This window comes from Diadema setosum, chromosome 8, assembly GCF_964275005.1.
Source record: "Diadema setosum chromosome 8, eeDiaSeto1, whole genome shotgun sequence".
NCBI lineage: Eukaryota > Metazoa > Echinodermata > Echinoidea > Diadematoida > Diadematidae > Diadema > Diadema setosum.
Window position 1 is genome coordinate 22,588,115 of NC_092692.1, and position 72,089 is coordinate 22,660,203.

Below are 72,089 nucleotides of genomic sequence, written 5' to 3' on the forward strand. Positions count from 1 at the left end.
GTAGGCATATGGGAAAGAAATTAAGCTCTTTAAGTGTGACTTTCCATCATAATCTATGTATACAGTGACTGTTAGGTGAGCATTTGATAAGTAATACCTGTTTGCCAATTGTGTAGCAAAATGATTCCAATAGACGGCATAGAATGATCTAATAAAAAAGAAAGCAAATGAAATTTTTCCAGTTTATCAAAGGTAGAAGCCTTCATGTACTTAAAGAGAACCATGGAGAACACAAGACAATTGGCAAGTCTGTATGTAAAGCTGTGCATTATCTGTAAGGTGTTCAACCATAATACCCCATTCCACAGAGATTTGTTCTCAGCGGTCACTTGTTGGAAACAAAGGTTGTTTCTTCCGGCCACCCACCGAAGTGTGTCGGATGGCAGTCTGATGAATATGACTTGTGATGGTCAACCTTCAGGTCAGTCTCAGACAAGCTGGGTGTGATCTGATGAGGAAGATTGTCCAGTGAGAATCACACATGACAGGTCTGAGACTGATTCAATAGTCCACCAACACAGGTCAGATTCATCAGACTGTGACCTGATACACTATGGTGTGTGACCGGAAGCAACAAACTTTGTTTCCAACGAGTGACCGATAAGAAGAATGTGGAATGGGGGTATTACTGAAGAGCAATGGCTGCAAATGGAAATCATGATGAATGTAAAAGTAGAGAAGTATGGCACTGTGATATAACAATATAATAGCTTGGGAAATATGATTTTACAATGGAGCAACATGATTTGAGAGAGATACTTGGGACCAAATTATGGTGTGACAATGTGACTTTACCTTTTTTGGTACTCATAGAGTATCCATTTTCCATTATCTACTGGATTTTTTTTAAGATGCCTAACAGAATGCCAAGTACATCAGAGTATGTTCATACTGGAGACAGAGTGTGCCTATGCTGTAAGTCAAGCCTACAGTGAACAGCTTTGGTCTTGGGTATAATGGCTTAAAAGCATAACCTGGCTTGTGATGTGATAAGGTTTCATACTCGGTACAAAGTGACCAGATTTTTCCTCAGTTCTTCTTTTAAGTCCTCAAATATGTCACAAAACCTCCAGGACTGTCTTCAATGAATTTAATAATCTGCACCCTACTCTATAAATTGGTAAATAATTTCATGTTGTTCCACTCCCCTGTTAGAATGCCTCACAAGACATGGATTGAAGCTTTTTGAATAGATTGCATTGATGAAAATTATAGCATGTATTATACAACACGGTAACTTTCCTGCTATGAAACATTTAATCTGATGGAATGCAGTTTCTACGAAGATTATTACATTAGACCTTCAACCCTGCTTCCTGTTATATATTTGCATGCACATCTGTGAACAAGAATTCCGTTGACATCACAAGTACTGGCAGTATTTTATGATATCTCTGGAAGTTTATGGCCAAAAACAAAAACAAAAAAGCAAAAAAAACAATTTGTTCTCATATTATTACCATATGTGGCAAGGAAAGATAAAAATTGATGAACTGCAAAGAGGCATATGAATATGTATGAGAATGATAATTTTGAGTACATTCATGGCATTGGAAGTAAGTACCTCATTGTCTTGCCTGTGCTGCTACACCAATGATTATGTGACAACTTATGGCCATTTCCCTTAGTGTTAGATTGCACAACACAAAGTGTGCATGGGAAAACTGCTCAATGGCCATTCCTGTCCTGAAGATTCCTTTTCCTTTCTTTTTTTAATAGCTCCATTTTCTCAAGTTTCTTGGGAAACACAGACTGTAACTGTTGTTACTTTAATGTTGAATTACTGATAGGTAATTCTTTTGTAGTGATTTTTTCCTTAAAAACTATAGATTGACATATCTGCTATCCTCTCCATATATTTTTTTTCATTGGAATCCCAGAAGGAATTATGTAGAAAATGTTATAGATGTGTATATCTTGAGCCCCGTTTTACCAGAGCCTTTCAAACCAGAGTTACCGCAACATCCGGGCGTTTTTTTATAAATTTATTTATTTATTTTTTTACGCGGTCCCCACAAAATGTTGCTTGGAACTTCTGCCAAACCCCTTCCCTATCCAGCTAGAGAGTAATTACCCCCAACATTACCCTGACAACCCTTCTGTTAAATTGCTCTCGCGGTAACATTCCTTTGATACACTCGGCACACATGCACAACAGTCCAAACAGAATGAGACTCCACTGTCTGATCACGTGTAGGGAGTGTAACCACACCCCCTTCGTGCAGGACCGGGTAGGTTGTTATGGAAACCTACCTGGAGAAGGTTTTTGGTATGACATGTGTCCGTTAAAACAGTACCCCTCGCTCTTTCCTGCAGTTTTATTGCCCGAGGCGAGGAATTTTGTTTTCCGGGTGTTGTCCCAATGTTGTGGGGATGAGGCCTGTTAAAACACGGCTTAAGGGTGCAAAGGAACAACACTTAGAAGAATATGACTTTAGATTGAATAGGATGTGTTGATTTTGATTATTTGGCACTGTGGATATTGAAGTGACATGTCTCTTAAAATGCTGTGCCACACAATTTGAACTGTTATACACTTGTTACTGTTAACTCAGGTGCTTTTTGCATGTACTGGATAAAAATGTATGTATATTTGTTACAATTTACAATCTTGTTTGATATGTCATTTTTTTGCAGACTATGAAATTGTTCTTTTCTGTCAGGGAAAGCAAGTAAAGTAGTAAGAAATCAACTTTCTAGAGGATGCCTGTTAGTATACATATCCAAAGGGTATGCTAGTGAACACAGCTTGACTGTTGTGTATATTACTCTTTGTGGATATAGAAGCTATGACCATGAATGGTGTCAGAAAGCTCCCCAGTGAAGGTTTTACAAAGTCAGAGAATGTTGACTGGATAGTCTTGTTGTTTGAAGTAAGTAAATCAACCAGAATGGTAGCCTTTTGAAAGCTTAAACTGGCAATGCACAATGAGGTTTCTGTAAACTCACTCAGTCTACGTTTATGCTGCACATAAGAGGGCCCAAAATAAAATGTTTTTTTTTCCACTTCCTTGGGGTGACTGATCATACTTCGGATGATGAAGGACCATATATCCCTCACATTTAGCAGAGTAGTTTGGCTCTTTGCAAAATATTGAATTTTTGACTTTTGAAACAGAAGAGCAGTGGTCTCATGACATGATATTCACGCAATCTAGACATTATTTCTATAGGTGGAAGTAACAGATGAATGAGATAGTCATAGTGAGTTCTTTTTTCTTAGCTGCTTTTGCTCTAGCTTTACACAATGTCTTGTATTTTACTGTCTCGTCAAAAAATAACTTGCCCATTAGGACATATTCCTTGCAAAGTGTGACAAAATATTACTGGCAGATACAAGATACAAGTAAAATTATTATCAAAATAATACTGGCAGAGACTCCAACTCTCCCGTTTTCGAAGGGAGATCTCCCGCCGAAAACCCATTTTTGCAAAATCTCCCGTTCTCCCGTTTTGAGATTTAATTTCTCCCGCCCTGGCTCAATGTCTCCCATTGGAAAGGATTTCTTACTTATTGCTATCGTATGTTGCAAAAATAAGCCTTAGATAGCACCAGAGAGCATCTATAACCCTAGGAACTTCGCGCTTCGCACACATTAACTTGGAGTCTCCCGTTTGCTAGGGGTTTGGGCGGGAGAATCTCCAGATCAGAAGGTGCTTCGGGTTGGAGTCTCTGATACTGGTTGATGTTTGCTCACAAGATAATGTTTACAACAAAATCTGTTTGCTAATATGATATTCGTTTTTATTTTTTTCTGTCTCCAATGGTCACTCTAGTTTCTGTTGTGATGTTGAAGCATTGACAGTAAATTATTATGACTGCAGTATGTGTGTTTATATATTGACAGCATCATGGCTCATACTGATAGGTGTATTGTTATTATCACTATTATTATTATTATTATTATTATTATCATTATTATTATTATTATTATTTCATTTCCTTCATTATCTTTATTATTACATCTTAATCACAGGGCCTGAGGTGCTTGTCTAGGTGAGGGTTAGCACATCTTGATTGTGCATACATAAAGCCATGGGTTGAGTGTGTTCTGTGATCCAACCATATTCAAATCAACGTTGTCCTGCCTATCACACACCCATTATTGTCTACATGTGTTACTACCTACAAAGGATATACTATTAGGACAGATGAGAATCATACAGTGTATGGGGGAATGCTGCCGGACACACAAATCTTAATTGATATACATGCAAGAATCCCAAATATAAGTTCTGTGTACCATCAGGAGAGGTTTCCTTAGTGTAGAGTGGTGTTATTCCTCATGGTAACATTTCTGTGAAATATTTCAAACTCCTGTATGAACCATCCAAACAAGGTCAAAAAAAAAAAAAAAAAGGAAATTAAAAATGTAATAAATAAAATACATCTGACTAGTTCCTTGCCAAATCATGTAGACTGCACATTGAATCATTGTCTGGAATTCTGTTTAAATTTTGGAAGGAGTTTGACCATGAGTAAAAATATTGATGAAAGCACCAATTGAATGGCAACTTTGTATTGATGATAATATATATAAAGTTATGGAGTAGCCTACGCGTATGTTTGCATGAATAAGTTATGTCTGTTAAGCAAGAGAACAATTTTCAGCATGGTTAATCAACAGAGAGTTTCACACACACTGTGCTCCAACAGGAATGCTTGGTATATCATCTACATATGGTATTTGCAATTGTCTTGTTATTATTTTTTCCTAGTCCTCAGCAAAACTGGAATTTAATGCTTTGCAAATTTATTCATAATGAACAATAGATATGAGCTGTTCCATGAGCCACCCATAGATTACAGTATGAAAAATGTGATATACCTGGGCCCCGTTTTATCAAGATAAAAGTTAGCGTTGATTGTGAAATCAACTCTAACTTTGGTCAACTTAAAGTTGGCTATAACTTTAAATCAACTTTAAGTTTCCGTTTTACGAAGAGACCTAATAGTCTATTATAGTTATAGCTGATCACCATGACTTAATTATTGATTTAGTCAAGAGAACGTGGATTAAGCCTTTGTAGGAAGTTCCTCACTACTATAACACCACACATAAGGCTTCAGAAAAATATTGCAATGAAAGCAAAATGAAGAATAGATAAGCTGTAATGTTAGATCTTCTATTAACAGTGTACATGTACAATTACCAATTTGGTTCCTGCACAAATATCCTCTCAGTATAATGATTCACATGGCAACATGATCCCATGTGATGAAAAGAGAGGTATGCCATACAGGTGTGACAAGACCAAGGTTGTAGTACTCCTATTGCTTAAATTCAGTGATCATCCCATTATGCCTCTTGGTGTATATTGTTTGGTCATGACTGGTGGAAACGTGTGTTAGGAACCATGCTCCCTTGGTGTATTACTATTTCATAGTTAGCAGTACACAAGGTTTTATTATTTCCTCTGGCCATAAAGGGATGTGGTGGTATGGAACTATTAGAGTTGATTGGATGATATGCTCATGTCTCATGTCAAGATTTGCACAGGTATTGTATGGATCTGAATAAAGCATGAAAATGAAAATTTTAGCAATTGGGGAAAAAGTTTGAGCACATGCCTGCTTGGTAGTTGTGTTTCTTTCCTCTTTACATCTGTTGGCCAGGTGTACAATGAAATGTATCAGGTAAGTAATAGCTGTGCTATGTGCATGCAGATGTATGCTAGTGTTTGGAGACACATTATTTAAGGGAAGATAGGTGGTTCATATTGCGTTCATATTTGCCACTAGTAAGCAGCATCTATTTGCCAAAGTGCAGTATTTGTGTGAAATATATTGAGATTGAAAAGATGCCCATTGGTCAATTGTCATTTGAAAGGGACCACAGACTGTCAGACAAGGTCTATTTCCTCATGTTCTTTTGTTTGGCATCTGCAAGTGTACCGGTATGTATTGTAAGTACCAGGATGTGGGTGCTTATGTTCTTGACCACTATTATTTATTTTTGTTTTGTTTTTTATGTGAAAGGCTGAAATTCCTAAGAAAATTGCAGATAGAGCAGGTCTGTGCCATTTATTTTAAATGATGTTAATTTCAATTTGTCATGTCGATTGCATGAATGAAAGTGATGATCCATTGTTACAGACATTTGTGCATTTTTCACATTGTGTTTGCATGAACAATGATTGTATATGTTATGCCATACCATTTTACTTTTCATGTTATATACTTGTAAGACAACTGACCCAGGAAATTATTTAAGAAGCACACTTGAATGTAACATCCATTTTAAAAATGGTGAAATTGTTATTTTCAATTAATACATAAACTTGATTATGTACATGTCAAAATTGTTGTTGCCAGCATGTGTCTTTCTTGTAGTTTGATGTTCACTCATTCATGTACAGTCAGCAGCCCTTCATCAGAAGAGGGAATAAGATTTTTTATGCCTCCACCACAAAGCATCGCTGGAGGCAAGGGTGAAAGGTCAAGTGAAAATGCTTAAATTCCCAAATACTTGCTCTCTTAAACAATTTAGCCATCAATCCAAATGAAACCAAATTCAAGGGAAGTAAACACTCAACCCATTTGTGACAAACATGCATTTCATTTTTTTTTTTTTTTTTTGCCAGTCTGTTAAACTGTCTCATATATGTATTATCAAGAAGTACTCATCACCTATTGTGAAAACCATGCAGTATGGCAGAGGCATACCAGTCATCAAAGTTATGTTTCTTTTCTTTAATGATTAAGTGACTGTCATGATAATAAGAGACCAGAAATTAATTTATCCGTATACTCAACTAAGTTCAAAGTGTATCAATACTTGGGATCAATACTATAAAGATTATCTTTGTGGCATGGAACACCACCGAAGAGGTAGCCCAAATATGCTCCTCCTCGTCTATTTCCTCCCTAATTTGCAGAAATTAGTCTTAAACATATACCCAGCACTTGCATAAATACCCACTCAGTGTGTATGTTTTTCTTGTGTGAAATCAATCTTTTACCTATATTCCCAAATTAAGTCCATGTAAACACTCTTTTCATATATATGTTGGCTCATTGCAGCTGTTACAAAATTATCAAAGTCTTGCAATAGTGAACATGAACACTGCATGCGTGCTACATACCGTACATTAGCATACATTGCATCTTGTCTTGGTGCCAATGAATGCATCATGCACCTGCATCCACCATCAGCCAATTGAATTGGGGTAGGGTGTGGTACATAGCTACAGCTGGCCAAGCCATCATGTATATACTGCATGTATACTACACACATATATGCATACGGATACCGTGGATTGAATAGCGAGCTTCAGTGACCAGAGAAAGAATGATCCATATGAAAAATATTGAATCTGTGTGATTGATGCCTATGGATAGTACCTGTTGACTACCCATTGTCTAAATTCAAGACGCATACATCTGTTAGTGCAAATTTTAATGTTGTATTATTATTTCTACGTGTAAAGACCTGCACACTCATATTTCTAGAAAACGCTTTAATAGAACAATGCTCTTCCACGTCAAAAAGTTACTTTTCAGGGTATTGATACACTTGTGTGCAGTACCTGTGTGCATTTATTGACAACATATTTTGTTTTGACAAACTTGTGTTTGGCAGGGAATGATGTACACAATTATTGTGAATTACAGCATATTTCATCAACTCCTATATTGACAATCATCACCAGACATACAGTGTAGGCTTCATGGCTGCATTCATAGTTGTGTCAATTGCTAGTGTTGATCTGCACAATGCAGTAGACCCTGGAATATGTAATTCTGCCAGTCATTCCACCATACAGCCACTGTACTTTACTTTACATGCCATTACATGATGGCCAAAGTTGAGGCTAAGCATGCCAGATTATGTGATATGTTGTCCACCAATACAGTGTACACCCTGAGCTACAGTTGAATATTTTCTAGAGAGGTTATGGCTTTTTGTCCGTTAAATAATAATACAACTAAATTTTTTTTTACATATGTACAAAGTACACTTAGTAAATTCTTTTAATGGCAGTAAAATGATTTTTATTTTTCAAGTTTACACCAGGGCTGGGGCAACCACTTAGTAGGGTGTAACCACTTGCCCACCCCCCCCCCCCCCACTTTTTTTTTTTTTTTTTTTAACCCAGAAGGGGCACATGAAAAAACTTTGGTTAATCTTTTTTTTTTTTTTTTTGCCAGCCGATGAAACCTTGAAGTGGTAGAAGAAGTACAGGTAAGGCCTATTTTTTCCCCCCTTGTTAGCTGATCAAACCTGGAAGTGGCACCAGACACATAAACTGCCCCTCCCACTTTTGAGATAAAAGTGGCATCGGCTGTGTACACAATTGCAGACCAAAACTTTATTCCATTTCATATGTCTCCTGTTTTTAAAGCACTTATTATAAGTGTGCCTTGGGAATTTGCTGCATATTGTCCCACTAATGCCATGTTTTGGGTTTTCTTTTTTTTTCCATTATCTGAGACCTGATTAAACTATGGTGTCTGAATATATAACAGTGGAATTCAAGTCCTGATGAGCCATTTCAGAAATAGCTTATGGTAAGTTGCAAAGGCCTCCCTCCTAACATTTTACACATCAGTCCAATGAAAAAAAAAAAGGGCAAAATGTTCTTTGTAAGTATTCTTGCATTTATTATTGAACATAAATGGTGAAATACCAACAGTTGAAATAAAATTACATTGTAATATTCATAGGTACTTTCTTACATACTTTGATAATGGTGTACAATTGACTCTCTAATGAAAGTAGACAACAGAAACAAACATAACTTAGAGCCTTGGGTTCAAAGAGGCCCTCAAAAGTTTCTGCAGGCCAATACACTTGGACTGATTCACTACTGTAAAAGTGGAAACTTTCAGGTTGAAATTTTTCGTGCATTTCGCGCAATCAGAGGTTAGCTGGGAAAATAAAAGCACGCAAATATTTTTTGCTTGCCATATGTTCCAGTAGTTGATGTCTTGATTAAGAGGAATTAAAAACACACTAAACTCTTCTTACCTAGCCAAGCGCAAAAAATTTGTTGCACGAAAATATCCACTTTTACAGTGATGTAAGACCACCTGAGTAATATGCTCAACAGCTGCACTGCTTTAAAAAAAAGAAAAAGAAAAAAAAAAGTCACCTAATATTTGTTCTTTCTCTCTTCATTGAAGTATTCCCACATCATTTTCACATCTCCAATTATGTTGTGATGTGAAGGGCAGGCTATTCTGGCATTGTCAATCCTCCCCAAAGTTTTTCTACATTGTAATAACATGAATTATGAATGGTCCACATCATATTACTGAAACTTTGTAATATAGTTCAACATTGAGTAGATTACTGGTCACAAGATTAAAGGTCAAAGGTTTAGGTTAAAAGCAAAACTGTGTTTCAGCGATGACTGGCCCTGACTTTTGACCATTTACCAAGACCAGTTTCAGACATTTTCTCTACATTTTATCATTTCTAATGATCATTAGAAGTCCAGAAAGCTGTAGGGGAAAACATCACAGCTGCTACTGGAAAACCCGTCATGAATACAATGTGGTGGCATGTCAATCAACTTTAAGAAGTCTCGTATTGTGACACCTTCAAGTTTTCATGCTGTGAGAGATTATACCATTGCCATCCATTTTCCAGCTGATTGTCATCACTCCTACCATATGCTAATAAAAAAAAACTCACAGGGTACATAGTATATTTGAATTTCTCATTGACACTTTACATAAACATAACATGTAATATTGCAAAGTCTGACAAATAAAATGTGACTGCGAGAGATTGTCAGTGGTACAAAAGTCTCCGCATAACTGGGTACCGCTTACTTGGGTATTCCGCTTAATTGACATACAAAGTGAAATGACAGTTCCAATGCATGTAATATTTACCGGGTAATCAGGTAGGCATTTCAGTTAAATGGATAGAAATTTTCAAGACAAGCCTCATCCATTTTTATTGTTTCCTGCAGAAAGTCTTTGAAATGTGTGTGAATGTAAGTTCTACAGGATTGTGAGGTGCTGACATGCAATAGAGTGCTATGATAGCACTCTATTGCATGTCAGCATGGCTTACATTTTAACATGTTAATGTGAACTGAACAATCAATTTGCTGCATTACATGTAGTTGAGACACATTTATACATGCTGTGTACAAACCATTTCACCAGCACCAAACACTCTACCCTAGCTACACACACAGTGACACACTAATCACTGTGTGTCTAGCCAGGTCTCAATAAAAATTATAAGCTAGCTTCACTGAAACTCTAGCCTTTCTTCAATGTATGTGAAAACGTGAAATTACAATCACCATTAATGGGGATAATACAATTTATGGCTGCATGCAAAGTTTGCGAATGTTAAGTTGCATTTACAATGTCATGTTAATATGACTTGTCGGACATACGTTATACTTTCATGAATGGGGAGTTTGCACTCATGCGAGCAGTACCTTGTCATGGACTACCAATGATCGCTATCCTTTGCAGCTGGTCATCAAATAGGCACATGTACAGTACGTGTATAAACCGGTAAAACATAATAACTCTGTTTGGTTTGTGTGTCATTTTATTTAAAACCATTTACAAAAGAAATTGAGGTTTCTGTGAAGGCTATGTGACTTAAAACAAGCTGTGACTGTAGTGACAAACTGTGCACACCATGTAAATGGTGCAATAGGTGCATAATAAGTGTATGGTAGCTGTGATGTGAAAGAAGCAAGCTCTTCGGCTAAATCGGATACTCTGCTTAAATGGGTAAGAAATGCTCTGCATGACACTACCCGATTACGTGGAGAGTACTATGTTACTAACAGCACTGTATTCTATGCAAGTCCCAGATATGCTGTACAGGATTCCAGAGTTCCTAGTAACTTTATCATGAAGTATCTTCCTTGGTATGATAGAGCAAAGATTATTTTAAACTATTCATATAATGCACATAAAATAGCAAAGTAGTCTATAAAATTATATCTTAACTGCAATTATCATTTAAAGATAAACGAACATCAGTGAAAAAGCTGTGACAATATGCTTGTTCCTCTAAACTAGAAATGCTAAGGTAGTACCAAAACAACTGGCATGAAGATGAATGAAGAATGACTGTATGCTCACAAACTCGGCGAGTGATCCCTTGATTAAAACAAACAAACAAACAAACAAACAAACACGGAATCATTATTTTTTGAACCACAAATTCATAAGACAAATTATGCATGGAACTGTGCCTTTATTTCTCTAGTTCTAAACTGCACTTGAGTAATTGTGACAGTTGTTGACTATCTGTGACAAGTCACGCAGGATCTTCTGCACTGTGATAGATATAAAAGATGGGTTGCAAGAGATGGTATGTTCCCTTTATTTTTTTTACGTCAAACCTGGATATTTATTTCTCTAAGGACACTTTGAAAACGCATCGCTGGAAATTGGACCTATGCATATTGTAAAAACATGGACCACTTTACGTCCTGTCAACATTTTAACTCAACAGTTCTAATGGGAGTTCAAAATGTTAATGTCTTACCTACACCCCTGTCTGCCCATCAAATGCCCCTATTGAAATCAACGGACACATTTAGCTAGACTGAGCACACATTTAGCTAGAATGAGCACACATTTTCATCTCCTAAAATTTTAGTGAACAATACAATCAAACAATAAAACTGCAACATATATTCATAGAAATCACACAAAACACCACATTTAAAGAAAGTGGAGGAAGAACTGCTCTTAAAACAAGGGAAAGTGCACATCAAATTTTCACAAAGAGCAGTATCATAGTAAAGCTGAAAATGAGATAAATTTGATATAATATATCAAATTTTATGCCTTCAGTTGCTGTATGAACACTTCACTGTCATCCCTGGTCTATTCATTGACCTTCAATGGAAGAACATTTTCTGCACTAATATACAAATAGTGAATGGTCAAGAGTGCAATGGTACGAGATTTCGCACAAGGTGAAAGGTTCGTTACTCCGAACGTTCTTTAGTCCGAAGGTTCATTATTCCGAAGGTTCGTTATTCCAAAGATTCGTTATTCCAAAGGTTCGTTAATCCGAAAATGAAATAAGGTTCGTTATTCCGAAGGTACGTCAATCCGAAAATGAAACAAAGCTCGTCGATCAACGAACCTTTGAAATAACGAACCCTATTTCATTTTCGGATTAACGAACCTTCGGAATAATGCCACAAATGTTCGGATTAGCAAACCCTTTTTCATTTTCGGATTAACGAACCTCTAGGTATAGGGAATTTGTGTGTTTTGGATTAACGAATCTTCGGAATATCGAACCTTTGGAATGACGAACCTTCGGAATAACGAACAGCACCCGAAAGATAGAGGCGCTCTATTCAACAAGGCGAAGCCGAGTTGAATAGTGCGCTTCATCTTTCACCGAGTGTGAAATCTCGTTCCATTGCATGAGTAAAGACCACATACTATTTGTTTTATACAACGTCGAAGTAGATCTTTGTTATTTGGTTGGAGGATTGTTGGGTAGGTCCAAGTAGGCCTAGAAGTCTATATATGTATGAAAAATATAGCCATACTTACATCAGGGAGGTGCTAGAGAAGGAGAGGCAACTAAAGCTCTCCTTTGAAGTCATGCGCGGCAACGCCGAGAAGTTATGCGTTCAACTACAGGTGTTACCCATGTGCTTTGACAAAAGAGAGCATCAATAATCAGGACTAGCGCTCTCACATCTAGAAATATTTGTACCTACTGCAATTCGCTCTCTCTTTCAATGTGATGGCAACAATGAATTAGTGTACCTTGAATTGGAGCAGCAAATCAAAATGCAAGTGTAAAACTCACAATTTTAACAGCAAATAGTTTAAAAACACCCTGGAACATGCTTTAACGGAGTACTTTATTTGAAAGATCAAAATATCCCTTATGAAAAGATAGAAAATTAACATGCGGATATGTGCGCATTATAGAAAAAATTAGGTTTATAAGAGGGCCTAATTTTCATTTCCTTTCGATTTGCGAATTACGAAGAAACTAGAAATACATGTTAATAATATTGAATTCTTTCCTAAACTATTCTAAATCAATTCAAGTATTTCATATAAAATTTTGTGGTGAAATAAAGCTTGTAATTCAACGAAAGGTGAAATGCGTTCTTCGTCTCCGAACTTCATCTTGCAACTAGAGCGGTGCCGAGCATGACTTCAAAGCGTAATGGAATGCTAGACATCCCATTGTAATGCCTTGAACCCAAACATGTGTTTGCATGAATTACAAAGAGTTGCCACTCCATCTCTGTAACACCTCCCTGCTTACATGTGGATCCACTGTGATTCTCTTTCTGGCTTGTGCAATCAGTGTAGATACAGGTCAGTAGTTCAAAATCAGCCGAATGTCTGAATCAAAGTGTAGAAAGTTCAAACTTGAAACTCATTTACACTTGCAGTAAAGCCTCAACGCTCGTCGTAACTCAGTTGAAGAAAAAGTCAAAGTTCCAACACATTTTTCTCAATTCTTAACGTTGAGAGTTGAAATGTCAAACACGAACACATACATGCACAATAGCAGTCCATAGAACTTTAGGTCTAACAGTTAGGCCTACTTGTTGTAAAAGGTACCTGAACCATGGAAGTGGAAGTGTTGCACCGAAGAGGTTGACGTGGCACTTTGGATATTGAAATTTGATTCGCTCAAAATTAACTGTTCTTGGGAATCTGTCAGAAAGCTATCCAACCCCTCCAACACATTATCATTTGATTGTACCTCAGGCTCAGCTGGCTTTGGAGCATTTTCACTCATTTCGTTAGCTAGCGCTTTATTCATAAGCTTCTTCTTTTTGTCACTTGTACGGGAATAGTGCTTCAGAGACGATTCCGAGCGATGTCCAGTGATTGACATGATGTGTCGATTCGGAAAGCCAGCTTCATCCAGCACTGTGCATGTTGTTGCCCTCAAACTGTGGTTTGTGTACACTCGATAACACCCAGCCTTTTCAGATATCTCTCTCATCTTATTTCCTATTGTGTTAATCCCTAACGGTGCATTCCTGTACCACGGAGAACCATCCGTTGGCGCCTTGGCTTTTGGACGTTGCCACATGCACTTTTCAGCCAGGTTTAAAACTTCTTTCAAAGCAAGAAACGATCGGACTGGACATCGGCTTGAACCAGGAATTTCGTACATATGGCCGCTACATTCCTTGTCCTCACATTCACGTCTTGATTTAGTCATAGTATCACGACAGGTAATGTAACGCAAGTTCTGTTCATCAACCTTTAGATCGAAGTCTGACATCGACATACGCAGATTTTCTCTCCCACGGTTAGCAAAATATGTCATTACGTCAATAAAGACTTTATTCTGAAGACCAATTGGGTTGTTGCATTAAGTGAATCAATGATCTTCATCATGTCTTCTGCATTCACCGCTTTCTTGTGCTTTACGGCTCCTTTCCCACTCTGCTTGAATTTAACCATCATAGCTTTGTAAGTCTTGTCACTCGATCTCTTTAAACACGTCACTATTACAAATGTCTATGTCTTTGGTGGCCTGAAAGTGACGATGAAGTCCATATCGAATTGTGTGTATAGACTTCTTTGTAAACAGATCTCCACTGTTTCTCCATAACCCACCATAAAAACGAGACAGAAACTTATCGAGTTCTGCATTACCGTAGCCTTGTACTGTAGCCAAAGACGTTCCAGCACATTCCGCAAACGCTTCGAGACGATGCACAGCAAACTGTATTGTTTGTTTTTTTTGGTTCGAGTCCGCGGCATCAACCAATTCTGCAAGTTCGTCGTCATTTAGCAAAACGAAACTAGTTTGAACAGCCGCCATTTCTGACATCTTGTTTACAAACAAACGAGATTGTGTAGTCTGCGACTGCGTTGCAGTTACAGCTAGCGCTAATACACGTACACTAGCACTACGTAGGCCTACATACGCGCATGCATGTTCCGCACACGTACACTGTGCTAGCTGCATGCGATCCTCAATATGCAACACACAGTACATGCAGTACCAGTACCATACAATTTCTCGAACCGTGGAATAGAACGAAAAAATCGAACTAAGTTGCACGCAAAAATAGAACCAAAATTGCACGGCGCGTTGAATGAAGTACTTATTGAATATCACGTCACCAACAATCCTCCAATCAAATTACAAGGATCTACTTGGACGTTGTATAATAGTGAACATACCTCATGAACAAAAGGAAGAAGACGATAGAGAGTAGCCCATTATTCTTACACACAGCAGTCCACTGAGTTATGTTAAAAATGTTACCATCATCTACAGGTGCATAAAGTATCCAAAGCTTTGTGTATCAAATGTCTACAATAATAAGTTTGGCATGAAAAGGTTGATCCCCAAACCACCGCAACAACAATATAGACCGATTCAATTTCGATAACCTATTCACCTACCGCCGCCAGCGGCGCTATAACGGTCGCCATAACTGGGGGCCAACGGGGGCTGCCAGCGAGCTAGCTACCCAGCGAGTTGCAATTGCAGCTCAGCAGCCTAGCGTACCCATTGCGCATAGTTAGCCGGGCCTGGCCCCTGCGCCGCGGCCAGCGACCGCCGGCGCCGCGCTAATATTGTGATTGTTTACTCACTGTGGTAAAGTCATTCAGCGGCTTTTAATGCCTTTCTTTTGGAGAAATTGAGTGATTCAGACATATTGATCTACTTTGAAAGCTTCAAAGGAAGGATCAGGATAACACATTGTGCAGTTGTTGGGTGCAAAAATAACAGAAAAAAATGGAAATGGAAGCTGCACGGCAGTGTGTGAAATTCAGACACCGCTGACGCATGATAGATTAAGGCAAAATTAAAGACAATTAAGTGAAATACAACGGTATAAAAATGCACAGATTTCGTAACAAACTATGTCTACTATATTCTCTATCTAATTATGTTATCACTACATATTCGTAAAATATGTTGTTCATCTTAGAAGACAAGTTTAGATCAAAGAATTTGATAATTCACTGATTTTTTTTTTTTTTTAATCCTTGGTGTCCTACTTGCCAAAGTTAGAATACACTTCCTGGCTAGACTTTATTATTATGACAAACATTTTACAGCCTACACTACAGCTCAATAAATGTTTCAAGATGCGTTAAATTCTTATATTAGGCCTAATTGTTTTCACTTCTTCAATGTTCAGCACTGAATTGACCATAGGCCTATTCAATTTTGGCCTGGAACTCTGAATTTGACTTTTGATAAAGTGATACTTAAAAATACTAAACCATGGATGGTGGCAAACATCCGTTTCATAATCATACTAAGAAAGTATGATTTAAAAATCACTTTTGTAGATTATAATATCAGGCGTTAGCGTGATGTTATGAAAGGTTACTTAGACCTAAAACAGTAGAAGTTTTGGTTGTAGACGTCAGGCGACGTAGTCGTAAAAGACGTAACTTTTTAAGTTTATGCATATACGGCCTAAAAACGCCTAGATTTATATTCCGTTTGGTTTACTTAGTTAGGCTTTCCTGAAGTTATCGACAACCGAAAATGATATAGGATGTAGGGTTCTAGAAGTCAATAGGCCTAGATCTAGTCTGAACTCTTGCCTAGATTTCTAGACAAGATCTAAACATTAGGACAGATTCTACCCTGCTGGCCCGACACTCCCGAGTAAACTAATCATTAAAGGCAAAAGCCTGCCCTAAAAAGGTAAAGTTAACTGATAGCTTGCAATTTATTGCGCCATATCTAGCTCAAGATTCTTATTCATTATTTGTATTTAATTATATCAGTTAACTTGTCAACAGCCTAGGCTTATTAGCAAGACGTCTGCCTGCGCCTAGCAATAAATCTCCACAGCGGTTTCAATGTGAATATACAGGGCTTACACGCGAGTACCCAAGTCATCGCCAAAGAAATAGAGTCTACAAACATTCACGGATCGTACCGATATTTACCTTGAAATTCAAGTTTTGGCTACAGCCGTATGTCATCTACCCATTCACTCATAGTCGGTATAAGTTGTTTGACTTTATCTATTTTCAATTAGCTAGCGAAAAAAAAAATGTAGACTCTAGTTGTCACAAAGCCAGATGCGTCGATTGCTGCCAGCGCCAGAGATATAGCTATACCTAGCTGGCCGGCCGGCTGGCGCCGGGTGGTAAAAGAACTGGCTGCCGCTGGCACCCTTGCCACGCACGCAGGGCGCTTGCCGACCCGGCCTGTTTGGCCACCAGTTATGGCGTCGCCTTAAGAGGGCACACTTCCATGAACAGTCGCTTGAATCGGTCTATACATTAAGCTAAAAATCACTTTCTTTCTATCTTTTAGAGTTGCAATTATAAAGTTTCAAAATTGATCTGCATTGCATGCTAATAACTTTATTCAAGCTGGCTATATGTTAGCATGGAAAAGCAGTTTTAGATTTTATAAAACTGTCTTCATTTGTTATCTCTTGGGCAAAGGGTGTATACAATTACAAAGTACATGTATCAACTGTGTGAAGTCTACATAGCTGTATATTTTTTTTCCTTTAACTTGTTAAAGAGAGAATGCAAGAAATTAAGTCATCCTCTTCATAAATGTACAAGCATAATCCTATAAATGCAACTAACTGCCTACACAGTATACACATACGTATGAAAGAATCATCATTGGGAGGCAACTCAGGCAACCTCTTAACAACTTAATGTATACACGACATTCCAAGAATATGACATAGAAGTTTTCTTTTAGACTTTTGAATCACTACAATGCACCAATAGACATATTTTTAAAACAAAGGGTTGCTCAATTTAACTCTACAATGAAGTTTTCATGAATGTTTGATAACTCAATCAACAACTGTCATAACTATCTGCATTGCTCTGTAATTGCCATGTTATGTTTTTATGCTCCTTGTCATATCAACTGGCAAATGAGTACCATTCCCCTGCTCTTCACAGCACTTCCTCAAAACTTTGGTTGTCTCCCATAAAATATATCAGAATTCTTTATACTACGTACATGTCATTATTCCACACACTGTTAAACATATGACATTTCTGTCTTAATCATAAGACTAACTTTTATTTCAGATTATTTTTCAATCTTTTATTAATTATTTTTATTTTATTTTTTTTTACTTTCAAACATTGACATATATACACACATTTGCAGCATATTTGTTAATCTTTATCTGAACTAATTATTTTCTGGTGTCTGTGCAATTTACGGTTTATGTGGCATTTCTTGTACTTACTGGCAGACCAGAAGAAAAAAAGTTCCATTACACTACACCGTCATCATAAACACCACAACAATTTGAAGGTATGGTTACCTCTTGATTTTCCAGAGTCTAAGCTTTTAATGTTGCATGTGTACACTGACTCAATTCATTTCCAAAAAAACCTACCATAGACTGAATGGCAAGTCATTAATATGTCAAGAATACATGCTATATCTCTAGAACCGTATCCCTGATTATCACAAATAGGCTTGTGATAAAATGGGAGTGAGATGTGTAAGAAAAAAGTCATGAAAGATTTGTTTGCATCTAAAAATAATCACACACACACACACAAAAATGTTGAGGGGCTATTTCAGATCACTAAAAAATTTCCTTTTCCATCTCTACCATAGCTTATACTACGATTCCATGCACCAAAAGCAAGGAAACTCTATGAAAGCAACATGATGGCCCAATGTGTCCAAAATGCACATTTTGAAAAAAAAAAAATGCATATTGCTGAGTAATTCTAGTCAAACTTTATTTTACTCCCTAAGAATTGTTGCTAGATGATAAGTAGCAATTCATGAGCATTCAATGAACTGTTGCAGTTGTTACACCCTATTTGCTCATTAACAAGTCCTTTACAGATTGTTTTGTTATGTGCACCTCGCTCTTCACCTACCACAAACAGAAAACATTGCTTGTAACGCTTGGTATCAGTTAACAGCAAGCATTGTATGAAAACTGCAGAAAAAAATCTCTGGTGGTGGTGTGTTATAAACTTTAATATTAACATGTCACTTCACACATGACATTATGGTCCAGATATCAAATTATATCAGAATGAGAGCTATGCAGTTGCATAATTTGAATGAGGTGATGCACAGTAGATGTTTAGTGTTTTGTCTTTAAATAAACAAAATACTTTCACTTGATCATCCTTCATCTTCTGGTGTTTCATTCACATGAACAAAACTCATGAGAAGAAGTTATCTTACTCCTAGGTCTTCTGATTTTTCTTTCTTTTTTTTTTTTTCTCACAAAATCTGTGTGTGAGTGCTACAAAAACATAAAGATAAATCCGGCAAAATTGTAGCATCTTTTTGGTGTTTAATGCAATTTCATGTAGCTCTGTAAAAGAACATCTGAAAGCTCAAAGACTTCATCACCACTGAATTAACTGCTGAAATACTCTGACATCCTAAAATACTTCTCCTCTAATGAGACCTAATGCTTGATAATTTCTATATGAGTCCATTATACAAGCACAAATTTCACCTTGAAAATTTGATATTGTAACTTAAGAATGAAGTATCACTTGCAATACATTTTTCTATCACATAATTAAAGAGTCAACTTAGCTAGCTCCTGAAGGCTAGTAAACTCTGATCTCTGTATCATATACATGAATACAGGTAAGTGTAAAATACATGACCTACGGGTATAACTTTTAAATCCATGCAAAGGCATATTATCAAGAGAAGTTCAAACACAGGATTATTTGCAGTAGTTGAACCTGGCCTAAAATATGGAGGTCTACTGTGGAATACTGTAATATAAAGCCAAGCAATTCTGTTGATTTCCAATTAGGCTTTGTGCCATTTTTGTTAGAGTTTGGTAAGCTGCCATTCTCCCACCATCAAGAAGTATTGATTCTAGGGGCATCCCTGTCCTGACTGGGTTTGTCCTTAACCTTGTGCAAATACTTTTAATCTTTTGGTGTTGGGTTGCTAATGCCATTCAGCAGAACACTCTACACATTAGGGTATTTCAGACTTATCTCAACAACCTCACAAAATAATTCTTTCTCCTCAATGGAATATCCCTGAAATAAGTTGGCAAGCAAAGTCTATTTTCCCCCAGAAATCTAAGAAATTTACTTAATAAAAAACAAACAAACAAGACAACACACTCAAAACTAGGTACATGTTGACCTAGCCAAAAATATGTTTTGTCAATTGTGCAGGCCAACATGTAATATAACACTAACAATTATTCTTTGATGTGGCATGGGTATAGATGCAAAACTATGTAGATGATCACAAGACAAAAATGACTCACTGTGAAATACGATTGGAATAACCATCACATCCCTTATTAAGAGGGGCAATAAGTATTTTCATAAAATGTGATTGGCATGGCAACACTTGGTCCAATGGACACTGAAATCCTACTTGCGTGACAATGTCTACCATTATCACTGACATTACCTGAAAATTACAAGTACTTTGCTGTACACAAAGTTTTATCCAAAAGAATGTGAGTGCCATGGCAATAGCTCATCTGGCTTTCGTCTGAAGGTTATCACATATACTATGGTTTACTGCAAGTAGCTGAAATCTGTATAACTAGCTTGCTCCATGGGATTGCATCCAAGTGGAATTATGTACCAAGACAGTGCTATTTATGACAAACACAAAATAAAAGCTACACACATCTATACCACGAGGTCCTACATACAAAAAACAAAAAATAAACAAACAAACATCAAAATTCACCAATATTGTAGGACTAGTTCATAATGCAAGGTTCTTCCCAAATACTGGTTATATTTCTATGGCAATGCATCACTGGACACACTCATCACCCATATTTTTTCATAAATATCTAAAGGGATAAAGCCAAGTTCTATTATAATAACTAAAAAACTGTGAGAGCTTTGAAATACATGTATGGTTACAATAGCATTGCTTGCTCTGGAAAACACCAGAATTATATCTCACGAATGTACACTTATATATCATGTGTACTGAAATTCACTTGAATTACTTGATAACTGGGAATAAAGTCCACACTTTGCAACAGACTGATTGACCACAAACTACATTTTTACACTTTTTTCAAACTAAATTTGGAAGAGGGGTAGTCACATTTGTTTTTGCACATTTGTGAATCACAAAGAGTCAAATGAAAAGCAAATTGTTATAATTGAATTCATAGTGTTTGCCATCAGTTCTGAGTGACTCACAATATCAATATGCTCTTGAAGTAGTGAAGATAACACACCTTGTATAATCTAAGTCCAATATGTTTGATAGTATGCTTTGTTATTCATATAGCTACAGGTGTTGTCGTAATATAACCAGAAGACCTTTTCTGTAATCACCACATCAAGCATCTGGTAACGTTGATATTAAAGAACTACATGTACAGCAAAATGCCTTATTCCTCGCCACATTTTTTTTTCTTTTTTTCTTTTTAAAGCAATACGGTTACAACATCTCAATTCATATCTGTGTGAGTGTAAAGGCCTTTTCCCACTGGAAATTCTGCTTTGGTTCCATCACTGCCTGCCCCCTGTGCCACCCCAACCCCCCCAACCAATTTCCCTAAGTTAAGCTTATTCCTGCTTCTTCCGTCTCTAGCTCTTTAGAAAGTGGGCTAAGCCCACAATGCTTGAGGACAATCTCACGCCCCATTTAAAAAAAGCCTTTCAAACTAGAGTTACTGCGACAACGTCCGGGTAGTATCCTGATAATCTTTTTTGATGTTGCTCAGATGTTGTGGCAGTAACTTTTGCCAAATTCTACCCAAGCCAGCTAAGGTATTTACCGTGACATAACCTTAACAACCGTTCTATTAGAACGCAACCACAGTAACATTCCTTTGATACACTCAACACACATGTGCAACATTGCAGACAGAGAATGAACACATTGATCACATCCATGGATTGTAACCACTGACCTCTAGTTGAGATCAGTGATTGTAAACACTTTTTGTTTACTAACATGATTGCCTACCTAGATAGGCACAATGTAGAACAACAGGTTGCGTTGGCCTGTGGGCAGTGCAGTCGCATCAGTGGACACCTCTCCCTCTTGGAAACCTACCCAGAGGTTGTTTTTGGTGTGTGTCTGTGAAAATGGTAACCCTTGATCTCTCCTGCGGTTTTACTGCGCGAGGCAAGAAATTTGGTTCTCCAGACATTGTCTCGACTTTGTCGCAGTAAGGTCTACTACAACAGGGCTTCACACTCAAATTTTGTATGGTTCACATCCCAATGAGGCTGCTCAGCATTAAAGGTTGGGTAAGTATGCTAGTGAGAGCATAAATCTAAAGCCGGGGGTTAGCGTGTACCAAATAAAGTAAAATCCTCATGATCTCCCATCCAAGTGAGCAAATGCTTGATGCATTTAAGACCCCCATCCAGTGTATGTTTTGCAGTATGCTTGTCCGATGTAGTCATTAAATGCCACAAACATAGTGTACAATAATGTCTTCATAGCTCCAGCCTAACAGAACAAATGGGATTACAAATACCCAGTGAGATTGGGCTTGAGAGTAGACTATACACTTGCAATGTCTTCCTTGATCCTATAATTGGTTTTAAATCATAAATAGCATATATAACTTTATCACCCCAGTATATATTCTATCAATTATAACCTTTCTTATCCTGTTTGAAATTACATATTATATACGTACATATGTGTGTTGTCACAGCATCAATATTCTGTTATGTCCTCAATCTCAGCTTTATTGCAAAGTTACACAATTATCTATTTATACACACAAGACTGCAACATTGCTTGTCTGCTTAGAGTTTACAATTATGCATAGTGACACACATGTGTCATCACCCTGTATGTTTCTATATGTTCAACACATAAGAAATGGTCTCCATGGGATTTAAATTTACCAAGGTGATGTAACCATAAGTTGCAATGCATGGGGCAGGCTGATCCACTGGCCTAATGTTTAGTCCAGGTCTGCCACATGTAGGAGTGGGCTTGTAGATGTCTCCACATCAGACTCGTCATCATCCTCACCGTCTCCACCAAACAGACTTGATATCAGGTTACCTACCAAATCATTGACACAGCACATTCAGTAGTGTTAAAATGAGAAGATTTACACATCAAGTGAGAGAGCTTGTACCATTTAATCCTTGACAAACACCTCTCTGAAGCAATTTCAAAAAGGGTATGTTCTATTCAAGTGTTCTAACCCTACTCTATCAATCATGTTAAGGTTTATGAAAGGCTGTTTAACTTGTCAAAGCAACCTGAATGTAATTTGCATAGCAATGCTGAAGGGTTTACCCCACAATCAATCATGTCAGACCATTGTTAACAGTGAATTGATATTATTTAAGGGCTGCTTTTAGCAAAATATTCTTACACCTGCTCTGCAGTAATGTGGACTACCATCAGAAGGTACTTGAAAAGTACTCTTAAGATTTGAAGAGGTTTGGCTAAGTTTTGATGTACCATGTGTTTCTTCACACAAAAGAGATGGACTTTTTTCTGAGGCAGTAAACACCAGTCTTACTTTCAAAAGGATAACCAGCCCATAGAACTTATCAATAGAAGCAAACTTCATCCACAGTATTAATGCTGTCATGTATGAGGAACTATGCCCTTGCTGCTGTGCTTAACTAAACGTTACACATAAATGATACACTGCTGAATTGCATTTAGACCTGTAGAGGCATGAATGTCAATCCTTCCATGCTCTGGGGCCCGTTTTATCAAGATAAAGTTAGCGTCGATTGTGAAATCAACTCTAACTTTGGTCAACTTAAAGTTGGCTATAACTTTAAATCAACTTCAAGTTTCCGTTTTCAGAAGAGACATAATAGTCGAGTATAGTTATAGCTGATCATCATGACTTAATTATTGATTCAGTCAAAACAAAAAACACACGACAAGGCTGGTTTCCTGTCTCCTTAAAAACAATACATAAAGCAAAACAAACAACAAAAACACGAATGTGCATGATTGTTTGCCATGGCCACGGAAGCGTAGTCTGCTAGTGCGCCGCAGTATGATTAGCGCTATATCACAGCCGCTGAATTAGAAGTATGTTTGCAACAGAACCGCAAAATGCCAAAACACACCATTTTGCGCTGTAATGACGAAAGTATGACGATCTAGCACATCTCGAGCTCAACGAAAATCTGCGTACACGCGTACCGTGAAGATCCTGCACACTACGTAGGATCTTAGATCTAACATTGGTATTCAGTGATATTCTGCAGTGCCAGGGGGACTGTCCAAGGTGAAGGTCGTGTTTTGTATTAGTGTTTCAAATCTTGTATATTATGTGTAGGATCGGCTTTGTACAGAATAGATAGCGAGTCTACAAGTCGAAATTCTAGACCTTGTAGATGCTCTAGTCTACAAGGTAGACTAGAGCTAATCATACTGCACCGCAGTATGATTAGCGCTACAGCCGCTGAATTAGAAGTATGTTTGCAACAGAACCGCAAAATATGCAGTTGTTTGCGTTGTATTGACGAAAGTAGGTCGATAGATCTAGCACATCTTGAGCTCAACGAAAATCCGTGTGTGCTCGTACCGTGAAGATCCTGCACACTACGTAGGATCTTAGATCTAACGTTAGTATTCATTGACATGGATAATCTGGCACAGAGGATTTTCTGCAGTGCCAGTGGGACTGTCCAAGGTGAAGGTCGTGTTTTGTATGCATTGTTTCAAGTCTTGAGGATCGGCTTTGTAAAGAATACAGTAGATCGTGAGTCTACATGTCGAAATTCTAGGCCTAGTAGATGTTCTAGTCTACACTAAAGTGTACGGTAAGTACAAACGACCCGCTGTAACGTCACTTAACGTTAGGCCTATTGGTTAGAAAGATCTTACTGTCGTACTCGGTGCTATAGAATAAAACTCTTTACTTTCTGTATAGGCCTACGAAACTATCAATTAGTATCTATTGACGAACTAGCTCTACGTAGACCTACGCACGTCAGAAATTACTGATTTCCTCGCACATTCTTTGGCAAGATATGCATTGCACACAGACGTAGTTCCAGCGCTCGGTTACTTGCCCTTGCTGGCGATGGCTTGATGGGCGGGCGGTCGGGCCTCTTGATAAAACGGACTTGAAGTTGATTTGGAAGTTAATCGTTGATTATGTGTATATATATATATATATATATATATATATATATATGGACTTAGAGTTGACTTGAGGGGTTAATCATAGATTATCTTGACTTAAGATTTATCTTTTGATAAAACGGGGCCCTGGTCAGACTGTCTCTCAAAGTTCTGCTTAGAGTTAGTGTCATCTTGAACATTGTGACAAAATACTTTGAACACTGTGACAAAATACTACAAGCACTCGTCTTTGTCATTGCTGCAAACACACGATATATGAAAATGCTTGCTTTCAGAAAAAAGCAAGAAAGTTCAATATGAGATATACAATACAGAGGTTCCATTCCCTACTCACCAATAAGGCCCTGTCTCCCTGTTGGTAAAGGAGGTGGAAGGCCAAAGAAGATCTGTCCAATCTTGTCTAGGTAGGCTGCATAGCATGGGTCACGTTGAAGGGATGGCTGGTACTTCTCACACAGGACAGTAAAAGCAGCTAGCTTTTGCCTGTGTTTAAAATATAGTCCCATAAATAGTGATATTACAGTGTGAGAAGAATCATACTGTATCTGTACAGAAAAAAACTTCTCATAAATACTGTATCCATAGTACTGTACGAGCTGAAATTTTCGCGTACAGATATTTTCGCGAATTGGTACTTCGAGGACATTTTCGTGTGTTGCTAATTTCGCGGTTGCGAGGGTCTAACTGAACTTACTTATTTGCGCATTGTTATTTTCGCGTGTTTTTGTTTTCGTGATTCAAAGGTGATTCACGAAATTCGCGAAAATAAAACCACCGCGAACATTTCAGCTCGTACAGTAAATAACACACCTGTATTGTAAATTAAGTAGTCAATTTTGCATTTATGGTCATAGTGCATGATTACGCATCACAAGCATGAATTCTTGCAGGGAAATCAATATTAGTGTACATTTTCAACAGTAAGCAAATGCTCTATCAGACACTATTCTAGAAACACACACTCTAAATGCATAATAAGTCATCATTTTCTTCTATTCCACCTTGATTTTTAGCCTCACTGAAACAAAACTGCGCCTAGGGTTAATCATGCATACATAATGCACAATAGTCCAGAATAGTGCACTTACGATCTGACACTACATGAAAATATCAAAATAATCAGAGGAACAACAACAACAAATAGATAATAAATCCATTATAATAAGCTTTTATAGCACATTGAACCATGAGGTATTGCTCTTGGTTCAAAGCATACACTCACGTTTTTACTGCCAACAGCAGAAGCCATATGAAGTTGAGGAGAGGTAAAATAAAAGGAGGCCCACTCTTGATTGCTGGATGATTCTCTGTGTACACTCGTAACGTCAGAGAAGCTGTTGTTTTGTTCCTTAGGCACAGATATCTATCAAATCAATACATTGCATGTAATTATGGCGTAAATATGAAATTTTCAAATCTACTCAGTGTAATAGATCTCTGTTTTAACTTGATTCAAGGACATTCATAGTGACGAAATGAATAACAATATAATACAAATACTAGCATATAAATAAAAAGGCTGTTTGGAATTAGAAATTTCTAACTGCTGCTGCTGCTACTAATGACTGCAACAATCAAATCATTCATAATCTCACAGAGGCAACTGGAATATCTCCGCTATATCACATTGTTCTCTCATAAATCTACAGTAAATCATAATAATGTGAGACGACAGTTTCACATAATTGGCAAGAAATAGACATGACAAGTTTGAATTCTAACAAGTTTCATGATTGAACTTGCCATGTGGTTTTAAAGGCCCAATTTGATTTGTATTCAACTTAATGGTCATATTATAATTTTCAGCACAGAAGCCTAAAGGCCACCGCACACTACACGATCAGACTGGTCTTAAAGTCTTAAGCCAAGCTGGGTCTTAAGACCAGTCGTACGACCGGACACCGCACACTATACGACCGAACCTTACGAGTAGGCTTACGACTGTAAAGCGCGCGCAGTGCGCACTGTGTGCGCATGCATCTTACTGCATTGTGAATGGCTGAAAGCCCACAACCAGTCGTAGAAATTCAACATGTCAAATCTCTACGACTGGCGCTAAGACCCAGTCGTACGACTAGATAATGGCAAGACTGTGACGTCACACTTCTAGTCTTAAGGTCTTAAGACCAGTGAATCAGGGCAAAATCGTGTAGTGTGCGGCAGGCTTAAGTTAGCTGATCAAACATGTGCGACATATCTAACAGCTTGAGCAGTTTCACAGACATGGTGGAATAAGCAGAACTGTAGCATTTATTCTTCATCTTTGACACTTTATCCTTGATCTTTAATCTTATGTCTGAAAACATAAAGTTTGGTAATACATGTTGTACATGCTAAGCTTCACAAGGATACTTTGAGCCATTCAGAAAGATGAGAAACGGATGAAATTTCAGTACTTTCGCTTGACCTTTGACCATTGAACAAATGGTTCTCATCTTTCTCAAAATGATTGCTATCTGGTATTAAATATAATTATACACCAGCTTCATTTTTTTATAACACTGAACCATTTTCAATATATGAGGAAAAAATACTGACATTTTAGCATTGTCACTTGACTTTTGACAAGGCCCAAATTTAGCACAATCATGATCAAGCAAGTAAAATTTCATTCAGTTTTATTCAGCATATACAACATATGTGGACTGCTTCATTTGGGGCATTATTGATATCATTATCCCTCGGAATCAACTCCAACTTACAGCTGTATGACCCTTTAAGGAAGCTCCTTGGGCAATATCACCAACAATGCCCTGGAAAGGAGTCCACATCTGTACACTATCACACACTGTCACCACACTGTAGTAATGCAATGTACAAGGCAAATTACACACTAATGATATCTAGACTTACTGAAGTACTGCTTGTGCTACGAACATGTCAACTTCACTGGAGTAGCCCTTGTTCAGATGATACTCCACTAGCATTAAGGCACATCCTTCTCCATCCATGGATCTCAAAAAGTGGTAGCGAGCTTCAAAAAAGTTTTTCTCTGCAAAAATTACAAATGGTGACATGTTTCCAAAAATGATGAACACACATACATGAACTGACACATACATGTATCAAACAGATCACTGCACTTTAATAGCACATTTCCTCCTTAGCTGTAAGAAAGATAAAAAGAAAGAAAAACAAACCTTTATTCATCTCTTACTAGCCACATACAATGAACTAGAAACTGTTTATTTACAATTGTTGCATTGGATGTACCAGATGTTTAGTTCCATATCATTGACAAGATGGCATGAGGTTCTTCACTTGTCTTTTCAGTTTGTTTGTCTGCATGTGTCCTTGTTATTTCACACAGCGGTGGTGGCTCTGGCTACTTCACTACTGGCCCTTCTGCGATTTCTGCATTTCACTTAACTTAGGTGCTGACAATACAAATAGAGCAAGACAAACTATGCTACTTTGAAGACACCTGTGCAAGGATCTTTGTAACCCTGGGTTCAGGTACTGAAGAAACACCAAATATGGCCTTGGAAGGGATGCCAACCTTGTAGAAAGTGTTGCAATATTCTGATGGTAGAAAAGGTATATTTTGGGTGGAAAAATAGTATATTTACCTTTCTTGCAAAAGATATATGTAATAATAAGATTTGGGAACAAACATTATTTCCAATGAAACCTGCATATATTTGGTACAAAAAAAAAGAGTACAAAATACAGCAAAAGAAGTAACAGTTGGCATCTCTGTTTAGGGCATTTTGGTGGAAACTGGATGATTCCTTAACCACTACAAGGTAAGAATGGAACTTCTACAACCTCCCCCCCCCCCCCTTTTTTTTTAAATTGTACAATTTTATTATCATATAGCAAACATCAGTTGCTACCTCCAAAGTCAAAGGTCTGTTTGTACCTTGCCACAGCATATTGGCAAACTGCTTGTGGAGCTCTGGATCTCCACTTCCCTTTCCACGGGAGTCCCCCTGAGACCATCTGAGGGACAATGTGATGAACTTAGTTCGCTCTGGGGACTCACATGGGAGAGCTTTGGCCAGACTGGCAATTCGGTCTGAAAGATTGATGGTAAAAGACATTCATCGTGAAGTTCAAGGGTAGCATAGTAAGATTTACAGAACTGATCACATCACAAATAGTTGTGCACGAAATTCCTTGAAAAGGGAAAGGGCAATTTGCAGTGGATCATGAATGAACATCATGCATTACAATGCATTATGTCTATAATCAAGAGGTGAACAATCACTAGTTACATCACATTGTTTGAATACTTACCTCCCTTCCTTTGATAATCAAAATACTGTAGAAGTGGAAATTTTCGCGATGTTGAAATTTTTGCATATTTCGTGCAACCAGAAACTAGTGCAAAAATAAAAGCACACAAATATTTTTGCTTGCTGTATGTTCCAGCAGTTGAGCTCTTGATTCCGTGGAATCAAAAACATGCAAAACTCATCTTACCCAGCTGAGCGTGAAAAATTACTCGCCTGAAAACATCCACTTTTACAGTACTTTCCAATTCATTTTTATTCAAATATACCAAAAAAAACATTATCCCTGGATTCACATTTGCACCTAGCAGAAATCATGATCAGAGGAGGGTCCTTTGGTGACCTTGTCATTTCAGGCAACTGACTGCTTATCAATTCATAACCATCTTATCAAATGAAATTACCCCTGGTTTAATTTAGCATGGAGACAATGACATTTTTAACCCACAGGACAGTGACTTTTGACATACCTTTAACCATTGTATTTCTATGATGATCAAATTATTATTAGCACTGGCTACATCAAGTTGAAGCTACAATTGAAAAAAGATATTTCAGTAAACATTCAATGGCCTTAGACCTTGAAAGAGTTGCTTAAAATCAGTGCATCTACACCTCATACTGCATAATTGAGTCAGATGACAAGACAATCTTCTGCACGTTTTGTTTTTAATATCATAATGACAAGATCTTGGTGGGATCAAGTTGAAGCTACAATTGAAAAAAGATATTTCAGTAAACATTCAATGGCCTTAGACCTTGAAAGAGTTGCTTAAAATCAGTGCATCTACACCTCATACTGCATAATTGAGTCAGATGACAAGACAATCTTCTGCACGTTTTGTTTTTAATATCATAATGACAAGATCTTGGTGGGATCGATAAACAAACTATCTAAACATTTTAATGTCTTGTGTCACCTACCAAGAAATCCCAACTCCCCACCCCAACAGAAAAAAAAACCCGAACAAATATACAAAGGGGGAGGGGTGGAAGGATATAGACATTTTGAGCTACTTCTGTCGCAGTGTAAATGTTGCTTACTTACCTATGTTACATTTTGCAATAGGTTCTTGCAATGTGTCCAGAGCCTCCACCAACAGCAAACTTAAATCAGCCCCACTCATATGCTGTAAAAGACCAATTGAAATTTCATTAAACCTAACTAGAATAGGCAGCACACCAACGGCTGGGATTCAGTTTTAATAAGGTTCTTGTCATTTTAAAACATACAAAGATATTCTGTTTGTTTTTTCCCCTCTGCTTACATTTAAAGGTAGGGAATCCTATTTGCATGCCTTAAATGAAGAGTTGTATAAATACGGTGGTATGTTGAAGAGAGTATCATTTTAGAAACTCCCATAAAGTATTGAAAGTGGAAGGTAACATTTAGTACATTTTTATTGACCGTTAGATTTTAAATTGAATTTTTTTCGGGGCTCACCGTAAATTCCAGTACATTACTAGGCTATCTTTGCAGACCCATGCCCTGCATGTGTGTCCATCATGTATATTTTGTGAAGAAAGTTCATCAAAACTTTCAAACATCCGCAGATCTGCTGCATGGCCGGAACCACGCGGTATGCTACCGCTTGCTCGACCCGTATCGCCGTTGCTCATGCAGGGCTCCCCGAGCCAGCTGACGCTCCCAACACAGAGCAATGTGGGGCTAATACGTCACGCCGTCACGTGATCTTTCTAGCCGGCGTACAGAAATTGAACAGTAACGATTCAAAATTAGTGATGCTAAAAAATCGATTGTGACGAGTTGGGAGGGAATTTCTTAATGAAACTTAGTCATCTTGGTCCTTGATTTATGTAGATTATGGTGAAATTTAATCAAAATCGTCCGGACTTCTCCTTTAAGGATTATTTTCTGCTACAATGTAAAAGAAAACAGAAAACATACCTGATTGTGCTGTAATAGAAGTGATGCTCCAGTGTAAACAAGTTCTATGGCTTCTGCGTGTTTTTTCTGTGCTAAATACCTGAACAACAAGGAAGATAAAGTGCAAGTGGGCTGGAAATGTGAATGGCACATAATACTTTTTGTAAATACGGTAACTGCCAAGTGAATTACAAGGCAATAAAGTACTGTGTATACACCATATATTTTGCAAAAGGTTTTTATTTTCATGAATTTAGTGAGTTGTTACATGTGTTATTACAACAAAAACAACAACCCTAAAATCACAATTTGCAGCATTATCTTTTCGAGTTGAAAAGTTTTGACATTTTTTTGAAGTATTATAAGTGCCTCCTTATGAAAAAGCAGGCATTTATACATTGTGAATAGTGCATTACATATATCTTGTACATACCTGAAGTACAAAGTGCGATACATCTGGTGTGCCTCATAATAGTTGCCATCCTCAACGCATTTCTTCAGCTTGGCAAGAACTCTTCCTGATCCTCCCCTGTCACTCCTTCCACTGCGAGTAGCCATGGTTCCTACATAGAATTCTAAGATGTAGGAAATATAATGCATTCACATTTTGGTATTAAAGGTTGATTATGCTGATTGAAAAAAAAAAAAAAAATCCTTTCAAATTACTGTCACTGCCCATTCTAACACTATGGCAAAAAAATAAATAAATAAATAAATAACTAGACTTGGAATTTGTCAACACTGACAAATTAGGTGATACGATCTATTCAAAAATCAATGATTTGAGTCCTGATCCCTATAGGCATGACAATACAGGTTTCACCTGTGTTTAGGGACATTGGCCATGTGATGTTTGGATTCTCATTTACAAAAGGGAGTCAGATCTGCCATCTTTGGTACCAAATTCTGTATACACTATAACGAAGATACAAAATGAAGTACATTTGACCTTTGACCCCACTTTGCACACCCAAGATGGCATCTGAGCAAAAAGTGGTTATTTTGTGAAACGATTCTTGCGACACCGTCTATACATGTGCAAAACATGGCAAATGTAGGACAAGTATATACCAAGATACAGAATGAAATATTTATGACCTTTGACCCTAATGTACCTACAAAAGATGGTGGCTGATGAATTAATTGTTATTTTATTGAAATGGTGTGCATGACATGGACTAAGCATGTGCAAAATGTGGGGGTGAAAGGGCGTGTTTTTATTTGAGCTACTGCAAAGAAAGTCACAGAAAGAAAGACATATCTCCCGACATTGAAGCTAAGCATCAATTTCAACCACGTTTTTCGATGTAATCCTGACGTCCAGTGAAAAATCAGAGGGTGCCTTAATAGTAGCCCAAAGTCTCAGCTACAACGTATTCAAATCTGGGAGAAATTCACACAAGGATAAATTAGCTAGTGCTCGATAAAGACAGTCATGTCAATGTTCATTTCCAGAAAAAATGTACTCCCATAGAGATAATACCTCATTTGCACAGCCAAAATGGAGTCCGACCAAAGCGTTGATATTTTACAAAATGACCCATCTATCGAGGTCCATGTGTGTGCAAAATATGACAGTGATACCATATACACTAATGAGATTACAAAATGAAGTATATTTGACCTATGACTCCACTTTACACAGCCAAGATGGCATCTGAGCAAAATGTTGTTATTTTGTGAAATGATTCTTGCAACATGTTCCTTACGTGTGCAAAATCCGAAAGATAGGACGTGTATTTTAACCAAGATACAGGATTAAACACTTTTGACCTTTGACCCTGATTTACCTACCCAAGATGGTGTCGGAGGAAGTAGTTATTATTTTATGAAATGATGTTCGTGACATGAACTAAACATGTGCAAAATATGGGGTTGAAAGCCATTGTTGTTGTTGATCTATTGAACAGAAAGTGAAAGAAAGGAAGAAAAATAAAGAAAAAGTTAGGGTATTGTATAGAAATTTGGAGAAGCATAAAAAAATCAGAAAAATATAAAGTTGGAGAATAAAGAGAATAAGACTAACTAAAGAAAAAGAAGAAAAAAGTGTTGTTTTTTTTTAAAGCAAAAAGCAGGGGTGAGGCTCGAACCTGGGACCTTCAGATTAAAAGTGCGATGCGCTATGCACTGACCTATTTCATCCACCATAGGCTCTGTGTACTAAGCAAAATGATGCTACATCGAAGCCAAGTGCCAATTTCAACCAAGTTTTTCGACGTGATCCCGACGTCGTATGAAAAAACAGAGGGCACACTTTCAATAGCACAAAGTCTAAGCTACAATATATTAAAATCTGGGAGAAATTCACCAAAGGATAAGTGAGCTAGTGCTCGAAAAAGATAGTCATATCAATTTTCATTTCCAGAAAAACTGCACTTCCATACAGATAAGACATAAACTGGTCAAATTTGAGAAGGTTACTTTCAATCCATTTTTACGAGGTGATGCTGTCATCCAATCAAAATGTTGCAAATACATTTATGAAAGAGCATTTAATAAGCTACAACATACTGAAATCTAGGTAAAAATTGGCAAAGGATAGGTGAGATACGCTCAAGTAAACATGAAATTTGATGACATCATTTTGAAAATTTACTTTTTTTATTTTATCAAGAAATTTGATGTCTTTTAATAATTTTTCCAGCATTGCCAACCCATGAAATGACATGTAAAACTCATCAGCTTTCAGAATATGTAAATAAAATGGGGGGTCACCGTCAATCCTGACGAGTAAAATCGGATTTAAAATTGGCGGTTTTTTGGCATAATTGCACTGTATATCGCCGTTGATGCGCGCGCGGAATTTCAACTTTGACGGACCCATGTGACATCATATTGAGTCGGATTGACTTGAAACTTGGTAGAATTATTCCTTGACATTTCAGACATCAGATCCGTGTGAAAAACGGGAAATTTCTACTGCATATGAGCTGTGCATGCGTATATGCGCGCGCGTACGCGTCCGTCCATTTTTTCAATTTTTCAAAAAATGCCCCAAATGATCAAGCTCAAAAAAAATTTGAGCTCGATTGGAATAAGTCAACATTTCAATGTGCACGTACGCCTACGTTTTAAAGGTAGGGAATCCCATTTGCATGCCTTAAATGAAGAGTTGTATAAATACAGTGGTATGTTGAAGAGAGTATCATTTTAGAAACTCCCATAAAGTATTGAAAGTGGAAGGTAACATTTAGTACATTTTTATTGACCGTTAGATTTTGAATTGAATTTTTTTCGGGGCTCACCGTAAATTCCAGTATATTGCTAGGCTACCTTTGCAGACCCATGCACTGCATGTGTGTCCATCATGTATATTTTGTGAAGAAAGTTCATCAAAACTTACAAACATTTCTATATATACATTCTTGCCACACACTCTATATGTTATTACATCAGCTCTCATGCTTTTAGATTTGTGTTTATAGATAAAAAAATACAGAAGACTGCAACAAAAAGGCTTACAGTGTGGCTGACACACAGAACTACTGAGTAGTTGAGTTTTGTGCATTATTCAAATTGTAGGTAACTGTTGACTTCCAAATTTCTCAGCAGTGGCCTAAACAAGTCCCCTGAGGTTCATATTTAATGTTTTGCTGCATTTTGGGAGGTCTGTAAAAGGTATCCCCTACCTTTAAGTGTAAAGATGCATTTTGAGAATATGAGTAGAAAGAGCTTAACTTGAACTATATGAGACGTAAATTTTGAGATATGAATGAGAATGTGATTTCATATAATGACGTCATAATGACGTCACGGTCAACTGATCACACCGATTTTATTAGATCTGTCGTCTTTGGGACATGATACATATATGGTATAATTTTGAAAGTGATAGGCGTAAGAATTTTTGAGTTAATCTCTGCACAAGATTTGAGGAGAAAGAAATAAAGAAGAAGAAGAATAATTAAAGAAAGAATCAGTACAGATCATGGGCGTAAATCCCGGAGGGGGGGGGGGGGGGATGAATCCCCCCTGAAATGGAGGTGGGGATGGCCTGTACAAACATCCCCCCCTGAAATTTGAGAAAAAAAAATGGAGGAAGCAGAAATGTGATTGTATCAATTTTGGCATATATTTTGGCATGACGTTTGTACGCCCGCCTTCATACAGGTAACAGAGCTGAACAGTATTCTATCTTGTAGGATAATTTATATTTCTCAAGCGCTCGTTTGCTTCGCTCGCTCACGAAGAAAGTAAGAACATAAGGTATGGTTAGGACATTGACAAATAGTATAGGCCTACATGTAAACATGCTATGACGCGAGCAACTCGGGACCATCTGCAAATTATGTACGACAACAAACAAACAAACAAAAACAAAAACTATACCGCCATAATTGACCCCCCCCCCCTCCAATTCCTGAATCAATCCTGAAAAGATGATGACTCTGATGACTCAGGATACATCTTCCTGAATCATTCCTGAAACGATGATGACTCTGACGATTCAGGATACATCTATATGGGCATTTGGTGTTTTTTTTAATTTCACAAATATTCCATCAAAAATGCGTATACGAGATATCTAAATTTCAACTTTAAAAAGGAAAAAGCTCCCCCGTACGGGAAGGGTGGTGATAGCGCTCGCCCACGCCTTCTCCCTGCTCGCCAGTCCCCCCCCCCCCCCCCATGCATACAAGGGACTGTGGCTACACTTTGAACATAGACAGTCTTCCAAATATGCCACAAGATGTGTGCACCAAAACGTTTAAATGCAATCAGAAAATACAGAATCTCCCTCGTGGAGGAAGGGGGAATAGGGCTTATCCCCTCCCATCTTCTCTGATTGACAAATTTCCAGATATTCTAACAAAAGTGTGCACCAAATTCTTTAATTTCAGTTCTAAAACAGAAAAAACTAGAAATGTCGCTATGGCGACTGATGCCTCCGCCATAATGCATGATTCTCCCAATAGGTGTATAGTACAATGTCTTCACAATGTGTGATGACAGTTACACATAACTGGCAAAATATTGAAATGACGTCACAGGTTTGTCAGAAATATCTTAAATGATCACTTTCCTTGAACTAGGTTTGCTATAATTGTCTATGAAAGAGTTCAGGTACATGTATTTGGGGAATTGAGGACTTTTACTTAACTTCTGAGTGTCCCTTTTATAAGTTTATGCATTGAGTAATTTTAAAGTTACGAAGAAAGAGTGTAATAACAGTGCAATATAGATTTTTTTTGCATTAAAACCTTGATTTGAACCTTAACCTTAGACCTTTGACCTTCTGGCAGGAAATTTCCAAGAGAATCTCCATTAGGTAATACATGTACATATTGAATTTTAAAAATAATGCAAGCAATGCATTATATATACTAGTATATGAGGGAAATGGTAAAATATTGAGTTGACCTTGACCTTTGCCCCCCTGACTATTGACCCATGACCCCTATATTCCCTAGATAATCCCTGCCAGTCAGTACATGCGTATGTACCAAGTTCCATGAAGATACATTGAACTATTTGCGAGAAAAGTGAAATTGTAACATTTTTCACCAACCTTTGACCTTTTTGACCTTTGACCTAATGACATGAAACTCTCTCTGGAGAATCTTTATGCAGTAGTACATGTCTACACTAAGTTTCAAGGAAATACCTTTGAGCATGGTATGGATATGGGGGAAATAGCAACATTTTTACCATTTGACCTTGACCTTTTGACCTTTAACCTCTTGCCAATGTCACTATAATCTACTCAACTAATTGCCCATCATACATCATCCTTGGATAAAGTTTGGGGAAAGCTGTTCCATCCAGTTTTGAGTTATCACATGAACATATAAATTTTAGGATTTGACCTTCATCTTTGACCTCTGTCCGATTTCACTCAAAAATCAATCAAGTAATTGTCCCATCATACATTAATATCCTCGGACAAAGTTTGGTGAAATTTGCGTGATCCAGTCTCGAGTTATCGCGCAAACAGACACAATTTCATGATTTGACCTTGACCTTTGACCTTTGGTCGATTTCACCCAAAATCTACTCAAGTAATTGCCCCATCATACTTTATACTTGGACCAAGTTCGGTAAAATTCCAGTCAATATGACTCAAGTTATCGCGTAAATGAATGCGGACGGACGTACGGACGTAAGAACAACCCGAAAACATAATGCCTCCGGCACCACTTCTTGGCGGAGGCATAAAAAGCTCCCTCGAATATGGGAGACGTATCTTGCCACCCTCCCATCGCTTGGTCCCCTCTATAGACTTAGTACACTTTGGGGAATGACAATTTCTGAATTTTCCACAAAAAGTGTGCTTCAGATCGCTTTATTTCAATTCTAATAACGCAAAAGCTCCATCGAGTGGGAGGGGGAATACCCCTCCCACACCCTCCCCCTAAGCTCTACCTCACTAGACTTTGTACATAACACGGAGATGATGCACACTCAGAATAAGAGCTTAATTCCATGATTTTAGCACTTCCCTGAAAAAGCCCTCTTTTATTTCTTCATTTTTTTTGGGGGGGGGGGGTTGGAAAATATTGCACCAAAAGTTTGCACCAGATCGCTGAATGTCAGGTCTGAAAATGCAAAATCACCTTCGTGTGGGAAGAGAAATGCCCCTTTATATCTACACCCTCGTGTGCTTGCTTATTCTGTTTGAATTGCTTAACAGAGAGCGTTCATGATAATTATTCATCGTAAAAAATAATACACTGAGTTTATTTAAGTAATACAATTATATACAAGTAGGCAAATTGTTCATTTTAATCTACATCAAAATATTCTGCTACCTTAAACAAGTGGGACTGTTTCAAGTCGATGAAACACGCAAACATGCGTAAAATTGCATCATTTACAAAATGATGCAAGTTCTCACTGTGGGAGGGAGACACCCCCCTCCCACACCCTCCCCATCCCCCCCCCCCCCCCCTTTGCTCGCTCCGCTCGCTCGGGCTCGGTCACGTTCATGACATTCAGCGGAAGAATTAATACAAAAACTTTTTTAAATGATCAAAATATTCTACTTTAAACAAGTGGGATTGTTTCAAGTCGATAAAACACTCAAAAACATGCATCAAATTGCACAATCAACAACATCAAAATGCAAAAAGTTCTCACAGTGACAGGTGAAACATCCCCCTCCCACACCCTCCCCCCCCCCCCCCCCTCGCTCGGATTCAGTCGCATTCATGATATTAAGTGTAAGACTTAATACAAGAAGTTTATAAATGATACCATATTACAGTCAAATTGTTTTATAATAATCAACATCATTGCTACATTAAACAAGTGGGAATGTTTCAAGTCGACAAAACGTGCAAAAACATGCATCAAATTGCACCATGTACAACATCAAAATGCAAAAAGTTCTCACCGTGGGAAGGGGAACACCCCTTCCCACACCCTTCCCCCCCCCCCTCGCTCCGCTCGCTCGGGTTCTGTCCCGTTCATGATATTCAGTGTAAGAATTAATACAAGAAGTTTATTTATTAATGATACCATTCTAATTTTTAAATAATATAATCGACATCAAAATATATTGCTACCTTAAACAAGTGGGACTGTTTCAAGTCGAAAAACGCACAAAAAGATGCATCAAATTGCACCATGTACAACATTAAAATGCAAAAAGTTATCACCAAAGTAGGGGGACAACCCCCTCCCACCCCCCCCCCCCCACCCCTTGCTCGCTCCACTCGCTCGGGCTCGGTCGCGTTCATGATATTCCGTGTAATAATTAACAAAAGAAGTTTATTTAAATGATACAATTTTATAGGCAAAATTGTTCAACAATAATCTACATCAAAATGTACTGCTACCTTAAACATGTGGGACTGTTTCAGTCAATAAAACACGCAAAAACATGCATCAAATTGCACCATGTACAACATCAAAATGCAAAAAGTTCTCACCGTGGGAGGGGGAATCCCCCTCCCACCCCCCCGCTCACTTCACTCCCTCGCATCTAACCACTCCCCATAAGATAAAATCCTGGCCATACCGGTGATAGGCCCCACTATTTAGTAGGCCTTCACAGTGATGTCACACAAGCAGAGCAAGAGCTCAGATACCACGATTTAGTCATTCAATTAATCTATGAATATTTCTTTTTCTTGCTTGTTTTTTGATAGGAAAACAATCCAAAATTTCACCAAAAGTGTGCACCAGAAATATCTTGGCATGATCTTAGATCCATATCTGAAATGGAACCTCCATATTGATAAAATGTGCACTCGAATAAGTAATTTGGTACGGTTGTTATCCCGATTACGACATACAATCAATTTGTCCAGACTCCAATCTAAAAGTTGTTTATAATGCGATTATTCTCCTATTTTTGATTATGGAGATATCATATATGGTGCAACCAGTGCTAAACATACAATGTTATCATGAAAACTTCAAAACAGAGCATGTCGAATAATATTAGGAATAAGTCTGTATAGACATATATCGGTCAGAGAGCTGCATGCACATCTAGGCTGGAAGTCATTAGCAGCTCGGCGTTGTTGCCACTTGAACACCATGGTTTTTAAGGCATTAAATGATTTTGCACCTACGTATTTAAAAGATCAATTTCAATATTGTCATTTTAATTATTCACTTAGGTCAACAGGTAACTTAGCATTGCCAAAACCTAGGACAGAATATTGTAAAAGAACTTATTATAGGGGTGCTGTGCAATATATGTAACAATCTCCCTCCAAATTTAAAAATTGTTTGTAGTCCTGCTTCATATTCTAGTCAGTTAATATCATTTGTTCCAGATTTTTTTATTATCCCTCCATAGTATAAGCTTATTTTCTTTGTAGCTCAGCCAATATACTTTTTTTTTTTTCTTGTCAATGATAACATATTTTTACAGTTTGAATCTTTTTATCCTGATATCAACATCAATTTCATGTTAGGACCCCATGGAAGAACAGCCATGTCTTCGTAGACTGAGCTGAAAGGGCTATCCTACTGTACATATTCGCTGCTTATTTTTTTTTTTTCTCTCTTGTCTTCTTCCCTTTTTCATATTTGATGCATTCTATGTTTTAAGCATGTTGATCATATGTTGTATATATTGCTTGTCATACTTTTACTGTATTTTTTTTTTCTGCCTGAATTTACGGTGAATAAATAAATCAAATCAAATCAGATCCCTGAATTACAGGTTTGAACATGCAAAATCTTTGTGTGGGAGGGGGGATTCCCCTCTCCCACACCCTCCCCTCCGCTCGGTCGCTCTGCTCCCTCACACAGACATTCCAACTCCAATTCCCTCCCCCACCCATCATCATTAAAGAAAATCAAAAGAAAAGAGAAACAACAACAAAAAAAGTCTTCATACTTTTAAGGTCTGATTTTCCACCGAAAGTCGACTGACAAACAAAAAACAAAAAACAAACAAATAAACAAAAACAAGAACAAAAAGTCTTCATATTTTTGCTGCCACTTCCCTCCCGCTTTATATTTCGTGCCAAAGAGTGGGACATTTGATCCCTGCAAAGTGTGAGTGTGTGTGTGTGTGTGTGGGGGGGGGGGGGGGGAACCAAGCTTCTTTCCCCCCCCCCCCCCCCACAAGGCTGCGCCGGTCTGGTTATGGGCTTGTAATCATGGTAATAGTGACTATCGCCGATCATCCCCCCCCCCAACTCCTCAGTACGGATTTACGCCGTTGGTACAGATACAGAAGGTGATCCGAGAGGATACTCGGATCACCTAAAAAAATAAATAAGAATAGAGAAGCATGCAGTTTATGTATTCTAGATGCAACTCACAGCTTGAATGAAATTTTAAAGAACATCTGCAAAACCTATAGTGACATTCTTTTACCTCAACATACAGTTGTTCATTTCTTCCTTTCTCAGCCCCCCCCCCTCAAAAAAAAAAACAAATAAAAAACACAACACAAAACAAACTTTCTGCAATTATTTAGGTGGGGTATTAAAAGTAGTACTTTCCTCAACATGAATGTATTTTGACTCAACAAATCATGGTACATGTATGCCCATTTACACATTTCCCTATCATTTTGAAGCTTTTATAAGTTTTGATCCCTGCCAACTGCTTTGCCCAACAGAAAAATGTTGCACCTCCAAAAATGTCCTTCATGGCAGAGGTCTGTTAAAAAGAGTCATCACGCTAAAAATTGTGCGGGTACCATGCATGAGACTCACTGTCGGTACTTTTTAACACAACTTAAAAATACGATGTTCAACAAAAAACACTCAATGTCCTTGCAGATTTCCGATGTTTTTACAAAGCTTAACCCTTAAAATGTTTTTACAAATCCATGAGAGTAGTCATACACACACACACACACACAACAATGGAATAATCAACGTCTTTCGCACCCTGGCCTGTCCTTGCACCACCACCCGCGTCCGGTGATACAATCGCCTCCACTCTCCTACATACAGATCGATCTCAAATATTATAATAGTTCTAACTAGTTCTACTAAATAGAATTACAAATATATTCTAGCAAGGTGTAACGTTAGGCCTTAGGCCTACTACATCGGCCAAATCGTGATATCGGTCCCTTCTTATTCTGCGTGTGCGTCTTCTGGTTCTGTGCAAAGTCTATGGTCTACGGACAAGATGGAGGTTGAAATTAAGCAGTCACCAGCTATGTAATGACGAAATGAATGGCAGTGAATGGAGTAAATTTTAGTGCCTATTAGTATTAAACGCAGTAACGGCTGTTAAAAAAAAATAAAGTGTTAAAATTTACTGTTAGTGTTAGTGCATAGTGGTAGGATAGGGGCCTAGTCTAGTGCATGATTAAGTGCAAGTGGACTATTTCACGATATGCCCCTACTTCTCTAACGTATTAACGAATACCCTCCTGTGAGCCTTGGATTTTGTTAACGTTAGGCCTAGATCTAAAGAATGCATATGCGACTTTCCCAGTGATCTTGTGTGGTGGCCTGTGTGTGAGTACTAGCAGCAGTGTAACGTTAGTGGTGGTGGTGGGGAGTGACGTGAACATAGCCTCATGTTATATAGGCCTATGTATGATAAATGTGTGTAGCTGCAGCTGCTGCCAAACCTTGCGTGTGGAGACTCGCCGGCAAACTGAATCATGTGAATCTGGTGTCGAAGAAGAAGTCGACGAGAATTGTCAAAATCAACAATATACTCCCTCAACATCAGCAAATAAGCGAAAACTGATTTATAGCACTGCAATGAAGATGAAGATTACCTAGAGTAGAATCTGTGGACCCTCTAGTACTTGTCTCTTGCTTGCTGATGAGAAACCCCTGGTTCTGGTAACCCAATTCACGCTACTGAGTAATCGCTTACACGGGGACACGTAGTATACACGTGACGTGAGTATACATCATGTACCAACGTTTTGGTACATGGTGTACTGAGTACACCTTACACCACCAGTAGTGTACTAGTATAGTGTACACGTCGTGCTGTTTACACGGCGCCCCCGTACGCCCGTTGCGTTGTAGTCGGGTAGAACTATCCAGACCGGAACCCCACAAGTTTGTATGTTTACACGTTTGTTTGTTTGTTGTTGTTGTTGTTGTTTTTCTCTAATTCATGTTCCAGAATGGTGTTGAAGTAAATCCAGCTTGGTCGGCACATTGGGCAACTTGTTTTTATCAGCATAATCATATATAATTAGCATATAAAGTATAGGAATATGAGTTGCTTATTTTAACCAGGTAAGCCAGAAAACATGCTCCATAATTTTCAAGGGTTTTATGAGAATACGAAGAGGAATCCATCTAGGCACCTATCACAAGTTTCCATTTTGACATGATGTAAGTATTTAAAACATGCAAGTTAGCATAATGAACTCAATCGCATATGTACACAGTCTTGTAGATGGTACCACATGGTATACTTGTATGTACAATTCATATATAGGCCTTCCTGTAGAGGGACGTGAAAACGATTTTTGTTAAATCGGGTTGTACACATGGTAGAGAGGTAAATGATAAGCTTGGCTGCCACTTTGACAGCCTTGGGAATTATCTCGTAGTCTAATTAGCATATTCAACTAATGAGCATCCAGTGTAGTAGGGTGCCTACGCTGCTGATTTTAATCGGGGAAGCCTGAAAACATGGATAATACGACTTTTCAGGGTTCTCACGAGGAATCCGGGGGGTGGTGACGTGTGTACGTATAATGGATGGAAATCACTGATATCTCTATGGAAGAACAAGATCAGTGGTGGAAATAAGCTGCATGCTTGGCGGAGGTCTGCGCTCTCAGAGTGCTTTTCTAGTTTTCTTTTTATTTCTTTTGTTTTAACACACACAAAAAAATAAAGAGGTGGCGCGCGCTCGATGCTTCCCCTCTTGATCCGCGACTTATCCGGGGGGGGGGGGGGGGGGAACCGGCGCACGCCCCCTCCCTTTATTTTTCGTAAAAAACAAAAGAAATAAAAAGGAAAAATTATATGAAACCCGGAAGTGGCACCAGAAATACTAGTTGCGCCCCCACCCCTTTACAGAATTCCTGGATCTGCCTCTGCAAATGGTGTTAGTAGGAAATGGCAAGCGCAGCATCCACGTAGGGCCTATAACCTGCCGAATCATCATGATAAAAAATTGAATGAATTAGATAATTATAGGCCTACAGAATATAATGAAATGGAGTTCTTCTTATTATTGTTATCATTATTACTATTTTTATTACTATTATTATTATTATTATCATCATCATCATTGTTATTATCATTATTATTATCATTGTCACATATCATCATCATCATCATTAATCGCCTTTTCACCATTCTGATGTATTCCACTTTTCAAGCAAGAATGAGAAATCGCAGAGACATAAGTACATATCTCTGTTATAAATACTGAGCTGTCAAGAGCTCTCAGCGATTATGCCGATTTCACTTTGCGTTGAAGATTGAGGCGAATTTATATTGTTGAGCTTTAACATGGACATGATAATTGTTCTGGGGGTTTTCTACAACGTTTTCTCTTTGTCGTATATGGATCGAGGTATAGGACCCTAATATCAGAAAATGTTTCCGTGTTACCGTACTCTCATATGAAAAAAAAAATCGAGTGAAAATATTCACTCCTAAAAGAGTGAATACAAAAAAGAGTGAATTTAGAGTGAAATTGGAGTAAATTTTGAGTGAAAATGTTCATTTTCACTCGTTTTAGAGTGACCTCAGGGATCACTCCAAAATCTTCGAGTGATCCCTGAGGTCACTCCAAAATGAGTGAAAATGAACATTTTCACTCAAAATTCACTCCAATTTCACTCTAAATTCACTCTTTTTTGTATTCACTCTTTTAGGAGTGAATATTTTCACTCGATTTTTTTAGAGAGTACACTGGAACAATTAGTATGGTTTCTGCATGGTCTGCAAGATTTCTGGTCTTTCTACGATATCAATCATCCTGAAGTAAAAGAGAGAGAGAGAGAGAAAAAAAAAATGATATCTGCACAAAGTATAACGGCAGGTTTATCTAGGTAATTTATACACGATTAAGAACACGCAAATCACATTGCGTCTATTTTGCTATATCAAATCCTCCACAATAAAATATGAATAGGCTAGTTTTATAGATGTAAGGTGGCATCACACATGATAATCCCTGTCCTGTCAACCGATGATTCAAGATGGCACTCCTTCACTGTAAAATGTACCCAAGGGGACTTTTATAATTTGAGTATACAATCAAATAAAGAAAACTGTAGTAGTTTATCGAATTCAAAATAATATAGAATAAAAAACAAATAATGGATCTTATGGTTATAGCATTTAATCCTGAAGGGGAGATCGTTGATCGTAACCGTGGGTAAGGTTTCGATGTCGTCACCCCACAACTCTCCCATTGATAAGGCCTGTCCATAATAATTATAGCCTGTGGAGCCATTACTTTGGGTTGTTAATCAAGCACTGAATCTACAGTCATATTGCTCAGAATATAGGCCCTATAGCAGGAGTCAAAGATTTATTTTCTTTAAACAAAGGAACAACTAGATTGATAAAATCAGAGAATAAAAAAAAGAAGAGAGACTCCATCCTCAAGCATCTCTTAAAACTGATGGATATTCACCTGCCAAGACTCCCTGCAGGGAGACATGAGATTCTGATCACCCGAACGATGTTGACAAAAATGAGCGTGCTCATTACGAGCGCGAAGCACGACGCCCCACCGGGCCCTGCATGGCCATGCATGCAGGTCCCGGGGGCCCTTTCACAAGGGTTACTATAGTATAACATGATTTGCTCTCTGATCATAAAATTAACCTTATTGTTGAACATTACATCGTGACAACTTCTAGAAGTTGGTCGGGACTCTGGAGAGCTTAAAGGGAGACACACAGCTGTGTGTGTGTGTGTGTGTGTGTGTGTGTGTGTGTGTGTGTGTGTGAGAGAGAGAGATTGAGTGTGATAATCGTATTTTGCTTCAAAGCGGGAGAATTTGAGTGTTTATAGGGCCCCATCTTGCTGCGGCTCCAAATGGAGAGAAGGTCCTATCAGGGAGGTTTTCCTCTCACCTCCCTGGTCCTATCAGGGATGTGCTAGCTCATCCCACCTCCCTGGTGGGGGTTGAAGTAAAAAAAAAAAATCAACAGATGATTCAATGGATTACTTTAGTTAGATGAGTCTGGTTTATTGCTATTTTTGCTAGTGCATTAAATCATAGGCATGAGGACCCCCCCCCCCCCCCGTTATGACTGAATATTCTGCCCAATATTATTGTAGGCCTGATAGGCTGCCTATAGGAATTAACATAAATAAACCGTAACCGTAGACGGTTTAGTCTGGAAACATTCTTATCATAACTATTGTTCACATTTTGTATATTTAACAATTTCGATTTTACTGTTTCATATTTTTACAGTAGTTGTTTCTATCCCTAACTCACATTTTAGAACTATTTTAAAGCACTAATGCTGGATTTTTGTTTCATCTGGAAAAAGAACCACTACCTGAAAATTTTAATATTTGCAATGTTTGGCTTACTCTGACCGTTTGTGCTTCTGTCAGTAATTTCTAACTCATGCCACTTTTAAGGCCAGAATTGAAATGCTTTAACTCCAGATAACTGAAACAGGGTGTTTAACAATCACAGATACTCTACCAACAAAATTAGGGCTACATTAATCACATATCATGGGTCCTTCGACCAAAAATATAATGTAACAGTTGACAGAATGAGTTAGAATTCATCAAAAACAAATTTAGAATCCATAGAATATTAAATGAGTTCTTTTCAAATTTAATTAATTAAGAATTCGTTACAGACTCTGAGTTCTTGGAAATATGATTTGTATACTGAGAACAATGCATTTCACCTCTTTACAAATGAGAAATATCTTAAAAAGGGAATTGAAATTACTCAACAAGAAGACAATGATTTGCACATATTGACGAAGATTACAATACAATAAAACAAGAAACATTTTCCGAAACAAAACAGATAAACATATTCGTCGTTCCGCTGGCAGAAGGGCGTTGACGCACTTCCCCGCGCCGCTGGCAGAAGGGCGTTACCACGTGGGAATGCACATACATTGTAGGCTTAACCTCTTCTGCCAGCGGCAGGAAAGTGCGTTAACGGCCTTCTGCCAGCGGCATGATGATTTTGTTTACAACAGACGGAAGGAGAGGAATTGTACGATAGGAAAGTAACATGCAATAAACATGCACACACATTCACATACACCCTGGTAGACTAATTTATTTTAAATAATAGAAATTATTGTTTCATTGCAAGCGTCCCCACACACTTTGGTACTCGTAGACCTACATCTGGCTGCTTTTTATACCATTATAAGTGAGTGACTAGCGGGTCATATTTTAATGGCCAGAATAAAAAAGGCCTATAGTATAATGTAACTTCAGGATGTACAGGCCCATTTGATACTGTAAAAGAAAAGTTCTAAGTACAATTTCACTGTTCCATAGGGCCTGTAGGTTCTTATTATTTTGATACAATTTCCCACAAACGAATAAAACTGCTAGATCTACACCTAAGACTTAAGTAGGCTTTTATATTTAGGCATAAGATATAAAAAGATATAAGATATTAAAAAAGAATGAAAAAATAAACAAAATAAAAATGTACCGTAGGCTTTGATTTGCCTTGTTCAAATCCTGTAATTTTATCAACATGGGACGATTGGGTAAGTGGTCTCTGTTTTTTTTTTGTTTTTTTTGTGTTTTTTTTTTTAATCCGTCATCCGTGTTCTAGCTCTGTTATTGTTAGGCCTTGTCTATCCATTTGATCTGCTGGGCCACTTATACTTCAGGGCTGCCAACATTGGAAACTAGTTGAGAATGAGAATCCCATAGGCCAATGTTATATTTTAGGAGTCAAAATGAGTGAGATCAATAGAAGTGCATGCAAATGAAATAAAGTTTTAGAGTGAGAAAGGACCAAAATGAGTGAGTCTCACTCTCAGTGAGTGAGAGTTGGCAGCCCTGTTGTACTTAGACTAACAAATTGTTAATGTTAGATCTAGACTACTTATGAGACTAGAGTCTTAGTAAAATTATTAGACTAAAAGGGCTTTGAATTCTGTGTCTGAATTTGGGTTGTGATGCCATAGTCCATATAGGACCATGGCATCAGATGATAATTTAGCCGTTGTGTAACACTGTCCTGCATATTGAACCAATGGTTCAATATACGGGAAGCCCGCCACCAGTTCAATATAGGGGAATTAAAAAGGACAATTTCACTTCATTAACATAAGGATTGAGAGAATGCAGCAATATTAGTAGAACACATCAGTGAAGGGTTGAGGAAAATTGGACAATCGATGCAAAAGTTATGAATTTTTAAAATTTTTGTGTTGGAACCGCTGGATGAGGAGACTACTAAAGCTCATGATGTCATATGAGTACAACAGTATAAAGAAAATGTAAAGAAACTTCAACATATTTTCACTTTTTTTCGCATAATAAAAGAGCACTTGACTGCCTCTTTCTAAAGGCAATGGGAATAATATTACCCATAACATATATGTCAGTAACGAGTCAAGGGACTGTGTACTTTTTTTCAAAAGATGAAGTTTTGTGAAATTCTCTTTATATTTTCGCTATATTGTTGTACCCACTTGTACGCATGTGACATCATACACTGCAGTAGTCTTCTCATCCAGCGGTGACTGTACAAAAACTTCAAAAATTCATAACTTTTGAACGGATTGTCCGATTTTCCTCAAACTTTCAATGATGTGTTCTACTAATATTGCTACATTCTCTCAATCCTTATGTTAATGAAGGTGAACTTGTCCTTTACGGTAAACGTAGTTAATCTTTTTTTACAACTTGCCAAGCTCCACGCTGTTCTTGTACAAAGACAAGAAAGTTTGCGTTTCAGAGTGGAAAAACCTTTATGCGGCCGCAAACCACAGAATAAAGAGTTCTGTGCCGCAAACCGGCACTTTTACTAAGTTTATGGTTATAATGTGTACAACTACGCGAATGGATGTCACCATCTAAAATAATAACAAAACTAGGCAAAAATACATTTTCGTTTATCTCTTCGACCGTACCCGTCAGAGTCTAAAAGGCCGCGAAGGCGTATTTTGTGGAATTTTGTGGAAGTTGGGAAGGGGTCTGGAAACTAGACTATCTGGTCCAGTAGTGAATCGTATGTGTGAGTATGGTATACAATTGCGCAATTGCCCGCAATCCCGTGCACTGCAGTATACGGTATTATGTTTACCGTACACACAATACGACGAAAGTGCCATCACTGACTAAATATAAACCTAACATTTGCTGGTATTAAAAAGTGTCTAGAGTCGGGCAAAAGCAGAAGATCAAGAAGAAAAGCGTGGATCGACGGATGTTAAACGTCCAGTCTCAGCATTAAGGCAGTCCGACGAAGTCTACAAATTGTCAAGCTTGGGTAAGTGGAAGAGTAACTGCGACCAGCAGCCCCATATGCGTATGGGGCTGGTCGCAGTAAGTGGAAGAGTAACCCCGCCCCAGCCCGGGGCGCTCCTTGTAAGTTGCCCAGTTATACCGTGGGGCTGGTCGGTCGCAGCAGGGAGGTTCCCACCTCCCCGGTCGCAGTTAGTGCAATAGTGGAAGAGTAACGTTACTGCATACTAATTTAATTTATGACAAATGTAGACTACTGGCAGTAATAGTATCGTACATTGTCATGATTGTATTATCTTCCTTGAAATGATATTAACTATACACAGCTCAGCCCAGTCGCTGTATAAATAGATCTAGTCTAGTTGTGCTTCACACAGCGTCTGAGCTGTTCAGGCTAAAATGATAGGTCTATGTTACTAGTATGCTCCAAACACATGTATAAAGTAGTCTGTTTCATAATCCCAGATTAGTTATGGAAAAGAAAATTATGGCACTGCATCATGGTTGCCTCTTTAATATTTAAGCCATCAGTGGAATTCAGAATTAGACGCTCCAAACTTAAGGACTCATTAGATCATTGGTGGTCATTCTCATTTATTCATCCTTCTCGTGTGTACAGAACAGTGCAGTAGTCTCTGCATAATCGGGTAGTGTCATGCATCTAGATGAAACTGTACACGGCCCAGTCGCTGTACGTAGATACGTAGCGACACAGCATAGTAACAGCGTCTGGTCGGGCTAGCATAGATGGGAAAATTTGTCAATGCTGAGGAGTTTTAAAACAATATCTTTTTTTCGAGACATATAGAATTGGAAGCCTGTCGTAGACAACACTGTGGGGAATGCTTTGTACTCTATAGTTAACCAATAATGGATACCATCACCCTCCTTGATAACAGTCCTAGTAGTTCGCAGTTTATATTTGAATAGTAAAATCAACATTTGGTAGGAAACAGTGGTACGCTTACCATCACCTGAACCATCAAAGATTTGGATGGAATTTTCATGGAAAAAGACACGGCTACCAGCTTTCCAACATGCTAATTACACACTATAATAAACAGTGATACAATGTAACTGATCACCAGCGCGGAAACCAATGCATTCCCGCGAATGCATGTGTTAGCCAATCACATTGGTTTCCGTGCTAGAGCATCCCGGCCCTATGAACAGCGTACAGTATCATGTATGAGATCCTTCAGTCTATGTAGCCATGCAGGAGAGGGATTCCGTGGAGCCAGACGTAGTCTCTGCGGAACATATATCCCCAAATATAAATAAAGACTGATCTTTCAGTCTATGTTGTTGCTGTATGTTGTGCAAGTGCTATTCTCACCCAATCAATCTGCTAGCGATGTACCTGAGTAACCGGAGCTTCATTCAAGTTACAGATACTAAAGCCTGATTATGCACCCTTCTGTATCTTGCACAGCTAATGCCACTATCTCAGTATCTGACCACATAGCTGGGCCATTCTCCGATAAAGCGTGCAATTACCGTTGTAGAAATGACAAAAAATCAACATCAGAGATTTCATTTAGTTTTCATCATTTCAGAAACTTCAATCCCTTAGGAATACAAAACAATCAATGGGTGATTTTTGAGAGCCCATACTTTTCCTAGAAACATTTCCAAACGTAGAGTCATTTTTTTGCATTTATTATTAAAACCAAATATCAGATACGTTACCAGAGGTAGCATCACAAAACTGTTGATTGTCTGCTTATTTCTTGCTTTAAAATGGCAATGATAATGTAAAACTATAAGCTTAAACATCTACAAGCATCGTGAAAACATTTTGGAGTCAGCTTTGATATAATCTGTAATAAGAATGATCGTAATCTATAAAATGAAGGCTAAATAAAAATCAAGAACATGTACATATTTCGGCTTGAAATATGTTTCCCTAATCTAACTTTTTACCTGCATGTGAATTACAACAATAATCTCATTGATTATGTATGCAATTTTATGAACGAGTATTATACCTCTCATAAATAGCAAATGCCAGGTAACATCTCTGTCAGATTAAATACATTTCGGATCGAAAGAAGAACGGTGTATGGTAACGTATCTGACGCATCAGACGTTCCGTTAGTATACAATTTTAAACCCAACACCAATCATGCCAATATATTCATTTTAACTTGTAAGAACATCACAATATGATTATTTTCGTTAAAACACCGCACTTCTAAACGTTAAAAAAAAATGTTCTCGTCATCGATAGAAGATTAGATCATTCTTCAATAAAACTTTGAGATGTACGCAAAATACGAGTCAAGCAGGCACAATTCCACAATGCTTCTTTTCTGATAAACAGTTCCGAAATTTTGTTATTATGATACAAGGCAGACGGTAAGAATGAAATTGGAAAAGATATAAGCAAGTGATAAATATTAATTCAAATTCCTTTGTTCCTGTCTGTAATAAATTAGGTCTGAAGAACCAATAAGCGATGGTAACGTATCTGACAAAGTATTTATGTTTATTGACATAATAAACTACCAATTTACATCAAACCCCAATCACTCAAACATATTATTCAAAAACCTGATGCAAAACGTTAGAAATTGTTAGACATCAAATCCTATCGATATTTTCAGAACATAAACCTGCAACGAAGGGAGTGATCTTGACTTTAACCATAGTATTAACCCCATTTTATGTAAATAAGATGCAACATTATAATGAAAGGTAATAATGAAAGGTAGACCGTTCATGTAGTTGCGTTTGCTGTGAAGTTGAAAAAAAAAAGTGGGTACCAAAACTCAGCCTCTAAAGTCTTTCTATGTTATTGTGGAACATAACACGCACACAGGCACACACACAAACACAACAAAGCAGAAAGAAAAAGAATTTGTAACATGTCTAATGGCACTTTTTGTAAGTGCCACAATAAGTGATAGTACATTTCTGGTTTTGATGAGCATAGGTTTTAACCTTTTGCAAGATAATCGAAATCCACTTATAACTCTGAAGAATTAAGTATCTACTTCATGAAAACGGCCCCGAAGTGACTGAGATGTCCAAATAAAGTACAAGAAAGATGTCCAAATAAAAGGAGATGAGCCACCACATTTTGTTTGAAACTTATTCTTTTACTTTATATTGGACATATCGGCCACTGCAAAACCGATTTTCTTCAAATAAACTCCTAATTCCTCTTAGAACTATCCTTTTAGCAAGTCATAACAAGAGAGCCCGTTGTAAACCGGTTCAATCCGCGCGCAAAAGCGCGGCGCGGATAACCTTTTATTTTGTTGGTAACGTATCTGACACTTTTGATGGTAACGTATCTGACGTGCCGTTACCGTTCTCATACTATTATTTACTAAAATATTCATTTTCTTTAAAAAAAATTGTTGTGTGATTAATCATTGCCTTAAGTATTCAAAAGTATCTGAGCTTCGTTTTTATTTACAGCATACTTTTTTCTAAAATGAATCAAAGTTTAAGTAACGTATCTGATGTCAGCTTATCGTAACATGAGGCTTCCGCGGCTTCGGATCAGTATATTTATTTTGTAACAAGAGATTCAATGAATAGATCATGGTTCCATGTATGCATTAGGTTGACTTTGTTTAACACATGAAATTACACTGCCATGCGGCATTTCTTTGATCTTCTCTCAAGAGTCTGAAAAAAGGTTAACGTATCTGACTGCGATTTGGCGACATGATATAAATTATCTCTTAGAAAAATATCAAAACATCATATTGTTATGTAATATTATTTTTCATTCAGGCACTCGAGGGGCAATGTAATGAGATACAAAAGATTTGATCTGAATGATATGTTAACAAGTAACAACTTGTTATATGAACACTTCCTGTCCTGGCGACATGGGGTTTTTAGGGTTACATCAAACTTCGGATCGTATTTTTGATATTATCCCGGACGTCCCAATAGCTTTATTGGTATTCATTTTACAGGTCCGACCTCTCAGATGAATTTAAGCTAAAAAATTGATTTCTGAGGGACAAAATATCGATTTAAACTGTATAAACATGCTGGCGACACGAAAATCGCAGTTTTGCACGCTTTATCGGAGAATGGCCCAGCTCGTCTGTCCAAAACTCATGAAGACTATAAAAGTCACACAATAGTGTTCACAGCAACCCAAATTTCCCATATGCAAGAGTTGGTGTCTGCTGTGGAATTTTGAAGATCTGCATGTAGCCCCAACATGGCCTTGTGTAAACCAAGCTCTTGTCCAGCCCCAGGCATGCGCTACTGTACTATCAGCAAACATGCATCATGTGCAGCTAGACTCCTATGCTCCTATGCAATTTCTGCTGTTATTGCCACCATAGGTTTAATGGAAATCATAGCTTTATTTTGCCATGAATGACATATATTAGAATCCCAGTGGAGCTAGCTTATCCTCCTATTTTTTTTTAAATCCTATATTTATGACATTGTCACAGTAGCATGCATGTCGGCAGTAGCAATGTTCAGGTTTCGAGAAAAGCATAGTGGACGGTACTTTATTTGTCATTACAGGTGCAAAGCTATGCAAAATTCAATGCATGAAACTACAAGTAAGCAATTTGACAAATGTAAAGTGTAATTCACAAACTTGACAAAGTGATTTTTACCATAGATCTACCATCTCTGATCTACTGTGTCTAGGCAAGAGAATGGAGGGTCCTGAATGCAACAAAACCTTGTCAGAAGAAGTGAATGGGGAGCTGGAAGCTCTGGAGGCTATATACCCTGGGGAAGGAGAGTTCAGCATCGTCAGGGGACCAAACCTTGATGAAGATCTTAGATCTAACTATGTCTGTCAGGTGACAATCAGACCTGCTGACATAATGCTTGGATTATCCTTTGCATTGCCAGGTAGGTCATCATTAGACAGCTGTACTGAATTGGTAATATTGTAAAAGCTGTGACATGTCATGTAGTTGACCCTGGAACACTGTTCTCAGGCTTTGAAGAGATACTGTAGTTCTCATAGCAGTGAAATTGGTCAAAATGCTGAGGAAAAGACATTTGTTATTAAATCAGTGTCTTTCAGATTGCTCACTGGTGTACCTTACATGAATACAGGGAAACCTTTATATTGCAAGGTTACTGGGACTGTAGATTTTACCTTGTTAAAGCTGGTACCTTGTAAACATGACAAGATGACCAGCAAAACAGTAATGGTGGCAGCAGGCTACAATGCATATATTTTGTACCTGTATGTTGTTAATTTTTGAATACCAATGATATGGGGTAAAATATGTATCAAAATTCGAACATTTTCGAAGTGCATGCAGTGCAAAAGCCATATGCTGAGGGAGCATGTGTGTCTTGCCCGTGTCCTGTAGGCCTACATACATGTAGTACCTGTGGCCTGTAGTAAACGGTGTATGATGGCCCGTAGTAAATGCTGTGGAACTGGTAGTATGTGATAAGATATATTCTGTAAGTCAAATCAGGTTTTGGTGGAAAGGATTGTCTGTTAGTGTGCTGTCTATCTGCAATTCTTGAGTGGGAGTGCAGATCAGACTTGGAAATATCGTCTCGGTATATCCAAACAAAAAGATTATATTTTCTCTTGTTATAATTATTAAAAGCTTGCTTTGACAGCCATGAATTTGCTCTACTGTCAAATTATTTTTGAATGACTTTAGCTACAACTAAAGAATTTGCCCTTATAAGTCATTAGTTTCAAATATCTTCAGTTCTGGAACAATATGGAACAGTGTGTATCATTGCTTTGCTGTGTCATACAGAATATAAGTCATTATTGTCCCTTGTAAAAAAGGATGGCCTACATGTGTATACATGTATAAACAAATATTGTAATGTACATATAACTTACTTGATTAGTTATCACGCCAACTCACTCCAACAATTTTTTCAAGACTTTTTGTAGACATGAATGTATGTGTAGGAAGACCACTGCTTATAGTCTCACATATCCTGTACCCACACAGCATCATACCCAGAGATCTGTCCACGGATTGAATTGGTGGCAGTCCCGGACTCCCTTCCACAGACAAGTGTGGCTGAGCTCCTGGTCCACCTGTACCAGGTGGCCAAGCAGAGTATGGGTATGCCTCTTCTCTTTGGTCTAGTAGAAGCAGCTAAAGACTGGCTCCAGAATCTTCAGGAAGAAGTACAAGGTAAGGCTGCAGAACCATACTCATAAAGGACATGTTTTTATCATAAGGTTATCAGGGGAGATGTAGTATATGGTGGCTGTGTTTCAGGGGTACTGATGTTGCTGAAGACAATTTCAAGGTATGCTGTGGAAATGCATTTTATCAGCCCAATTGACTGAAAAAAAAAAAGATGAAGAAAAAGAAGAAGAAGAAGAGAAACCATGTGTAGGAGGGTGACAAAGCTGTACCTGGCCACATCAAACAGATTGTTTGGATAAGAGTCTTGAGTTGATGTGTCAAAGGTTAAGGGTCCTATATCAAAGGTAAAAACGTAGTCACAGCACAGGTCAGTATTAGGTTTTGATCAGTATCTCAATGTGTCACAATTTACAGAAGATACTTGAAAAAGTTTAGTAGTATCTTGTGTTCAATACGAGTACAGTACAGATTGATCAACACATTTTGATGCTTAGTGTGATCTAGCTGATAGGATGAGTACTTGTTATACAACACTACATCAGAAGAAAAGGAGTGATGTGTATATCAAACAACAGCAATACTGTACAGTGATATACAGAATTCTAAAGTTTCTTACATTTTCAAATATTTTAGTTGTTGCCACCACAATATACAAATTGATGGTGGTAATGATGTTATTACCACAGCTCTTCCACTGATTTATCCACAAAGAAAAAAAAATCATATTCATTGTCTTAAGATTAGCAGCAATCCTATTGCTCCAAATGTGATAATTGCTTGTTACTACAATAAGGAAAAACACACACACACATACACACACACACAAAAAAAAAAACTTTTCCCCCTTGATCTTTATTGATTTCATTCTCAAATCATACATGAATTTAAAGAAAAAAAATACTGTTCTGGATACAAAGTAGAGATTTGTGTGTGGGTAAATGTGAGACTTGGTAGGTTGTAACATCACCTTTTCTCATGAGTGTATGTGGTTGCTACATTTTATCTCTATTTCTTGACATATGACACTTGAAATTAAAAAAAAAAAAAATTGTTTCAATTTTCATGAAACTTGTTTGAGAGAAGGATACCAAGTGCTTTTTCTTTGCACATCAAAGGCATGAATTTACCTTTAACAAACAATACAATCTCTTTAAATCTTCAAAGCTTCATCACTTTGCTTGCTCTGATATGGTGACTACAGTTTTGTCTATCTTATACACCATAACTTGACACTTGCACAATTTCTCCCCATCTGTTTCTAGTAACACAGCCAGAAGCAAGCACCACAAGTAATCCAGTGTGTGAAGCAGCTTCAGAGGATAGACCAAAGAAGAATGAAAAAAAGAGTGGCAGAGCTAAGCAATCTGCAGATGATGGAGAGAAGTCTGGACGGCAGACTAAGAAGCCACCCATGAAGACAGCATCTGATGTCATCTCACGCATTCAGTGGGACAAGCAGTTGAACCCAGAGCACTTTGTGGTGGGCTACCTTGACCGCTTCATAGGTGTTGTAGAGCAGCCATTCTCCATGTTTTCTTGGGAGGACATTGCATCAGTGGATTACCATACTCTTGCAATTCCACGTCACCGTATCCAGTACTTTAAGTATAAGGATGAGGTGGTTTGGGACAAAACAAAGCGACTTGACAATGTTTTCGGGTCACTAGGGAGTTCCATTACCATTGTGGACGTTGTAGAAAGGTTTGCCAAGGAGAATTCTTCTGAGGAGGAAGGGGATGAGAAGGACACTGATGACATGTTTGACTTTGAAATTCAAAATGATTATGATGGAGATGATAGCACGATGAGAACTGACAAAAATGATGCCAACATTCATAGGAGGCATCCAAAGAAGCGTGTGAACAAGTCTCGACCCAACTACTTCATAGCCATGCACATAACAGATGAGGATATAATTAGTAAAGTGAAGGATGTTCAGAAGCACATGAGTGGCATGGATCCACTTTTGTCTTCATATCTGATGTCTCCAGCTCACCTCCATATCACACTGTGCACACTGCAGCTGGCCACAGAAGCCCAAGTCAGCACTGCCCTTTCAGTCCTAAAATCTATCCAGCATGAGCTGGCATCAATGCTTCTTCCTATCACCATGCTACGGTTTGAGGGATTAGCTGCATTTCATGAGCGCATCATTTACAGTCCACCTCAAGCAGATGCAGCCCTTGAAAAAATGACAAGATTTTTAAGGAAATCACTGCAGTCAGCAGGTCTTAGCCTAGCTGGAACACGTGAGGAGTTTGTGCCGCATCTCACCATCTTAAAAATGCCCAGAGAAGAGGCAAGTGGTCACCCAGTTTTTTCCTCCGACCTCAACAGGGAATTCCTTGATTGTTACTTTGGTATGCAGGCTGTCGATGCCATCCATCTCTGCTCCATGGTAGACAAGCCCCCACCTGACAGGTTCTACCACTCCATTGCTAGAGTTGATTTGATGGGATGAAGACTGACCCTCTTGCAACATTCAGTGTCCCATTCATGATGTATAGAAAGGACTAAAGAAATGGGTCAGGGAAAGCAAACTGTGCAAGATTGTACATGTTGCAAGAAAGTCATATCCACTTCATTTTCAGTGAACAGTCTCTCATAGTCTGTTGTATGATGGCATGCTGATGTCATGATGACCAAGTAACTGAAGTCTTGCATTAGACCATTTGTTTAAACTCTACAAATGTGATTGTGCATAAAAAAAAAAGAAAACACACACACACACACAAATCACCAGTAGTCAGATAAGATCTTGTCAAATGATGATACTCCATTCTTGGTCCAAATGGTTATGATCCTTGCAAGATTGATTGTACAGCTGTATGGTTTTCATCATACATCTATGTAGGCCTCTTTTCATGGTCTTTTTTCTTCATTACTCACCTCCCACACTGAGAAAGACTGTTCCTCGCCAGCCATTGAATAGTGCGTAGTTTAGGAACAGTCATACATGGCAGGAGGGGAAGAGAGGAAGAGAACAGAAACATGAGAGAAAATTGTGTCTTTCAGATAGAAATAATTATATGCCTTGGAATCATGTGTAACAAATACTTTGTTCATGTATGCAGACAATCTTGACCTTTTGTGGTGATGTATCTGTAATTGTGGAGTATACAATGTACTTCTGTATTACAGTACTCTCTTCCTTGAAAAACAATTCCTGATGCACGTTATATTTACCAGATAATCAGGTAAGCATTCCAAATAAACAGGTAGGAATTTTCCAGATTAACCTCATCTATTTCCATAGTTTTCTGCAGAAAGCCTTTAGAATTTGTGTAAATATAAATTTTGAAGAAACTGTGAAGTGCTGAAAGTTGACAAAAAGCTTGGCTTAACTTTTTAACATGTTAAATATGCAGTGTATGATCGATTTGCCATACATGTATCACTGGTACAAGTAGACGCATTATGGCGTTTATAAACGGCACCAGCACGACACACCCACACTACCAACACACTCGCACACACACAGTGACACACTAATCACTATACATGTGCCTATGAGGTATGGCTAGCTCTCGGGGAAAAATGAAGAATAAACTAACTCCATAAAGACTTCAGGTCTTGAATTGAAAGCAAACTTACTGTCGACATAAAACTCACAGGGACACAGCAGAATTTGTTGTACAGCATTTGCTGTAAGTGACATACCGTTCAGTGTGTCTGATGCAGAGAGGTGTGTGATTAGTATGTGGTATCTGTGTTGTTGTGAATGAATTAATAGGCTTTACTTCATCGGGTAAGAATTAAATGCTCTACCAGACACTACCCAATTAAGCGGAGACTACAATACTAATTATGTTTATCTTCATAATGCAATTTGTAATATCTTCCTATGGTACTGTGACTTATGTCTTTTATCTGTGCCTTGTTTTTCCTGCTTATTCTAGGTAACAGTCTAGGCATTGCATGTCACATTGTTTACTATGTAACAATGGTTGTTGAACAAAGAAATAATATTAGGTGTAACACTGCACAATTTTTGATAAACTATTCCTTGCACATTAAATGTGTGACATGGATGGTGATGAGTAAAAAACAGGAATAAAGTTTGTAGCACTGAAATCCTTGTGGGCACAGCTTTGTGCAATCAGTTCTGCATGTGTGACATACAATTTTAGAAACACAAAGAAACCATGGCAACTTTTTAACAAATATAGAAACCAATGACTTCTTATTGAATGTCACACTAGACTCTGAGTTGTCTAAAGAGTTTCATCTGTGTCAGTCATAAGTATTAACTACAATTTTAGGATTTTATGAAAACAAAAACTATCCTTATATATTTTTATGTCTTTCACAAGTCTTGCTGCAGTCTATTAAAGAGTCTTTCAACCTACATATATAATATCATGGCCGGCGGAACCGTGGGGGCCGTTGGGGCTCGGGCCCCCACACTTTTTGTGCACCATACAGAGGAATACATAAGGTGTCATCACTTTGGGCCCTCACACTTTTTTTTAACCCGGAAGTACGTAAGTGGCACTAAATATAGATAAATAGAGATCTTGAAGTGTGAACGCGGTAAGGTTATGTTTTTCCACTGAAGACCTTATTTTTTATTTGTTTATTTATTTATTTATTTTTTTTTTTTGCTTGTCAGCTGAAGAAACCTGGATATGGAAGGGGAGATATGAGCTGGAAGTGGGCCCCCACACTTTTGAAAACGTTCCTCCGGCCCTGAATATTGCAGTGTGTTTGACACCATTAGTGGTACTAGAATGTCTCTGTGTAAACTCAGGGAATTCTTGATTACCGGTACCAGTGAAGTAGTGTAGTCAGTTAAAAAAAGTCATTTCATGTATTCATATCATAAATTGCTGAGGTTGCTTTTTGAAGAATATATCCCACTGTAGTTATTTTTTTGTGTGTATTTTCTTTTTAATTTAGGGAACGATGATTGAATGAAATTGGATAATTATTGAAGTTTCTGTACTGTTTCTATCACGGCATCATCAAACATGGCATATCACATGGGGGATACAATACAATGGCTTTCATTGATATTTCTTTATTTTGCTCAAATCTCCATACATTTGTGGATATGATTTCACCATTGCAATAAAAAGGATTGACCTCCTTCAGTTAAATTTTCTCTGAACCCAGTGGCTGCACTCATTCATTTCCTTGTTTTTGGTGTGTACCTGTGTTTAATATTGCGACCATCGTGATGCATTACTCTTCCGGGAATTTGCACATGCTAAACATACGGTAATGCAAGAGTGTTGACCAGAGCATTCCACGAAGGGTTCACTCTAACAAGGCAAACGGCCAAGCGATGTCTCACCCGCACATTGCAATTTTGATTACAGTGTTTTTCAATGTTCATTGACCTGTTGACCTTTGACCTTGTCTGACTTCACCAATATTCACATTTGAATGACATCTGTAGATGGTGTCCCTGTGGTGTGGGAGTTATGGCCATAGCAATAGACAATGCTTATCGGGGAAAGTTCATTTTACATTTTGACCTTTGATTTTGACAGAATTCACTAATATTTGAACTAGACTGGCATCTTTTGGTAGTGTACCTGTGGTGTAAATTTGGTGGTCATAGCTTAAAGCTGTGGATAGCTGAGAGTACCAATTATCAATAATAACTCCTACAAACTTCACGAGTACTGTTTCACAGTGCTTTACATCACATCGTCTATTCCCTATTGCCCAACAACTGCACGTAAGCCTATGCATATCTCTTTGATTTAATTTCTCTTTAATTTTATACATTGTATACCGAAAACAATTTCAAATCTGAAAACAAAAACAACTTATCAAAATTAATACACCTTTACAAAAACACATAGACTGTACTTAAGAGACAAAGGAAACAGGAACCCCCAATACCAGCACCCATACCGTACACCACGGGGATAGTCTGTTCCATTGACATGAGGAACTACAGTGTACAGTTCTGGTCGGGGTGGGGATTTAGCTTTTAACGTTTTGCGAGATATTCAGAAACCACTCTATGAGATGTCAAAGAGCATGCAATTCTAAGGGGTATCAAAAGTTTATTTGATGAAAATCGCTTTTGAAATGTCTGAGATATCCAAAAACAATGTGAAACAAAGAGATCCTAATAAAGGTGGGGCATATCGCCCTTTATTATTATCACTTTTGGGGATATCTCAGCCATCTGAAAACCAATTTTCATCAAAAATAATAAACGTTGAATCCTTCTTAAATTCACATGCTCTTTCATATTTCATAAGACGTTTCTCATTATCTCACTTAGGAATGTTCAAAACATGAATCCCCACCTCAACCACTACTGAACAGTCCCTTTAAGTCGACATCGCATAAGTCGACAACTCGCTTAAGTCGACACGATAAAAAAGTCCCGATTTTTGCCTTTGTTATTCCTTGAAAATTTCTTCGTCTTAGTCGACATTAATAAGTCGACAACTCGCGTAAGTCGACCTGATTTTGAGTGCCAACTGAGCTGAAATACGTGTTAATTCCCCCGTCTAAGCCGACATAATTTTTTCGCTCAAAATCTTATTGCCATTCTCGGAAAAAGAATTGATTTTCCCGCTCCGATTTGCAGCATTTCTACTCGGTAATTCGCTAGTGTACGGCGCGGTAGCGTTCTTGGCGCCATGCGTCCATTGTCTTGTACGTCAGAATAGAGAGGGCATACACTTATTTACATTGGAGAATTACATGTAGTACCCAAAGCAGTTCACTTTCCCCTTTTTCTCCTTCTCGTTATTCTCAAAACGCACAAATTTTGTACACCTGTAGGTCCTAGTAGAGAATCATCATCAGAACATTAAGTAGGTGTTTCTGTTTATCCGAATGATTCTAACGTTAATCATTCCGACGCGGTATTAGAAACCTGGGTCCGTTTTTAGAAAATTAATTAAAATGCAATTACATGTAATTAAATGCAACTAAAAATCAAATGCAGGTGTATAGGTTACAGCTCGTTATTCCGAAGGTTCGTTATTCCGAAGGCTCTTCAGTCCGAAGATTCGTTATTCCGAAGGTTCATTTTTCCGAATTTCATTTTCGGATGAACAAATCTTCGGAATAACGAACCTTCGGAATAACGCCACAGATGTTCGGATTAATGAACCCTTATTCATTTTCGGATTAACGAACCTCTAGGTATAGGGATTTGTGTGTTTCGGATTAGCGAACCTTCGGAATAACGAACCTTCGGAATATTGAACCTTCGGAATACGAACAGCACCCGTATCAAATCACAAGCAACTTTGCACATAAACGCAAGTGCGTTGCTGAAAAGGCTTGCGTTTGATAATCATACGAAATTAGAAAATAGCTGTACGAACCTGAAACTCAATTGCATTTAAACGCAACTCTAAAAATCAAATGAAGTCCATCAAAATCACGCGCAACGCTGTATTCAAAGAGCGTTGCAGAGAAGACTTCCGGTTTTCGTAAGAAACTAGAAATTGCATTTAAAAGCATCTCTTAACATCTACGGAGGTGCGTTACTGTTGAAAAGTCTTGCTTTTTTTATTTCGTACGCAAAATTAAAAATCAAACGCAACTCTGAAAATCAAATGCAATTGCAAGTCCATCATAATCACACGGAACGCTGAAAAGACTTGCGTTTGATAATCATACGAAACTAGAAAATTGTAGGGAACTTAAAAAAAAAATCAATTGCGTTTAAACGCGATTCTAAAAATCAAATGCAAGTCCATAAACAAATCACACGCAACGCTGTATTTAAACGCAAGTGCGTTGCAGAGAAGACTTGCAGTTTTTGTGCGAAACTATAAGAAACTGCGTTTAAACGCATCTCTAAACATCTATTTACAGAAGTGCGTTATTGTTGAAAAGACTTGCATTATTTCTATTTCGTACGCAAAATCAAAAATTAAACGCAACCTCGAAAATCGAATGCAAGTCCATCAAATCACACGGAACGCTGAAAAGACTTGCGTTTGATAATCATCCGAAACTAGAAAATTGTATAAGAAACTTAAAATCAATTGCGTTTAAACGCAATTCTAAAAATCAAATGCAAGTCCATCAAATCACACGCAACGCTGTATTAAACGCAAGAGCTTTGCAGAGAACACTTGCAGTTTTTGTAAGACACTATAGGAAACTGCGTTTAAACGCATCTCTAAACATCTACATATAAGTGCGTTATTGTTGAAAAGACTTGCATTACAATGTATTTTTATTTCGTACGCAAAATCAAAAATTAAACGCAACCCCGAAAATCAAATGCAAGTCCATCAAATCACACGGAAAGCTGAAAAGACTTGCGTTTGATAATCATCCGAAACTAGAAAATTTTAAGAAACTTAAACTCAATTGCGTTTAAACGCAATTCTAAAAATCAAATGCAAGTCCATCAAATCACAAGTAACGCTGTATCTAAAACGCAAAGAGCGTTGCAGAAAAGACTTGCGGTATTTGTACGAAGCTAGAAACTGCGTTTAAGCGCATAAAATCTATACGGAAGTGTGTTATTGTTGAAAAAGATTTGCATTATTTTTTTATTTCGTAACGGAACTTTCGCCGTGACCGAACTTAATCTGCACTAGCAGGGGAAAGACATCGCAACATTTACACGTTTCAAACTATCGAAACGCATGCTGCTTCACGAAATGTCAATGAAAAAAAAAGTAGCAAATTATTGTTACAGTTCGCTGTGCCGAAGGTTTAAATCTCAGTCCAAAGTTAAATTAGTCAGACGATGGAAAGAGATCTGCTTTTACGAAGGTCAGTAATCCGAAAGATGTCGTTTTCGGATTAACAAACTTTTCTTCTTCTTTTCATTTCAGACTGGCCAGCGCCGTATAGAACGGTAATGTTGAGAATCGGAGAGCGAGAACAATTATTCATTTTTTCAGAGTATGGCAATAGAAATTTAAGCAAAGCAAATATGGCGACTTAGGGAAGGAAAATCACACATCCTATTTCAACTCAGTCGGCACTGAAAGTTATCTCGACTGAATCATACGAATTCACACGCATATCTTCGCAGCAACGCACTTGAATTTAAATCGCAAAGTTGCAATGCAATTTGGGAAATATGCGTTTGATTTTTCAAATCAAATTCAAAGACGTACAGTGTCTAGAAACGGGCCCAGGTTTCCGATCCCGCTCTCTCAAAATCTCTCTAGCGCGTTGTCATTACTAATCAGCGCGAGATTTATGCATGAACTAAAACATAATTGTTGCTAATGTCAGTAGGTATGTTTTGGCGGCAGAAGGAGTAAGATTTGGGTAGCGATCCGCATCGTGATCTTACTCTGTATAGGGGAAATTAGTTTTCATTTATAAGTCGACAAAATGTCGACTTACGCGTAAGTCGACGTGTTTTTCTCAGTTCCGATTATGTCGACTTACGCGAGGTTGACTGTATGTGTGTGTACATAATGAACCAAAGAGTATAGAGCGCACGCAGTGCGCTTCTATACTCTTTTGTATCAGTGCTCCATGTTAATGACTGTGAAGTTTTGATGTTTCCTGTGAACAGATGCCTCCTATAAATGCTGACTACCTAGAGTACACAATACTACGGTTAACCTTGCCTAAGTCAAATCTATTCAGTTTTGACTTCGACTATGACTTATGAGAGAATAAAATCAGAGTTAAAGAGGAAAAACCATCAGACATCCACATCAACCTCCAGGTCACATGGTTGTGCAACAAGGCTACCCACGCCCACGCTTCTCACCATGTAAAAACCTGAGGAAGATCTTAAAGGGTATCATAATCAACTGCAATGGTCTTAAAAGCCCTGCAAAGTACTCCCAATTTCAAGCGACAATTGATCACCACAAACCAGACGTGATTCTTGGATGTGAGTCAAAGCTTGATGAAGAAACTCCTATATAAAGTGTCTTCCCTTGTAACTACATACACAGTATTCCGGAAGGATCACAGTGAGCATGGGGGTGGAGTCTTTGTGGCGGTGCACGAGTCTCTCATACGTGTCCTGAGTTTAAATCAAACAGCGAAATCATCTGGTGTAATCTGCAGTTCACAAATGCAAAGCCACTATTCATAGCGAGCTTTTATCGTCCTCCAACAAATGGAAAACAAGATCTAGAGGAACTCCATCTCTCCATATCAAAGGTTGTCTCCAAACACAGAAGAAGCCACCCCAATGTCATCACTGGAGGAGATTTCAATTTTCCAGATATTGATTGGGAATCTTGCACTTTGACTGGCACAAGCCGTGCAAGCATTCATCAACTTCTACTTGATACCGTACTGGAATTCTCCTTGACTCAGCTTGTTAGGCATGTAACTCGTCCTGCATCTGGTAACATCCTGGATCTACTTTTGACATCCAACCCAGGTCTCGTCACAGACGTATGCATTCATCCAGGTATATCCGACCACAATATTGTATCCTTCATCTTCTCAGGCAATCCCAAAACTGGCTGTGTGGATCCCAGAAAGATTTTCCAGTTCCACCGAGCAGACCACCAGGTCATAAAAGATGCAGCTGCAAAGTTCTCTGCTGACTTCCTCCTTTCTTCTCCAGAACTCCAAACCGTTGACGAAAATTGGAAGAGGATATCTGGTTTCCTCAAGAAATGCATGGCGGATCTGATACCATCTAAGATCAGCAAGACACGGCGTCATCTACCGTGGATCACTCCTGACCTGAAAAGGAAAACGAGGAAACGTGACAGATTGTTCAAGCAAGCCCGCAGTCACCCAAATGCATCAAAGTGGGAGATCTACAGACGGCACCGAAACATGGTTGCCAAACTGGTTCACCAAGCTCATCATGATTATGTGAATAATGTCATAGGGAACAGCTTACAGGAAAATCCCAAGGCATTTTGGTCTTATGTCAAGCACTGCAGGTCCGAAAACATGAAAATCCCCTCATTGAGATCCAACAAGAGCATCCACATGACTAACACAGAGAAAGCAGAGTGCCTCAACTCTTTCTTCCACTCAACATTTACAAACAACCAAGCCCGTCACGTGCATAATGGAAAGCTCCATGCACTATCCCGACATAGGTCACCTGCACATTCATCGCCCTGGTGTGGCCAAGCAACTGTCAAGCCTCAACCCATCCAAAGCCTCTGGACCAGATGAACTACCACCTAAGTTTCTCAAGATTGTAGCTGATGAAATTTCCCCTGCCCTTGCTTTCTTATTTCAACAAAGCTACAACTCTGGCACTGTTCCAGTGGAATGGAAGTATGCCTTAGTGGCACCCATACTAAAGTCCGGTGATAAGTGCAATCCAGGCAATTACAGGCCAATCTCCTTGACTTGTATCTGCAGCAAGGTGATGGAGCACATAGTGCTCAGCCATATCTCAAAACATGTAGCTGCCAACAACATCTTGGCAGATGAACAACATGGGTTTAGGCAGAAATTGTCCACCACCACGCCACTCATCTCTGCCACCCATGACTGGGCACACACCCTGCAATGCAGAGGCCAAACAGATGTCATCTTCCTTGATCTTCAGAAAGCCTTTGACCGGGTACCTCATCATCTACAGACCAAACTGGAATATTATGGCATAAAAGGAGACACACTGGTATATTATGGCATAAAAGGAGACACACTGCATTGGACCATGTCCCTGCTTTCCAACAGGCAGCAAGCAGTTGTTGTCAAGGGCTCCCGCTCGCCTTGGATGCCTGTGACATCTGGGGTACCTCAAGGATCGGTTAATTATCGGCTCAGCCCTCTTTCTGCTGTATATAAATGACATCACCACAAATATAAAGTCCAGGATGCGCCTCTTCGCAGATGACAGTGTGATCTACAGAGAAATCCAAACCATGAATGACGTCGCCATCCTTCAGCAAGACCTTCAAACCCTGTCAGACTGGTCAACAAAATGGTTTATGGCATTTAATGTTGAAAAGTGTGCTTCCCTCACCATCACAAGGAAGAGAATCCCCATTGAGCACAACTACAACCTTTGCAATGAGTCTGTAGGCCTACCCAGGGTCGACAAATACAAGTACCTCGGAGTCACCATATCCAAGGACCTGCGATGGAACACACACTGTCAACTCGTACAAGGCAAAGCTAGCAAAACCCTTGGGCTGATAAGGAGAACCCTGTCATCGTGTTCCAAAGCTGTAAAATCCAAAGCATACATGAGCCTTGTCCGACCACAGCTGGAGTACGCTCCTAAAGCGTGGAATCCCTACACTTCGAGTACTGCCGAAGGCTTAGAAAGAGTCCAGAAAACAGCTGCTCGCTTCGTCACCTGCGACTTCAAAAGATCCACCTCGATCAGCTTCAGGGCTTGTCTCCAGTCTGGGATGGGATCAACTGCACACACGTCGTCTCCATGCACAGAGCACCATGTTCTATAGAATACATCACCAGCTAGTCAACATCCATCTTCCTCACTTCATAACCCAAGCTCCATATGTCAGTAGAAGAGATCATGTGCTCAAGCTCACCGTCCCTGTAGCATCAATTGTTCTCATTTTATCCCTGAACCACTCGCATCTACTGGAATAGACTGGAATATAATTATAATGTATTTATGTACAAGATTTTGAATGGCCTTGCTCCCGAATATATAAGACGAGTTTTACCTCAGCGAACTAATCCATACTAGTACTCTACGACCCCGTTTACAGTGCGGGGCCGGGCTCGGCCGCGGCTCGGCCGCGGCCGAGTCCGGCCTCAATTGCGCGGCCGAGCCTCGCAATTTTGTCCGTTTACACTGCTGGGCTCGGCCGCGCTTTTGATTCAAACCTTTCAATATTTTGTCGTAGTGGCGCTCTGCTTGTAAACAAACGCAATTTGGTATTGTCTGGTTTTCAGACCCTTTGCCAAATGAATTCCGTGGCGACGAAGTCGCCCGGTTCGGGCAAAGGCCTTTGCCGAAGGAAAAAATCCTTTGCAGGACAAAACCACCTTAAACTATACTAGTTTTCCACGTTGAGGGGGTTAATATCCTGAATAGCGAAAGATACAGGCAGAGGGTTTGGAAGCCAGACTAAAATTGGCCGCGCAATTGGCCGCGCATTTGGCCCAGTTTGCGTTTACACCAAGAAGAGGCCGGGCTCGGCCGCGGCTCGGCCGCGGCCGAGACCACCTCCATAGCGAGGCCAAATGCGAGGCCAATTTTGGCCTCGCATTTGGCCTTTTGCGCGTTTACACTGAAGCGGGGCTGGGCTCGGCCGCGGCTCGGCCGCGGCCGAGCCTCGCACTGTAAACGGGGTCTTTGAGATCAGTCTCCATGCACCAACTCTATCTAGCTGAACCCAAGTCCGAGTATAAAAAGCAGTCTTTTTCATAGATCCCGTTTACAGTGCGGGGCCGGGCTCGGCCGCGGCTCGGCCGCGGCCGAGTCCGGCCTCAATGCGCGGCCGAGCCTCGCAATTTTGTCCGTTTACACTGCTGGGCTCGGCCGCGCTTTTGATTCAAACCTTTCAATATTTTGTCGTAGTGGCGCTCTGCTTGTAAACAAACGCAATTTGGTGTTGTCTGGTTTTCAGACCCTTTGCCAAATGAATTCCGTGGCGACGAAGTCGCCGTTCGGGCAAAGGCCTTTGCCGAAGGAAAAAAATCCTTTGCAGGACAAAACCACCTTAAACTATACTAGTTTTCGACGTTGAGGGGGTTAATATCCTGAATAGCGAAAGATACAGGCAGAGGGTTTGGAAGCCAGACTAAAATTGGCCGCGCAATTGGCCGCGCATTTGGCCCAGTTTGCGTTTGCACCAAGAAGAGGCAGGGCTCGGCCGCGGCTCGGCCACGGCCGAGACCACCTCCAGAGCGAGGCCAAATGCGAGGCCAATTTTGGCCTCGCATTTGGCCTTTTGCGCGTTTACACTGAAGCGGGGCTGGGCTCGGCCGCGGCTCGGCCGCGGCCGAGCCTCGCACTGTAAACGGGGTCATACACAGCAACGAAGCTATTTAACTCTCTACCCGTGTTTGTTAAATCCTCCACCTCACTGCCCCTTTTTAAACGCAATGTCCGCAACATCCAGGTGGTTACCAACAATAGTTAATTTCTCGTTTCTTTGAAAGTTGTACACATATATTCTTCCTGTCACCTTTCTTTCTCACCCTCTCTCTCCCTCCCCCCCCCCCTCTCTCCTTCTCTCTCTCTCGCTATATCTATCTACAGAGGCTCTCCACTTTAATGTATCATTGTGTGTGTTTGTATATCATTATTATGTATATATTTTATTGTATCATAAATGTGATTTGTTACAGCAGGGCTCCCTTGGAAAGCAGGCCTTGCGGCTTGAATGGGACTACCCTGCTTTTATAAAGAAGACAATAAATAAATTAAATAAATAAAAATTAAGGTGGATGTACCATAGGCCTGGGGCACAATGACCAGGAGGTCCTCGAGTAGTGTCATTTATGTGTGTCAACTGTGTGTAGGTGTGCTCACATGGACAGAGACAAGTTTGTAGATGGTAGAAATTTGTACACCTATTTCCAATGGCATTCACATAATATACATTACAGTTGTCTTTGTAAACATGTTTTTTTTACATACCAAAATTGCTTATCCATGATAACCTTAGATTTGCCCAATGTAGCTTATAAACGTGTATGTAATGTGGAGTATGAAAAAGCAACTACTGGTGTACATGTACAGCTGTACATGTATTAGAAATGTGGGGGGGAAATCATCACAAGGTATTGCGAGTCACAAGCATTGATTGAATATATAATTCAGATGTACATGTACGTCTAATCCACTGGACAAAAAAAAAAAATACATTGTACAATGTACTGTGTATTCCACTTCCTTGTATGTTCATGATTCATTGCACTGAGTATCTATATGTTATTTGTATGTCATATTTAGGTAAAATGTGGGGCCTTCCAAAACTGAAAATGTATCCAATAGCATGAAGTAAACTAGAAAAGCACTCGGAGAGCACAGACCTCTGCCAAGCAGCTCATTTCCACCCAGACAAACAATGCTAAACATCATCCAATTTTCCAATATAGAAGCCTTTTGTTTACGTCATCAGCTTCCAGCTGCGCAGCGCCTTGCCCGAGCAGAGTACGGGCTTAAGTACGCGTATGCAAACCTAAAATACAGCTTGAACTCTGAAGTTCATTGACCCTATCTGCCAAAAGATAAAAAATCCTTCAAAAATTCATAAAAATTCCTGCATCACCACCAAAATGTAATCATCTGTTCCTTGTATTATTATCAACTTTTTCTGTAAGATTCATCTATATTCTGCTCACAACATTTTTGAGTTATTTTGTTCACAGACAAACAAACAAACACCAATGAAAAAATAACATCCTGCCTTGGCAGAGGTAATAATGCAATTTCCCCGATTTACATCTGAACTTCCCATCATTAAGGACATGTAATATTATGGGGAAGTGTGTTCTGGGTCCACAACCAAGAGGGAGTAGTGTTCATAATGGGCCAAAAAACTCCCTGTGACTGTGACTGGTGGAGAACGACTGATGATCCCCCTGGTAATGCATGACTTGTGTTTATCTAATCTGGGCTGATATGATGATATTTGTTGAGTGAAAGACACTTTCATACCATTGTTGGACAAAAATCTGTGTACATAACATTGCATTTCAATGGTGTTCAAAGATGTTTACCTTTGTTATGTCATCGTTTCTGTGTGAATGAGAGTCCTTCACAAGTCCTCAAACTGGACAATGCACATTTCCTTGGCTCTCTCCCTCTTTCTATTTCTGTCACACATAAAATGTAAATTGTATACAAGTCTGCATATTTGATCTTTATTAGAAAAATGTCACATCCTCCACAAAGAAGGAAATTTAACAGTGACCACGACAGGAAAAAAAAATCAATTTCACATAATTATGATCAGTTAAGTCCCAGCTCACCGACAGAAGTAACTATTTGGTACCAGTAATTACAAGATATTTCATATATTGAACAAATGCATATCGACAGCATAATGAAAATAGTACTAAATACGAGATAATTATGAGGTACTTATCTGCTAAAGGTTATAGGCAACCTCTCTATAAATATTCTATTGTGGAAGTGTAGTACGAACAGCTATTTTCCTCAAAGTCAAGATGATGTATCATACATCCATGGTATGCACATGTTGCAAACAATGAGGAAATTTATGTACGAACAGAAACTAATTACATGTATACTCACTGAAAGTGACTTGCACCACACAGTTATGAAATACCTTTATCTGGGCTGGTAAAGGTTTTCTCTACATTGTATTTGAAAAGTTTTTCTGAATAAACAATTTGAGGATTACAGTGAGAGAGAGAGAAAAAAAAAAAGAAAAAACAAAACAAAACCAAGAAACCCATGTGTATTTGCGACTGAATTGCACAGCACTGGATGTCATTACTGTGTTAAATAAGAGCCTGATAAGACAAGCACTGCATGCAGACATATAACAAGAGCACAGGTAGATGGAACTGTGTTTAAAGGCTGCCAATCCAGAATAGCTAGAGTATACTTCCTTCTGGTGGACTACAAAGACAATAGGTAAGCGAGCCCAACTGCATATCACATAAAATTAAAAGTCAATCTTGCAAAAGTCAATTCCTTCACACCAAGAAAAGTACCTGCTTCATCAATTTGAATGCAACTCTACTGCTGCGAGTGTTTGAATTTGACAAAACAAAGCAAAACCAAACCTGAAATTGGTTATATTGTAATCTGCATAGTTTTAGACATGCATGAGGTTGACTTTCAAATAAAAGGTGTCAAGTATGCAAATCATAATTAAGATACATTTGCGAGTGTGAATATGGAAAAACATAATACACTGTATGTACATTATGTAAGGTATGTAACATGTTAGAGGGCACCACTTCATCTAAACTGGTTATTTCATGCATACAAATAGATGGCATACAAACAACACGAGCTATGTACTTAAATGACACTTTTTTATGTGCATGCAGCAGGTATGCTAAATGATTTCATTTTTGTTTTAAAGGATACATTAAAAGATTACACTTCACCTCACACAGCAAGCTAACTAAACAACACTAACATGCTTCTGGGTTAATTTGAGAAAGAAAAATTGAATCTCTACACAGTAACATTTGTATTAAACAACTCCAAAAATATTCATGAAAGACAATATCTAAATTGTATCAATATCTTGAAAATCAACTTTGTAAAATGGAAGTGCATTGTTTGAATGTTTTCTGAAGTGTACAGCTCTTCA

The 72,089-nt window shown here is 38.5% G+C and overlaps 2 protein-coding genes across 3 annotated transcripts; one reads left to right on the top strand and one right to left on the bottom strand.

The window, feature by feature from the left end:
- Positions 1–20,746: 20,746 nt before the first annotated feature.
- Positions 20,747–42,355, bottom strand: LOC140231565 (Golgi to ER traffic protein 4 homolog B-like). Of its 2 annotated transcripts, none has more exons than XM_072311704.1 (9): positions 42,262–42,355; positions 31,543–31,684; positions 31,131–31,209; positions 30,270–30,351; positions 28,849–29,004; positions 27,840–27,978; positions 26,209–26,349; positions 25,321–25,469; positions 20,747–22,925 (listed from the first exon to the last, which is right to left on the bottom strand). In XM_072311704.1, the coding sequence occupies exons 2-9, from the start codon at positions 31,665–31,667 to the stop codon at positions 22,822–22,824; spliced, it is 975 nt and encodes a 324-aa protein (XP_072167805.1). In that variant the 5' UTR covers positions 31,668–31,684; positions 42,262–42,355; the 3' UTR covers positions 20,747–22,821. The 2 variants fall into 2 exon arrangements, with proteins under 2 accessions (XP_072167805.1, XP_072167804.1); XM_072311703.1 differs by lacking the exon at positions 42,262–42,355 and adding an exon at positions 32,904–33,006.
- A 6,426-nt stretch (positions 42,356–48,781) lies between these two features.
- On the top strand, positions 48,782–60,079 carry LOC140231485 (leukocyte receptor cluster member 9-like). Its single transcript, XM_072311617.1, has 4 exons — positions 48,782–48,917; positions 53,528–53,737; positions 54,823–55,011; positions 56,232–60,079. The coding sequence occupies exons 2-4, from the start codon at positions 53,536–53,538 to the stop codon at positions 57,428–57,430; spliced, it is 1,590 nt and encodes a 529-aa protein (XP_072167718.1). The 5' UTR covers positions 48,782–48,917; positions 53,528–53,535; the 3' UTR covers positions 57,431–60,079.
- Positions 60,080–72,089: the final 12,010 nt, after the last annotated feature.

What these genes read in the sequence shown, in the direction of transcription:
- LOC140231565 (XM_072311703.1), bottom strand. Translation starts at nt 32,958, where the DNA reads ATGTCACGAACATCATTTCATAAAATAATAACTACTTCCTCCGACACC. An exon ending in TTCTATTACAGCACAATCAG is followed by an intron (nt 30,352 to 31,130) that starts GTATGTTTTCTG and finishes GGTCTTTTACAG; the next exon opens with CATATGAGTGGGGCTGATTT. An exon ending in AGGGAGACAGGGCCTTATTG is followed by an intron (nt 22,926 to 25,320) that starts GTGAGTAGGGAA and finishes ATGATTTGGTAG; the next exon opens with GTAACCTGATATCAAGTCTG.
- LOC140231485 (XM_072311617.1), top strand. Translation starts at nt 53,536, where the DNA reads ATGGAGGGTCCTGAATGCAACAAAACCTTGTCAGAAGAAGTGAATGGG. An exon ending in ATTATCCTTTGCATTGCCAG is followed by an intron (nt 53,738 to 54,822) that starts GTAGGTCATCAT and finishes GTACCCACACAG; the next exon opens with CATCATACCCAGAGATCTGT. An exon ending in TCTTCAGGAAGAAGTACAAG is followed by an intron (nt 55,012 to 56,231) that starts GTAAGGCTGCAG and finishes ATCTGTTTCTAG; the next exon opens with TAACACAGCCAGAAGCAAGC.